Below are 71,450 nucleotides of genomic sequence, written 5' to 3'. Positions count from 1 at the left end.
GCGCGGCTTACGGATTTTTTCAGAATTTTTTTTTTTTGCAGGTGAAGTAGTCGAGGGCTGATTTCTCAGTTTATGATCAAAAGCCTTCCGTTTCCACCGCCAAACCTTTCAGGGGAGAGTTTGCAACAGTTTGGCACCATTTTTGAGCAAAGTGGAAAATGGCCGATTTTTGATGAAATTGTGACCGCGCGGCTTTGGGATTTTTTCAGAATTTTTTTTTCCACAGGTGAAGTAGTCGAGGGCTGATTTCTTGGCCTATGATCAAAAGCCTTCCGTTTCCACCGCCAAACCTTTCAGGGGCGTATTTTCAACAGTTTGGCACAATTTTTGAGCAAAGTGGAAAACGGCTGATTTTTGATGAAATTGTGACTGCGCGGCTTAGGGATTTTTTCAGAAAAATCTTTTTCCGCAGGTGAAGTAGTCGAGGGCTGATTTCTCAGTTTATGATCAAAAGCCTTCCGTTTCCACCGCCAAAGCTTTCAGGGGAGAGTTTGCAACAGTTTGGCACCATTTTTGAGCAAAGTGGGAAACGGCCGGTTTTTGATGAAATTGTGACCGCGCGGCTTTGGGATTTTTTCAGAAAAATCTTTTTCCGCAGGTGAAGTAGTCGAGGTCTGATTTCTCAGTTTATGATCAAAAGCCTTCCGTTTCCACCGCCAAAGCTTTCAGGGGAGAGTTTGCCACAGTTTGGAACCATTTATGAGCAAAGTGGAAAACGGCCGATTTTTGATGAAATTGTGACCGCGTGGCTTAGGGATTTTTTCAGAAAAATCTTTTTCCGCAGGTGAAGTAGTCGAGGGCTGATTTCTCAGTTTATGATCAAAAGCCTTCCGTTTCCACCGCCAAAGCTTTCAGGGGAGAGTTTGCAACAGTTTGGAACCATTTCTGAGAAAATTGGAAAACGGCCGATTTTTGATGAAATTGTGACAGCGCGGCTTAGGGAATTTTTCAGAATTTTTTTTTCCGCAGTTGAAGTAGTCGAGGGCTGATTTCTTGGCCTATGATCAAAAGCCTTCCGCTTCCACCGCCAAACCTTTCAGGGGAGAGTTTGCAACAGTTTGGCACCATTTTTGATCAAAGTGGGAAACGGCCGATTTTTGATGAAATTGTGACCGCGCGGCTTAGGGATTTTTTCAGAAAAATCTTTTTCCGCAGGTGAAGTAGTCGAGGGCTGATTTCTCAGTTTATGATCAAAAGCCTTTCGTTTCCACCGCCAAAGCTTTCAGGGGAGAGTTTGCAACAGGTTGTCACCATTTTTGAGCAAAGTGGAAAACGGCCGATTTTTGATGAAATTGTGACCGCGCGGCTTACGGATTTTTTCAGAATTTTTTTTTTTTTGCATGTGAAGTAGTCGACGGCTGATTTCTCAGTTTATGATCAAAAGCCTTCCGTTTCCACCGCCAAAGCTTTCAGGGGAGAGTTTGCAACAGTTTGGAACCATTTCTGAGCAAACTGGAAAACGGCCGATTTTTGATGAAATTGTGACAGCGCGGCTTAGGGATTTTTTCTGAAAAAAACTTTTTCCGCAGGTGAAGTAGTCGAGGGCTGATTTCTCAGTTTATGATCAAAAGCCTTCCGTTTCCACCCCTAAACCTTTCAGGGGAGCATTTTCAACAGTTTGGCACCATTTTTGAGCAAAGTGGAAAACGGCCGATTTTTGATGAAATTGTGACCGCGCGGCTTAGGGATTTTTTCAGAAAAATCTTTTTCCGCAGGTGAAGTAGTCGAGGGCTGATTTCTTGGCCTATGATCAAAAGCCTTCTGTTTCCACCCCCAAACCTTTCAGGGGAGAGTTTGCAACAGTTTGGAACCATTTCTGAGCAAAGTGGAAAACGGCCGATTTTTGATGAAATTGTGACCGCGCGGCTTAGGGATTTTTTCAGAAATTTTTTTTCCGCAGTTGAAGTAGTCGAGGGCTGATTTCTTGGCCTATGATCAAAAGCCTTCCGTTTCCACCCCCCAAAACTTTCAGGGGAGCATTTTCAACAGTTTGGCACCATTTTTGAGCAAAGTGGAAAACGGCCGATTTTTGATGAAATTGTGACCGCGCGGCTTACAGATTTTTTCAGAATTTTTTTTTTTTGCAGGTGAAGTAGTCGAGGGCTGATTTCTCAGTTTATGATCAAAAGCCTTCCGTTTCCACCGCCAAACCTTTCAGGGGAGAGTTTGCAACAGTTTGGCACCATTTTTGAGCAAAGTGGAAAATGGCCGATTTTTGATGAAATTGTGACCGCGCGGCTTTGGGATTTTTTCAGAATTTTTTTTTCCACAGGTGAAGTAGTCGAGGGCTGATTTCTTGGCCTATGATCAAAAGCCTTCCGTTTCCACCGCCAAACCTTTCAGGGGCGTATTTTCAACAGTTTGGCACAATTTTTGAGCAAAGTGGAAAACGGCTGATTTTTGATGAAATTGTGACTGCGCGGCTTAGGGATTTTTTCAGAAAAATCTTTTTCCGCAGGTGAAGTAGTCGAGGGCTGATTTCTCAGTTTATGATCAAAAGCCTTCCGTTTCCACCGCCAAAGCTTTCAGGGGAGAGTTTGCAACAGTTTGGCACCATTTTTGAGCAAAGTGGGAAACGGCCGGTTTTTGATGAAATTGTGACCGCGCGGCTTTGGGATTTTTTCAGAAAAATCTTTTTCCGCAGGTGAAGTAGTCGAGGTCTGATTTCTCAGTTTATGATCAAAAGCCTTCCGTTTCCACCGCCAAAGCTTTCAGGGGAGAGTTTGCCACAGTTTGGAACCATTTATGAGCAAAGTGGAAAACGGCCGATTTTTGATGAAATTGTGACCGCGCGGCTTAGGGATTTTTTCAGAAAAATCTTTTTCCGCAGGTGAAGTAGTCGAGGGCTGATTTCTCAGTTTATGATCAAAAGCCTTCCGTTTCCACCGCCAAAGCTTTCAGGGGAGAGTTTGCAACAGTTTGGAACCATTTCTGAGCAAATTGGAAAACGGCCGATTTTTGATGAAATTGTGACCGCGCGGCTTAGGGATTTTTTCAGAATTTTTTTTTCCGCAGTTGAAGTAGTCGAGGGCTGATTTCTTGGCCTATGATCAAAAGCCTTCCGCTTCCACCGCCAAACCTTTCAGGGGAGAGTTTGCAACAGTTTGGCACCATTTTTGATCAAAGTGGGAAACGGCCGATTTTTGATGAAATTGTGACCGCGCGGCTTAGGGATTTTTTCAGAAAAATCTTTTTCCGCAGGGGAAGTAGTCGAGGGCTGATTTCTCAGTTTATGATCAAAAGCCTTCCGTTTCCACCGCCAAAGCTTTCAGGGGAGAGTTTGCAACAGGTTGTCACCATTTTTGAGCAAAGTGGAAAACGGCCGATTTTTGATGAAATTGTGACCGCGCGGCTTACGGATTTTTTCAGAATTTTTTTTTTTTTGCATGTGAAGTAGTCGACGGCTGATTTCTCAGTTTATGATCAAAAGCCTTCCGTTTCCACCGCCAAAGCTTTCAGGGGAGAGTTTGCAACAGTTTGGAACCATTTCTGAGCAAACTGGAAAACGGCCGATTTTTGATGAAATTGTGACAGCGCGGCTTAGGGATTTTTTCTGAAAAAAACTTTTTCCGCAGGTGAAGTAGTCGAGGGCTGATTTCTCAGTTTATGATCAAAAGCCTTCCGTTTCCACCCCTAAACCTTTCAGGGGAGCATTTTCAACAGTTTGGCACCATTTTTGAGCAAAGTGGAAAACGGCCGATTTTTGATGAAATTGTGACCGCGCGGCTTAGGGATTTTTTCAGAAAAATCTTTTTCCGCAGGTGAAGTAGTCGAGGGCTGATTTCTTGGCCTATGATCAAAAGCCTTCTGTTTCCACCCCCAAACCTTTCAGGGGAGAGTTTGCAACAGTTTGGAACCATTTCTGAGCAAAGTGGAAAACGGCCGATTTTTGATGAAATTGTGACCGCGCGGCTTAGGGATTTTTTCAGAAATTTTTTTTCCGCAGTTGAAGTAGTCGAGGGCTGATTTCTTGGCCTATGATCAAAAGCCTTCCGTTTCCACCCCCCAAAACTTTCAGGGGAGCATTTTCAACAGTTTGGCACCATTTTTGAGCAAAGTGGAAAACGGCCGATTTTTGATGAAATTGTGACCGCGCGGCTTACAGATTTTTTCAGAATTTTTTTTTTTTGCAGGTGAAGTAGTCGAGGGCTGATTTCTCAGTTTATGATCAAAAGCCTTCCGTTTCCACCGCCAAACCTTTCAGGGGAGAGTTTGCAACAGTTTGGCACCATTTTTGAGCAAAGTGGAAAATGGCCGATTTTTGATGAAATTGTGACCGCGCGGCTTAGGGATTTTTTCAGAATTTTTTTTTCCACAGGTGAAGTAGTCGAGGGCTGATTTCTTGGCCTATGATCAAAAGCCTTCCGTTTCCACCGCCAAACCTTTCAGGGGCGTATTTTCAACAGTTTGGCACAATTTTTGAGCAAAGTGGAAAACGGCTGATTTTTGATGAAATTGTGACTGCGCGGCTTAGGGATTTTTTCAGAAAAATCTTTTTCCGCAGGTGAAGTAGTCGAGGGCTGATTTCTCAGTTTATGATCAAAAGCCTTCCGTTTCCACCGCCAAAGCTTTCAGGGGAGAGTTTGCAACAGTTTGGCACCATTTTTGAGCAAAGTGGGAAACGGCCGGTTTTTGATGAAATTGTGACCGCGCGGCTTTGGGATTTTTTCAGAAAAATCTTTTTCCGCAGGTGAAGTAGTCGAGGTCTGATTTCTCAGTTTATGATCAAAAGCCTTCCGTTTCCACCGCCAAAGCTTTCAGGGGAGAGTTTGCCACAGTTTGGAACCATTTATGAGCAAAGTGGAAAACGGCCGATTTTTGATGAAATTGTGACCGCGCGGCTTAGGGATTTTTTCAGAAAAATCTTTTTCCGCAGGTGAAGTAGTCGAGGGCTGATTTCTCAGTTTATGATCAAAAGCCTTCCGTTTCCACCGCCAAAGCTTTCAGGGGAGAGTTTGCAACAGTTTGGAACCATTTCTGAGCAAATTGGAAAACGGCCGATTTTTGATGAAATTGTGACCGCGCGGCTTAGGGATTTTTTCAGAATTTTTTTTTCCGCAGTTGAAGTAGTCGAGGGCTGATTTCTTGGCCTATGATCAAAAGCCTTCTGCTTCCACCGCCAAACCTTTCAGGGGAGAGTTTGCAACAGTTTGGCACCATTTTTGATCAAAGTGGGAAACGGCCGATTTTTGATGAAATTGTGACCGCGCGGCTTAGGGATTTTTTCAGAAAAATCTTTTTCCGCAGGTGAAGTAGTCGAGGGCTGATTTCTTGGCCTATGATCAAAAGCCTTCCGTTTCCACCGCCAAACCTTTCAGGGGAGAGTTTGCAACAGTTTGGCACCATTTTTGAGGAAAGTGGGAAACGGCCGATTTTTGATGAAATTGTGACCGCGCGGCTTACGGATTTTTTCAGAATTTTTTTTTTTTTGCATGTGAAGTAGTCGACGGCTGATTTCTCAGTTTATGATCAAAAGCCTTCCGTTTCCACCGCCAAACCTTTCAGGGGAGAGTTTGCAACAGTTTGGCACCATTTTTGAGCAAAGTGGAAAATGGCCGATTTTTGATGAAATTGTGACCGCGCGGCTTAGGGATTTTTTCAGAATTTTTTTTTCCACAGGTGAAGTAGTCGAGGGCTGATTTCTTGGCCTATGATCAAACGCCTTCCGTTTCCACCCCCAAACCTTTCAGGGGAGCATTTTCAACAGTTTGGCACCATTTCTGAGCAAAGTGGAAAACGGCCGATTTTTGATGAAATTGTGACCGCGCGGCTTAGGGATTTTTTCAGAAAAATCTTTTTCCGCAGGTGAAGTAGTCGAGGGCTGATTTCTTGGCCTATGATCAAAAGCCTTCCGTTTCCACCGCCAAACCTTTCAGGGGAGAGTTTGCAACAGTTTGGCACCATTTTTGAGGAAAGTGGGAAACGGCCGATTTTTGATGAAATCGTGACCGCGCGGCTTAGGGATTTTTTCAGAAAAATCTTTTTCCGCAGGGGAAGTAGTCGAGGGCTGATTTATCAGTTTATGATCAAAAGCCTTTCATTTCCACCGCCAAAGCTTTCAGGGGAGAGTTTGCAGCAGGTTGGCACCATTTTTGAGAAAAGTGGAAAACGGCCGATTTTTGATGAAATTGTGACCGCGCGGCTTAGGGATTTTTTCTGAAAAATCTTTTTCCGCAGGTGAAGTAGTCGAGGGCTGATTACTTGGCCTATGATCAAAAGCCTTCCGTTTCCACCCCCAAACCTTTCAGGGGAGCATTTTCAACAGTTTGGCACCATTTTTGAGCAAAGTGGAAAACGGCCGATTTTTGATGAAATTGTGACCGCGCGGCTTACGGATTTTTTCAGAATTTTTTTTTCCGCAGGTGAAGTAGTCGAGGGCTGATTTCTCAGTTTATGATCAAAAGCCTTCCGTTTCCACCGCGAAACCTTTCACGGGAGAGTTTGCAACAGTTTGGCACCATTTTTGAGCAAAGTGGAAAATGGCCGATTTTTGATGAAATTGTGACCGCGCGGCTTAGGGATTTTTTCAGAAAAATCTTTTTCCGCAGGTGAAGTAGTCGAGGGCTGATTTCTCAGTTTATGATCAAAAGCCTTCCGTTTCCACCGCCAAAGCTTTCAGGGGAGAGTTTGCAACAGTTTGGAACCATTTCTGAGCAAAGTGGAAAACGGCCGATTTTTGATGAAATTGTGACCGCGTGGCTTAGGGATTTTTTCAGAATTTTTTTTTCCGCAGTTGAAGTAGTCGAGGGCTGATTTCTTGGCCTATGATCAAAAGCCTTCCGTTTCCACCGCCAAACCTTTCAGGGGAGAGTTTGCAACAGTTTGGCACCATTTTTTATCAAAGTGGGAAACGGCCGATTTTTGATGAGATTGTGACCGCGCGGCTTAGGGATTTTTTCTGAAAAATCTTTTTCCGCAGGTGAAGTAGTCGAGGGCTGATTACTTGGCCTATGATCAAAAGCCTTCCGTTTCCACCCCCAAACCTTTCAGGGGAGCATTTTCAACAGTTTGGCACCATTTTTTATCAAAGTGGAAAACGGCCGATTTTTGATGAAATTGTGACCGCGCGGCTTACGGATTTTTTCAGAATTTTTTTTTCCGCAGCTGAAGTAGTCGAGGGCTGATTTCTCAGTTTATGATCAAAAGCCTTCCGTTTCCACCGCGAAACCTTTCACGGGAGAGTTTGCAACAGTTTGGCACCATTTTTGAGCAAAGTGGAAAATGGCCGATTTTTGATGAAATTGTGAACGCGCGGCTTAGGGATTTTTTCAGAAATTTTTTTTCCACAGGTGAAGTAGTCGAGGGCTTATTTCTTGGCCTATGATCAAAAGCCTTCCGTTTCCACCGCCAAACCTTTCAGGGGAGCATTTTCAACAGTTTGGCACCATTTTTGAGCAAAGTGGAAAACGGCCGATTTTTGATGAAATTGTGACCGCGCGGCTTAGGGATTTTTTCTGAAAAATCTTTTTCTGCAGGTGAAGTAGTCGAGGGCTGATTTCTTGACCTATGATCAAAAGCCTTCCGTTTCCACGGCCAAACCTTTCAGGGGAGCATTTTCAACAGTTTGGCACCATTTTTGAGCAAAGTGGAAAACGGCCGATTTTTGATGAAATTGTGACCGCGCGGCTTAGGGATTTTTTCAGAATTTTTTTTTCCACAGGTGAAGTAGTCGAGGGCTGATTTCTTGGCCTATGATCAAAAGCCTTCCGTTTCCACCCCCAAACCTTTCAGGGGAGCATTTTCAAAAGTTTGGCACCATTTTTGAGCAAAGTGGAAAACGGCCGATTTTTGATGAAATTGTGACCGCGCGGCTTACAGATTTTTTCAGAATTTTTTTTTCCGCAGGTGAAGTAGTCGAGGGCTGATTTCTCAGTTTATGATCAAAAGCCTTCCGTTTCCACCGCGAAACCTTTCACGGGAGAGTTTGCAACAGTTTGGCACCATTTTTGAGCAAAGTGGAAAATGGCCGATTTTTGATGAAATTGTGACCGCGCGGCTTAGGGATTTTTTCAGAAAAATCTTTTTCCGCAGGTGAAGTAGTCGAGGGCTGATTTCTCAGTTTATGATCAAAAGCCTTCCGTTTCCACCGCCAAAGCTTTCAGGGGAGAGTTTGCAACAGTTTGGAACCATTTCTGAGCAAAGTGGAAAACGGCCGATTTTTGATGAAATTGTGACCGCGTGGCTTAGGGATTTTTTCAGAATTTTTTTTTCCGCAGTTGAAGTAGTCGAGGGCTGATTTCTTGGCCTATGATCAAAAGCCTTCCGTTTCCACCGCAAAACCTTTCAGGGGAGAGTTTGCGACAGTTTGGCACCATTTTTTATCAAAGTGGGAAACGGCCGGTTTTTGATGAAATTGTGACCGCGCGGCTTAGGGATTTTTTCTGAAAAATCTTTTTCCGCAGGTGAAGTAGTCGAGGGCTGATTACTTGGCCTATGATCAAAAGCCTTCCGTTTCCACCCCCAAACCTTTCAGGGGAGCATTTTCAACAGTTTGGCACCATTTTTCAGCAAAGTGGAAAACGGCCGATTTTTGATGAAATTGTGACCGCGCGGCTTACGGATTTGTTCAGAATTTTTTTTTCCGCAGCTGAAGTAGTCGAGGGCTGATTTCTCAGTTTATGATCAAAAGCCTTCCGTTTCCACCGCGAAACCTTTCAGGGGAGAGTTTGCAACAGTTTGGCACCATTTTTGAGCAAAGTGGAAAATGGCCGATTTTTGATGAAATTGTGACCGCGCGGCTTAGGGATTTTTTCAGAAAAATCTTTTTCCGCAGGTGAAGTAGTCGAGGGCTGATTTCTCAGTTTATGATCAAAAGCCTTCCGTTTCCACCGCGAAACCTTTCAGGGGAGAGTTTGCAACAGTTTGGCACCATTTTTGAGCAAAGTGGAAAATGGCCGATATTTGATGAAATTGTGACCGCGCGGCTTAGGGATTTTTTCAGAATTTTTTTTTCCACAGGTGAAGTAGTCGAGGGCTGATTTCTTGGACTATGATTAAAGGCCTTCCGTTTCCACCGCCAAACCTTTCAGGGGAGTATTTTAAACAGTTTGGCACAATTTTTGAGCAAAGTGGAAAACGGCCGATTTTTGATGAAATTGTGACTGCGCGGCTTAGGGATTTTTTCAGAATTTTTTTTCCCGCAGGTGAAATAGTCGAGGGCTGATTTCTCAGTTTATGATCAAAAGCCTTCTGTTTCCACCGCCAAAGTTTTCAGGGGAGAGTTTGCAACAGTTTGGAACCATTTCTGAGCAAAGTGGAAAACGGCCGATTTTTGATGAAATTATGACCGCGCGGCTTAGGGATTTTTTCAGAAATTTTTTTTCCGCAGTTGAAGTAGTTGAGGGCTGATTTCTTGGCCTATGATCAAAAGCCTTCCGTTTCCACCCCCAAACCTTTCAGGGGAGCATTTTCAACAGTTTGGCACCATTTTTGAGCAAAGTGGGAAACGGCCGATTTTTGATGAAATTGTGACCGCGCGGCTTACGGATTTTTTCAGAATTTTTTTTTTTTGCAGGTGAAGTAGTCGAGGGCTGTTTTCTTGGCCTATGATCAAAAGCCTTCCGTTTCCACCGCCAAACCTTTCAGGGGCGTATTTTCAACAGTTTGGCACAATTTTTGAGCAAAGTGGAAAACGGCCGATTTTTGATGAAATTGTGACCGCGCGGCTTAGGGATTTTTTCAGAATTTTTTTTCCCGCAGTTGAAGTAGTCGAGGGCTGATTTCTCAGTTTATGATCAAAAGCCTTCCGTTTCCACCGCCAAAGCTTTCAGGGGAGAGTTTGCAACAGTTTGGCACCATTTTTGAGCAAAGTGGGAAACGGCCGGTTTTTGATGAAATTGTGACCGCGCGGCTTAGGGATTTTTTCAGAAAAATCTTTTTCCGCAGGTGAAGTAGTCGAGGCCTGATTTCTCAGTTTATGATCAAAAGCCTTCCGTTTCCACCGTCAAAGCTTTCAGGGGAGAGTTTGCCACAGTTTGGAACCATTTCTGAGCAAAGTGGAAAACGGCCGATTTTTGATGAAATTGTGACCGCGCGGCTTAGGGATTTTTTCAGAATTTTTTTCCCCGCAGTTGAAGTAGTCGAGGGCTGATTTCGTGGCCTATGATCAAAAGCCTTCCGTTTCCACCGCCAAACCTTTCAGGGGAGAGTTTGCAACAGTTTGGCACCATTTTTGAGCAAAGTGGGAAACGGCCCATTTTTGATGAAATTGTGACCGTGCGGCTTAGGGATTTTTTCAGAAAAATCTTTTTCCGCAGGGGAAGTAGTCGAGGGCTGATTTCTCAGTTTATGATCAAAAGCCTTTCGTTTCCACCGCCAAAGCTTTCAGGGGAGAGTTTGCAACAGGTTGGCACCATTTTTGAGCAAAGTGGAAAACGGACGATTTTTGATCAAATTGTGACCGCGTGGCTTAGGGATTTTTTCAGAAAAATCGTTTTCCGCAGGTGAAGTAGTCGAGGCCTGATTTCTCAGTTTATGATCAAAAGCCTTCCGTTTCCACCGCCAAAGGTTTCAGGGGAGAGTTTGCAACAGTTTGGAACCATTTTTGAGCAAAGTGGAAAACGGCCGATTTTTGATGAAATTGTGACCGCGCGGCTTACGGATTTTTTCAGAATTTTTTTTTTTTTTCGCATGTGAAGTAGTCGACGGCTGATTTCTCAGTTTATGGTCAAAAGCCTTCCGTTTCCACCGCCAAACCTTTCAGGGGAGAGTTTGCAACAGTTTGGCACCATTTTTGAGCAAAGTGGAAAATGGCCGATTTTTGATGAAATTGTGACCGGGATTTTAAGGGATTTTTTCAGAATTTTTTTTTCCACAGGTGAAGTAGTCGAGGGCTGATTTCTTGGCCTATGATCAAAAGCCTTCCGTTTCCACCGCCCTAAGCTTTCAGGGGAGAGTTTGCAACAGTTTGGAACCATTTCTGAGCAAATTGGAAAACGGCCGATTTTTGATGAAATTGTGACCGCGCGGCTTAGGGATTTTTTCAGAAAAATCTTTTTCCGCAGGTGAAGTAGTCGAGGGCTGATTTCTCAGTTTATGATCAAAAGCCTTCCGTTTCCACCGCCAAAGCTTTCAGGGGAGAGTTTGCAACAGTTTGGAACCATTTCTGAGCAAAGTGGAAAACGGCCGATTTTTGATGAAATTGTGACCGCGTGGCTTAGGGATTTTTTCAGAATTTTTTTTTCCGCAGTTGAAGTAGTCGAGGGCTGATTTCTTGGCCTATGATCAAAAGCCTTCCGTTTCCACCGCCAAACCTTTCAGGGGAGAGTTTGCAACAGTTTGGCACCATTTTTTATCAAAGTGGGAAACGGCCGATTTTTGATGAGATTGTGACCGCGCGGCTTAGGGATTTTTTCTGAAAAATCTTTTTCCGCAGGTGAAGTAGTCGAGGGCTGATTACTTGGCCTATGATCAAAAGCCTTCCGTTTCCACCCCCAAACCTTTCAGGGGAGCATTTTCAACAGTTTGGCACCATTTTTTATCAAAGTGGAAAACGGCCGATTTTTGATGAAATTGTGACCGCGCGGCTTACGGATTTTTTCAGAATTTTTTTTTCCGCAGCTGAAGTAGTCGAGGGCTGATTTCTCAGTTTATGATCAAAAGCCTTCCGTTTCCACCGCGAAACCTTTCACGGGAGAGTTTGCAACAGTTTGGCACCATTTTTGAGCAAAGTGGAAAATGGCCGATTTTTGATGAAATTGTGAACGCGCGGCTTAGGGATTTTTTCAGAAATTTTTTTTCCACAGGTGAAGTAGTCGAGGGCTTATTTCTTGGCCTATGATCAAAAGCCTTCCGTTTCCACCGCCAAACCTTTCAGGGGAGCATTTTCAACAGTTTGGCACCATTTTTGAGCAAAGTGGAAAACGGCCGATTTTTGATGAAATTGTGACCGCGCGGCTTAGGGATTTTTTCTGAAAAATCTTTTTCTGCAGGTGAAGTAGTCGAGGGCTGATTTCTTGACCTATGATCAAAAGCCTTCCGTTTCCACCGCCAAACCTTTCAGGGGAGCATTTTCAACAGTTTGGCACCATTTTTGAGCAAAGTGGAAAACGGCCGATTTTTGATGAAATTGTGACCGCGCGGCTTAGGGATTTTTTCAGAATTTTTTTTTCCACAGGTGAAGTAGTCGAGGGCTGATTTCTTGGCCTATGATCAAAAGCCTTCCGTTTCCACCCCCAAACCTTTCAGGGGAGCATTTTCAAAAGTTTGGCACCATTTTTGAGCAAAGTGGAAAACGGCCGATTTTTGATGAAATTGTGACCGCGCGGCTTAGGGATTTTTTCAGAATTTTTTTTTCCGCAGTTGAAGTAGTCGAGGGCTGATTTCTTGGCCTATGATCAAAAGCCTTCCGCTTCCACCGCCAAACCTTTCAGGGGAGAGTTTGCAACAGTTTGGCACCATTTTTGATCAAAGTGGGAAACGGCCGATTTTTGATGAAATTGTGACCGCGCGGCTTAGGGATTTTTTCAGAAAAATCTTTTTCCGCAGGGGAAGTAGTCGAGGGCTGATTTCTCAGTTTATGATCAAAAGCCTTCCGTTTCCACCGCCAAAGCTTTCAGGGGAGAGTTTGCAACAGGTTGTCACCATTTTTGAGCAAAGTGGAAAACGGCCGATTTTTGATGAAATTGTGACCGCGCGGCTTACGGATTTTTTCAGAATTTTTTTTTTTTTTGCATGTGAAGTAGTCGACGGCTGATTTCTCAGTTTATGATCAAAAGCCTTCCGTTTCCACCGCCAAAGCTTTCAGGGGAGAGTTTGCAACAGTTTGGAACCATTTCTGAGCAAACTGGAAAACGGCCGATTTTTGATGAAATTGTGACAGCGCGGCTTAGGGATTTTTTCTGAAAAAAACTTTTTCCGCAGGTGAAGTAGTCGAGGGCTGATTTCTCAGTTTATGATCAAAAGCCTTCCGTTTCCACCCCTAAACCTTTCAGGGGAGCATTTTCAACAGTTTGGCACCATTTTTGAGCAAAGTGGAAAACGGCCGATTTTTGATGAAATTGTGACCGCGCGGCTTAGGGATTTTTTCAGAAAAATCTTTTTCCGCAGGTGAAGTAGTCGAGGGCTGATTTCTTGGCCTATGATCAAAAGCCTTCTGTTTCCACCCCCAAACCTTTCAGGGGAGAGTTTGCAACAGTTTGGAACCATTTCTGAGCAAAGTGGAAAACGGCCGATTTTTGATGAAATTGTGACCGCGCGGCTTAGGGATTTTTTCAGAAATTTTTTTTCCGCAGTTGAAGTAGTCGAGGGCTGATTTCTTGGCCTATGATCAAAAGCCTTCCGTTTCCACCCCCCAAAACTTTCAGGGGAGCATTTTCAACAGTTTGGCACCATTTTTGAGCAAAGTGGAAAACGGCCGATTTTTGATGAAATTGTGACCGCGCGGCTTACAGATTTTTTCAGAATTTTTTTTTTTTGCAGGTGAAGTAGTCGAGGGCTGATTTCTCAGTTTATGATCAAAAGCCTTCCGTTTCCACCGCCAAACCTTTCAGGGGAGAGTTTGCAACAGTTTGGCACCATTTTTGAGCAAAGTGGAAAATGGCCGATTTTTGATGAAATTGTGACCGCGCGGCTTAGGGATTTTTTCAGAATTTTTTTTTCCACAGGTGAAGTAGTCGAGGGCTGATTTCTTGGCCTATGATCAAAAGCCTTCCGTTTCCACCGCCAAACCTTTCAGGGGCGTATTTTCAACAGTTTGGCACAATTTTTGAGCAAAGTGGAAAACGGCTGATTTTTGATGAAATTGTGACTGCGCGGCTTAGGGATTTTTTCAGAAAAATCTTTTTCCGCAGGTGAAGTAGTCGAGGGCTGATTTCTCAGTTTATGATCAAAAGCCTTCCGTTTCCACCGCCAAAGCTTTCAGGGGAGAGTTTGCAACAGTTTGGCACCATTTTTGAGCAAAGTGGGAAACGGCCGGTTTTTGATGAAATTGTGACCGCGCGGCTTTGGGATTTTTTCAGAAAAATCTTTTTCCGCAGGTGAAGTAGTCGAGGTCTGATTTCTCAGTTTATGATCAAAAGCCTTCCGTTTCCACCGCCAAAGCTTTCAGGGGAGAGTTTGCCACAGTTTGGAACCATTTATGAGCAAAGTGGAAAACGGCCGATTTTTGATGAAATTGTGACCGCGCGGCTTAGGGATTTTTTCAGAAAAATCTTTTTCCGCAGGTGAAGTAGTCGAGGGCTGATTTCTCAGTTTATGATCAAAAGCCTTCCGTTTCCACCGCCAAAGCTTTCAGGGGAGAGTTTGCAACAGTTTGGAACCATTTCTGAGCAAATTGGAAAACGGCCGATTTTTGATGAAATTGTGACCGCGCGGCTTAGGGATTTTTTCAGAATTTTTTTTTCCGCAGTTGAAGTAGTCGAGGGCTGATTTCTTGGCCTATGATCAAAAGCCTTCCGCTTCCACCGCCAAACCTTTCAGGGGAGAGTTTGCAACAGTTTGGCACCATTTTTGATCAAAGTGGGAAACGGCCGATTTTTGATGAAATTGTGACCGCGCGGCTTAGGGATTTTTTCAGAAAAATCTTTTTCCGCAGGGGAAGTAGTCGAGGGCTGATTTCTCAGTTTATGATCAAAAGCCTTTCGTTTCCACCGCCAAAGCTTTCAGGGGAGAGTTTGCAACAGGTTGTCACCATTTTTGAGCAAAGTGGAAAACGGCCGATTTTTGATGAAATTGTGACCGCGCGGCTTACGGATTTTTTCAGAATTTTTTTTTTTTTGCATGTGAAGTAGTCGACGGCTGATTTCTCAGTTTATGATCAAAAGCCTTCCGTTTCCACCGCCAAAGCTTTCAGGGGAGAGTTTGCAACAGTTTGGAACCATTTCTGAGCAAACTGGAAAACGGCCGATTTTTGATGAAATTGTGACAGCGCGGCTTAGGGATTTTTTCTGAAAAAAACTTTTTCCGCAGGTGAAGTAGTCGAGGGCTGATTTCTCAGTTTATGATCAAAAGCCTTCCGTTTCCACCCCTAAACCTTTCAGGGGAGCATTTTCAACAGTTTGGCACCATTTTTGAGCAAAGTGGAAAACGGCCGATTTTTGATGAAATTGTGACCGCGCGGCTTAGGAATTTTTTCAGAAAAATCTTTTTCCGCAGGTGAAGTAGTCGAGGGCTGATTTCTTGGCCTATGATCAAAAGCCTTCTGTTTCCACCCCCAAACCTTTCAGGGGAGAGTTTGCAACAGTTTGGAACCATTTCTGAGCAAAGTGGAAAACGGCCGATTTTTGATGAAATTGTGACCGCGCGGCTTAGGGATTTTTTCAGAAATTTTTTTTCCGCAGTTGAAGTAGTCGAGGGCTGATTTCTTGGCCTATGATCAAAAGCCTTCCGTTTCCACCCCCCAAAACTTTCAGGGGAGCATTTTCAACAGTTTGGCACCATTTTTGAGCAAAGTGGAAAACGGCCGATTTTTGATGAAATTGTGACCGCGCGGCTTACAGATTTTTTCAGAATTTTTTTTTTTTGCAGGTGAAGTAGTCGAGGGCTGATTTCTCAGTTTATGATCAAAAGCCTTCCGTTTCCACCGCCAAACCTTTCAGGGGAGAGTTTGCAACAGTTTGGCACCATTTTTGAGCAAAGTGGAAAATGGCCGATTTTTGATGAAATTGTGACCGCGCGGCTTCGGGATTTTTTCAGAATTTTTTTTTCCACAGGTGAAGTAGTCGAGGGCTGATTTCTTGGCCTATGATCAAAAGCCTTCCGTTTCCACCGCCAAACCTTTCAGGGGCGTATTTTCAACAGTTTGGCACAATTTTTGAGCAAAGTGGAAAACGGCTGATTTTTGATGAAATTGTGACTGCGCGGCTTAGGGATTTTTTCAGAAAAATCTTTTTCCGCAGGTGAAGTAGTCGAGGGCTGATTTCTCAGTTTATGATCAAAAGCCTTCCGTTTCCACCGCCAAAGCTTTCAGGGGAGAGTTTGCAACAGTTTGGCACCATTTTTGAGCAAAGTGGGAAACGGCCGGTTTTTGATGAAATTGTGACCGCGCGGCTTTGGGATTTTTTCAGAAAAATCTTTTTCCGCAGGTGAAGTAGTCGAGGTCTGATTTCTCAGTTTATGATCAAAAGCCTTCCGTTTCCACCGCCAAAGCTTTCAGGGGAGAGTTTGCCACAGTTTGGAACCATTTATGAGCAAAGTGGAAAACGGCCGATTTTTGATGAAATTGTGACCGCGCGGCTTAGGGATTTTTTCAGAAAAATCTTTTTCCGCAGGTGAAGTAGTCGAGGGCTGATTTCTCAGTTTATGATCAAAAGCCTTCCGTTTCCACCGCCAAAGCTTTCAGGGGAGAGTTTGCAACAGTTTGGAACCATTTCTGAGCAAATTGGAAAACGGCCGATTTTTGATGAAATTGTGACCGCGCGGCTTAGGGATTTTTTCAGAATTTTTTTTTCCGCAGTTGAAGTAGTCGAGGGCTGATTTCTTGGCCTATGATCAAAAGCCTTCCGCTTCCACCGCCAAACCTTTCAGGGGAGAGTTTGCAACAGTTTGGCACCATTTTTGATCAAAGTGGGAAACGGCCGATTTTTGATGAAATTGTGACCGCGCGGCTTAGGGATTTTTTCAGAAAAATCTTTTTCCGCAGGGGAAGTAGTCGAGGGCTGATTTCTCAGTTTATGATCAAAAGCCTTTCGTTTCCACCGCCAAAGCTTTCAGGGGAGAGTTTGCAACAGTTTGGAACCATTTTTGAGCAAAGTGGAAAACGGCCGATTTTTGATGAAATTGTGACCGCGCGGCTTACGGATTTTTTCAGAATTTTTTTTTTTTTGCATGTGAAGTAGTCGACGGCTGATTTCTCAGTTTATGATCAAAAGCCTTCCGTTTCCACCGCCAAACCTTTCAGGGGAGAGTTTGCAACAGTTTGGCACCATTTTTGAGCAAAGTGGAAAATGGCCGATTTTTGATGAAATTGTGACCGCGCGGCTTAGGGATTTTTTTCAGAATTTTTTTTTCCACAGGTGAAGTAGTCGAGGGCTGATTTCTTGGCCTATGATCAAACGCCTTCCGTTTCCACCCCCAAACCTTTCAGGGGAGCATTTTCAACAGTTTGGCACCATTTCTGAGCAAAGTGGAAAACGGCCGATTTTTGATGAAATTGTGACCGCGCGGCTTAGGGATTTTTTCAGAAAAATCTTTTTCCGCAGGTGAAGTAGTCGAGGGCTGATTTCTTGGCCTATGATCAAAAGCCTTCCGTTTCCACCGCCAAACCTTTCAGGGGAGAGTTTGCAACAGTTTGGCACCATTTTTGAGGAAAGTGGGAAACGGCCGATTTTTGATGAAATCGTGACCGCGCGGCTTAGGGATTTTTTCAGAAAAATCTTTTTCCGCAGGGGAAGTAGTCGAGGGCTGATTTATCAGTTTATGATCAAAAGCCTTTCATTTCCACCGCCAAAGCTTTCAGGGGAGAGTTTGCAGCAGGTTGGCACCATTTTTGAGAAAAGTGGAAAACGGCCGATTTTTGATGAAATTGTGACCGCGCGGCTTAGGGATTTTTTCTGAAAAATCTTTTTCCGCAGGTGAAGTAGTCGAGGGCTGATTACTTGGCCTATGATCAAAAGCCTTCCGTTTCCACCCCCAAACCTTTCAGGGGAGCATTTTCAACAGTTTGGCACCATTTTTGAGCAAAGTGGAAAACGGCCGATTTTTGATGAAATTGTGACCGCGCGGCTTACGGATTTTTTCAGAATTTTTTTTTCCGCAGGTGAAGTAGTCGAGGGCTGATTTCTCAGTTTATGATCAAAAGCCTTCCGTTTCCACCGCGAAACCTTTCACGGGAGAGTTTGCAACAGTTTGGCACCATTTTTGAGCAAAGTGGAAAATGGCCGATTTTTGATGAAATTGTGACCGCGCGGCTTAGGGATTTTTTCAGAAAAATCTTTTTCCGCAGGTGAAGTAGTCGAGGGCTGATTTCTCAGTTTATGATCAAAAGCCTTCCGTTTCCACCGCCAAAGCTTTCAGGGGAGAGTTTGCAACAGTTTGGAACCATTTCTGAGCAAAGTGGAAAACGGCCGATTTTTGATGAAATTGTGACCGCGTGGCTTAGGGATTTTTTCAGAATTTTTTTTTCCGCAGTTGAAGTAGTCGAGGGCTGATTTCTTGGCCTATGATCAAAAGCCTTCCGTTTCCACCGCCAAACCTTTCAGGGGAGAGTTTGCAACAGTTTGGCACCATTTTTTATCAAAGTGGGAAACGGCCGATTTTTGATGAGATTGTGACCGCGCGGCTTAGGGATTTTTTCTGAAAAATCTTTTTCCGCAGGTGAAGTAGTCGAGGGCTGATTACTTGGCCTATGATCAAAAGCCTTCCGTTTCCACCCCCAAACCTTTCAGGGGAGCATTTTCAACAGTTTGGCACCATTTTTTATCAAAGTGGAAAACGGCCGATTTTTGATGAAATTGTGACCGCGCGGCTTACGGATTTTTTCAGAATTTTTTTTTCCGCAGCTGAAGTAGTCGAGGGCTGATTTCTCAGTTTATGATCAAAAGCCTTCCGTTTCCACCCCTAAACCTTTCACGGGAGAGTTTGCAACAGTTTGGCACCATTTTTGAGCAAAGTGGAAAATGGCCGATTTTTGATGAAATTGTGAACGCGCGGCTTAGGGATTTTTTCAGAAATTTTTTTTCCACAGGTGAAGTAGTCGAGGGCTTATTTCTTGGCCTATGATCAAAAGCCTTCCGTTTCCACCGCCAAACCTTTCAGGGGAGCATTTTCAACAGTTTGGCACCATTTTTGAGCAAAGTGGAAAACGGCCGATTTTTGATGAAATTGTGACCGCGCGGCTTAGGGATTTTTTCTGAAAAATCTTTTTCTGCAGGTGAAGTAGTCGAGGGCTGATTTCTTGACCTATGATCAAAAGCCTTCCGTTTCCACGGCCAAACCTTTCAGGGGAGCATTTTCAACAGTTTGGCACCATTTTTGAGCAAAGTGGAAAACGGCCGATTTTTGATGAAATTGTGACCGCGCGGCTTAGGGATTTTTTCAGAATTTTTTTTTCCACAGGTGAAGTAGTCGAGGGCTGATTTCTTGGCCTATGATCAAAAGCCTTCCGTTTCCACCCCCAAACCTTTCAGGGGAGCATTTTCAAAAGTTTGGCACCATTTTTGAGCAAAGTGGAAAACGGCCGATTTTTGATGAAATTGTGACCGCGCGGCTTACAGATTTTTTCAGAATTTTTTTTTCCGCAGGTGAAGTAGTCGAGGGCTGATTTCTCAGTTTATGATCAAAAGCCTTCCGTTTCCACCGCGAAACCTTTCACGGGAGAGTTTGCAACAGTTTGGCACCATTTTTGAGCAAAGTGGAAAATGGCCGATTTTTGATGAAATTGTGACCGCGCGGCTTAGGGATTTTTTCAGAAAAATCTTTTTCCGCAGGTGAAGTAGTCGAGGGCTGATTTCTCAGTTTATGATCAAAAGCCTTCCGTTTCCACCGCCAAAGCTTTCAGGGGAGAGTTTGCAACAGTTTGGAACCATTTCTGAGCAAAGTGGAAAACGGCCGATTTTTGATGAAATTGTGACCGCGTGGCTTAGGGATTTTTTCAGAATTTTTTTTTCCGCAGTTGAAGTAGTCGAGGGCTGATTTCTTGGCCTATGATCAAAAGCCTTCCGTTTCCACCGCAAAACCTTTCAGGGGAGAGTTTGCGACAGTTTGGCACCATTTTTTATCAAAGTGGGAAACGGCCGGTTTTTGATGAAATTGTGACCGCGCGGCTTAGGGATTTTTTCTGAAAAATCTTTTTCCGCAGGTGAAGTAGTCGAGGGCTGATTACTTGGCCTATGATCAAAAGCCTTCCGTTTCCACCCCCAAACCTTTCAGGGGAGCATTTTCAACAGTTTGGCACCATTTTTCAGCAAAGTGGAAAACGGCCGATTTTTGATGAAATTGTGACCGCGCGGCTTACGGATTTGTTCAGAATTTTTTTTTCCGCAGCTGAAGTAGTCGAGGGCTGATTTCTCAGTTTATGATCAAAAGCCTTCCGTTTCCACCGCGAAACCTTTCAGGGGAGAGTTTGCAACAGTTTGGCACCATTTTTGAGCAAAGTGGAAAATGGCCGATTTTTGATGAAATTGTGACCGCGCGGCTTAGGGATTTTTTCAGAAAAATCTTTTTCCGCAGGTGAAGTAGTCGAGGGCTGATTTCTCAGTTTATGATCAAAAGCCTTCCGTTTCCACCGCGAAACCTTTCAGGGGAGAGTTTGCAACAGTTTGGCACCATTTTTGAGCAAAGTGGAAAATGGCCGATATTTGATGAAATTGTGACCGCGCGGCTTAGGGATTTTTTCAGAATTTTTTTTTCCACAGGTGAAGTAGTCGAGGGCTGATTTCTTGGACTATGATTAAAGGCCTTCCGTTTCCACCGCCAAACCTTTCAGGGGAGTATTTTAAACAGTTTGGCACAATTTTTGAGCAAAGTGGAAAACGGCCGATTTTTGATGAAATTGTGACTGCGCGGCTTAGGGATTTTTTCAGAATTTTTTTTCCCGCAGGTGAAATAGTCGAGGGCTGATTTCTCAGTTTATGATCAAAAGCCTTCTGTTTCCACCGCCAAAGTTTTCAGGGGAGAGTTTGCAACAGTTTGGAACCATTTCTGAGCAAAGTGGAAAACGGCCGATTTTTGATGAAATTATGACCGCGCGGCTTAGGGATTTTTTCAGAAATTTTTTTTCCGCAGTTGAAGTAGTTGAGGGCTGATTTCTTGGCCTATGATCAAAAGCCTTCCGTTTCCACCCCCAAACCTTTCAGGGGAGCATTTTCAACAGTTTGGCACCATTTTTGAGCAAAGTGGGAAACGGCCGATTTTTGATGAAATTGTGACCGCGCGGCTTACGGATTTTTTCAGAATTTTTTTTTTTTGCAGGTGAAGTAGTCGAGGGCTGTTTTCTTGGCCTATGATCAAAAGCCTTCCGTTTCCACCGCCAAACCTTTCAGGGGCGTATTTTCAACAGTTTGGCACAATTTTTGAGCAAAGTGGAAAACGGCCGATTTTTGATGAAATTGTGACCGCGCGGCTTAGGGATTTTTTCAGAATTTTTTTTCCCGCAGTTGAAGTAGTCGAGGGCTGATTTCTCAGTTTATGATCAAAAGCCTTCCGTTTCCACCGCCAAAGCTTTCAGGGGAGAGTTTGCAACAGTTTGGCACCATTTTTGAGCAAAGTGGGAAACGGCCGGTTTTTGATGAAATTGTGACCGCGCGGCTTAGGGATTTTTTCAGAAAAATCTTTTTCCGCAGGTGAAGTAGTCGAGGCCTGATTTCTCAGTTTATGATCAAAAGCCTTCCGTTTCCACCGTCAAAGCTTTCAGGGGAGAGTTTGCCACAGTTTGGAACCATTTCTGAGCAAAGTGGAAAACGGCCGATTTTTGATGAAATTGTGACCGCGCGGCTTAGGGATTTTTTCAGAATTTTTTTCCCCGCAGTTGAAGTAGTCGAGGGCTGATTTCTTGGCCTATGATCAAAAGCCTTCCGTTTCCACCGCCAAACCTTTCAGGGGAGAGTTTGCAACAGTTTGGCACCATTTTTGAGCAAAGTGGGAAACGGCCCATTTTTGATGAAATTGTGACCGTGCGGCTTAGGGATTTTTTCAGAAAAATCTTTTTCCGCAGGGGAAGTAGTCGAGGGCTGATTTCTCAGTTTATGATCAAAAGCCTTTCGTTTCCACCGCCAAAGCTTTCAGGGGAGAGTTTGCAACAGGTTGGCACCATTTTTGAGCAAAGTGGAAAACGGACGATTTTTGATCAAATTGTGACCGCGTGGCTTAGGGATTTTTTCAGAAAAATCGTTTTCCGCAGGTGAAGTAGTCGAGGCCTGATTTCTCAGTTTATGATCAAAAGCCTTCCGTTTCCACCGCCAAAGGTTTCAGGGGAGAGTTTGCAACAGTTTGGAACCATTTTTGAGCAAAGTGGAAAACGGCCGATTTTTGATGAAATTGTGACCGCGCGGCTTACGGATTTTTTCAGAATTTTTTTTTTTTTTGCATGTGAAGTAGTCGACGGCTGATTTCTCAGTTTATGGTCAAAAGCCTTCCGTTTCCACCGCCAAACCTTTCAGGGGAGAGTTTGCAACAGTTTGGCACCATTTTTGAGCAAAGTGGAAAATGGCCGATTTTTGATGAAATTGTGACCGGGATTTTAAGGGATTTTTTCAGAATTTTTTTTTCCACAGGTGAAGTAGTCGAGGGCTGATTTCTTGGCCTATGATCAAAAGCCTTCCGTTTCCACCGCCCTAAGCTTTCAGGGGAGAGTTTGCAACAGTTTGGAACCATTTCTGAGCAAATTGGAAAACGGCCGATTTTTGATGAAATTGTGACCGCGCGGCTTAGGGATTTTTTCAGAAAAATCTTTTTCCGCAGGTGAAGTAGTCGAGGGCTGATTTCTCAGTTTATGATCAAAAGCCTTCCGTTTCCACCGCCAAAGCTTTCAGGGGAGAGTTTGCAACAGTTTGGAACCATTTCTGAGCAAAGTGGAAAACGGCCGATTTTTGATGAAATTGTGACCGCGTGGCTTAGGGATTTTTTCAGAATTTTTTTTTCCGCAGTTGAAGTAGTCGAGGGCTGATTTCTTGGCCTATGATCAAAAGCCTTCCGTTTCCACCGCCAAACCTTTCAGGGGAGAGTTTGCAACAGTTTGGCACCATTTTTTATCAAAGTGGGAAACGGCCGATTTTTGATGAGATTGTGACCGCGCGGCTTAGGGATTTTTTCTGAAAAATCTTTTTCCGCAGGTGAAGTAGTCGAGGGCTGATTACTTGGCCTATGATCAAAAGCCTTCCGTTTCCACCCCCAAACCTTTCAGGGGAGCATTTTCAACAGTTTGGCACCATTTTTTATCAAAGTGGAAAACGGCCGATTTTTGATGAAATTGTGACCGCGCGGCTTACGGATTTTTTCAGAATTTTTTTTTCCGCAGCTGAAGTAGTCGAGGGCTGATTTCTCAGTTTATGATCAAAAGCCTTCCGTTTCCACCGCCAAACCTTTCACGGGAGAGTTTGCAACAGTTTGGCACCATTTTTGAGCAAAGTGGAAAATGGCCGATTTTTGATGAAATTGTGAACGCGCGGCTTAGGGATTTTTTCAGAAATTTTTTTTCCACAGGTGAAGTAGTCGAGGGCTTATTTCTTGGCCTATGATCAAAAGCCTTCCGTTTCCACCGCCAAACCTTTCAGGGGAGCATTTTCAACAGTTTGGCACCATTTTTGAGCAAAGTGGAAAACGGCCGATTTTTGATGAAATTGTGACCGCGCGGCTTAGGGATTTTTTCTGAAAAATCTTTTTCTGCAGGTGAAGTAGTCGAGGGCTGATTTCTTGACCTATGATCAAAAGCCTTCCGTTTCCACCGCCAAACCTTTCAGGGGAGCATTTTCAACAGTTTGGCACCATTTTTGAGCAAAGTGGAAAACGGCCGATTTTTGATGAAATTGTGACCGCGCGGCTTAGGGATTTTTTCAGAATTTTTTTTTCCACAGGTGAAGTAGTCGAGGGCTGATTTCTTGGCCTATGATCAAAAGCCTTCCGTTTCCACCCCCAAACCTTTCAGGGGAGCATTTTCAAAAGTTTGGCACCATTTTTGAGCAAAGTGGAAAACGGCCGATTTTTGATGAAATTGTGACCGCGCGGCTTACAGATTTTTTCAGAATTTTTTTTTCCGCAGGTGAAGTAGTCGAGGGCTGATTTCTCAGTTTATGATCAAAAGCCTTCCGTTTCCACCGCGAAACCTTTCACGGGAGAGTTTGCAACAGTTTGGCACCATTTTTGAGCAAAGTGGAAAATGGCCGATTTTTGATGAAATTGTGACCGCGCGGCTTAGGGATTTTTTCAGAAAAATCTTTTTCCGCAGGTGAAGTAGTCGAGGGCTGATTTCTCAGTTTATGATCAAAAGCCTTCCGTTTCCACCGCCAAAGCTTTCAGGGGAGAGTTTGCAACAGTTTGGAACCATTTCTGAGCAAAGTGGAAAACGGCCGATTTTTGATGAAATTGTGACCGCGTGGCTTAGGGATTTTTTCAGAATTTTTTTTTCCGCAGTTGAAGTAGTCGAGGGCTGATTTCTTGGCCTATGATCAAAAGCCTTCCGTTTCCACCGCAAAACCTTTCAGGGGAGAGTTTGCGACAGTTTGGCACCATTTTTTATCAAAGTGGGAAACGGCCGATTTTTGATGAAATTGTGACCGCGCGGCTTAGGGATTTTTTCTGAAAAATCTTTTTCCGCAGGTGAAGTAGTCGAGGGCTGATTACTTGGCCTATGATCAAAAGCCTTCCGTTTCCACCCCCAAACCTTTCAGGGGAGCATTTTCAACAGTTTGGCACCATTTTTCAGCAAAGTGGAAAACGGCCGATTTTTGATGAAATTGTGACCGCGCGGCTTACGGATTTGTTCAGAATTTTTTTTTCCGCAGCTGAAGTAGTCGAGGGCTGATTTCTCAGTTTATGATCAAAAGCCTTCCGTTTCCACCGCGAAACCTTTCAGGGGAGAGTTTGCAACAGTTTGGCACCATTTTTGAGCAAAGTGGAAAATGGCCGATTTTTGATGAAATTGTGACCGCGCGGCTTAGGGATTTTTTCAGAAAAATCTTTTTCCGCAGGTGAAGTAGTCGAGGGCTGATTTCTCAGTTTATGATCAAAAGCCTTCCGTTTCCACCGCGAAACCTTTCAGGGGAGAGTTTGCAACAGTTTGGCACCATTTTTGAGCAAAGTGGAAAATGGCCGATATTTGATGAAATTGTGACCGCGCGGCTTAGGGATTTTTTCAGAATTTTTTTTTCCACAGGTGAAGTAGTCGAGGGCTGATTTCTTGGACTATGATTAAAGGCCTTCCGTTTCCACCGCCAAACCTTTCAGGGGAGTATTTTAAACAGTTTGGCACAATTTTTGAGCAAAGTGGAAAACGGCCGATTTTTGATGAAATTGTGACTGCGCGGCTTAGGGATTTTTTCAGAATTTTTTTTCCCGCAGGTGAAATAGTCGAGGGCTGATTTCTCAGTTTATGATCAAAAGCCTTCTGTTTCCACCGCCAAAGTTTTCAGGGGAGAGTTTGCAACAGTTTGGAACCATTTCTGAGCAAAGTGGAAAACGGCCGATTTTTGATGAAATTATGACCGCGCGGCTTAGGGATTTTTTCAGAAATTTTTTTTCCGCAGTTGAAGTAGTTGAGGGCTGATTTCTTGGCCTATGATCAAAAGCCTTCCGTTTCCACCCCCAAACCTTTCAGGGGAGCATTTTCAACAGTTTGGCACCATTTTTGAGCAAAGTGGGAAACGGCCGATTTTTGATGAAATTGTGACCGCGCGGCTTACGGATTTTTTCAGAATTTTTTTTTTTTGCAGGTGAAGTAGTCGAGGGCTGTTTTCTCAGTTTATGATCAAAAGCCTTCCGTTTCCACCGCCAAACCTTTCAGGGGAGAGTTTGCAACAGTTTGGCACCATTTTTGAGCAAAGTGGAAAATGGCCGATTTTTGATGAAATTGTGACCGCGCGGCTTAGGGATTTTTTCAGAATTTTTTTTTCCACAGGTGAAGTAGTCGAGGGCTGATTTCTTGGCCTATGATCAAAAGCCTTCCGTTTCCACCGCCAAACCTTTCAGGGGCGTATTTTCAACAGTTTGGCACAATTTTTGAGCAAAGTGGAAAACGGCCGATTTTTGATGAAATTGTGACTGCGCGGCTTAGGGATTTTTTCAGAATTTTTTTTCCCGCAGTTGAAGTAGTCGAGGGCTGATTTCTCAGTTTATGATCAAAAGCCTTCCGTTTCCACCGCCAAAGCTTTCAGGGGAGAGTTTGCAACAGTTTGGCACCATTTTTGAGCAAAGTGGGAAACGGCCGGTTTTTGATGAAATTGTGACCGCGCGGCTTAGGGATTTTTTCAGAAAAATCTTTTTCCGCAGGTGAAGTAGTCGAGGCCTGATTTCTCAGTTTATGATCAAAAGCCTTCCGTTTCCACCGTCAAAGCTTTCAGGGGAGAGTTTGCCACAGTTTGGAACCATTTCTGAGCAAAGTGGAAAACGGCCGATTTTTGATGAAATTGTGACCGCGCGGCTTAGGGATTTTTTCAGAATTTTTTTCCCCGCAGTTGAAGTAGTCGAGGGCTGATTTCTTGGCCTATGATCAAAAGCCTTCCGTTTCCACCGCCAAACCTTTCAGGGGAGAGTTTGCAACAGTTTGGCACCATTTTTGAGCAAAGTGGGAAACGGCCCATTTTTGATGAAATTGTGACCGCGCGGCTTAGGGATTTTTTCAGAAAAATCTTTTTCCGCAGGGGAAGTAGTCGAGGGCTGATTTCTCAGTTTATGATCAAAAGCCTTTCGTTTCCACCGCCAAAGCTTTCAGGGGAGAGTTTGCAACAGGTTGGCACCATTTTTGAGCAAAGTGGAAAACGGACGATTTTTGATCAAATTGTGACCGCGTGGCTTAGGGATTTTTTCAGAAAAATCGTTTTCCGCAGGTGAAGTAGTCGAGGCCTGATTTCTCAGTTTATGATCAAAAGCCTTCCGTTTCCACCGCCAAAGGTTTCAGGGGAGAGTTTGCAACAGTTTGGAACCATTTTTGAGCAAAGTGGAAAACGGCCGATTTTTGATGAAATTGTGACCGCGCGGCTTACGGATTTTTTCAGAATTTTTTTTTTTTTTGCATGTGAAGTAGTCGACGGCTGATTTCTCAGTTTATGGTCAAAAGCCTTCCGTTTCCACCGCCAAACCTTTCAGGGGAGAGTTTGCAACAGTTTGGCACCATTTTTGAGCAAAGTGGAAAATGGCCGATTTTTGATGAAATTGTGACCGGGATTTTAAGGGATTTTTTCAGAATTTTTTTTTCCACAGGTGAAGTAGTCGAGGGCTGATTTCTTGGCCTATGATCAAAAGCCTTCCGTTTCCACCGCCCTAAGCTTTCAGGGGAGAGTTTGCAACAGTTTGGAACCATTTCTGAGCAAATTGGAAAACGGCCGATTTTTGATGAAATTGTGACCGCGCGGCTTAGGGATTTTTTCAGAATTTTTTTTTCCGCAGTTGAAGTAGTCGAGGGCTGATTTCTTGGCCTATGATCAAAAGCCTTCCGTTTCCACCGCAAAACCTTTCAGGGGAGAGTTTGCGACAGTTTGGCACCATTTTTTATCAAAGTGGGAAACGGCCGATTTTTGATGAAATTGTGACCGCGCGGCTTAGGGATTTTTTCTGAAAAATCTTTTTCCGCAGGTGAAGTAGTCGAGGGCTGATTACTTGGCCTATGATCAAAAGCCTTCCGTTTCCACCCCCAAACCTTTCAGGGGAGCATTTTCAACAGTTTGGCACCATTTTTCAGCAAAGTGGAAAACGGCCGATTTTTGATGAAATTGTGACCGCGCGGCTTACGGATTTGTTCAGAATTTTTTTTTCCGCAGCTGAAGTAGTCGAGGGCTGATTTCTCAGTTTATGATCAAAAGCCTTCCGTTTCCACCGCGAAACCTTTCAGGGGAGAGTTTGCAACAGTTTGGCACCATTTTTGAGCAAAGTGGAAAATGGCCGATTTTTGATGAAATTGTGACCGCGCGGCTTAGGGATTTTTTCAGAAAAATCTTTTTCCGCAGGTGAAGTAGTCGAGGGCTGATTTCTCAGTTTATGATCAAAAGCCTTCCGTTTCCACCGCGAAACCTTTCAGGGGAGAGTTTGCAACAGTTTGGCACCATTTTTGAGCAAAGTGGAAAATGGCCGATATTTGATGAAATTGTGACCGCGCGGCTTAGGGATTTTTTCAGAATTTTTTTTTCCACAGGTGAAGTAGTCGAGGGCTGATTTCTTGGACTATGATTAAAGGCCTTCCGTTTCCACCGCCAAACCTTTCAGGGGAGTATTTTAAACAGTTTGGCACAATTTTTGAGCAAAGTGGAAAACGGCCGATTTTTGATGAAATTGTGACTGCGCGGCTTAGGGATTTTTTCAGAATTTTTTTTCCCGCAGGTGAAATAGTCGAGGGCTGATTTCTCAGTTTATGATCAAAAGCCTTCTGTTTCCACCGCCAAAGTTTTCAGGGGAGAGTTTGCAACAGTTTGGAACCATTTCTGAGCAAAGTGGAAAACGGCCGATTTTTGATGAAATTATGACCGCGCGGCTTAGGGATTTTTTCAGAAATTTTTTTTCCGCAGTTGAAGTAGTTGAGGGCTGATTTCTTGGCCTATGATCAAAAGCCTTCCGTTTCCACCCCCAAACCTTTCAGGGGAGCATTTTCAACAGTTTGGCACCATTTTTGAGCAAAGTGGGAAACGGCCGATTTTTGATGAAATTGTGACCGCGCGGCTTACGGATTTTTTCAGAATTTTTTTTTTTTGCAGGTGAAGTAGTCGAGGGCTGTTTTCTCAGTTTATGATCAAAAGCCTTCCGTTTCCACCGCCAAACCTTTCAGGGGAGAGTTTGCAACAGTTTGGCACCATTTTTGAGCAAAGTGGAAAATGGCCGATTTTTGATGAAATTGTGACCGCGCGGCTTAGGGATTTTTTCAGAATTTTTTTTTCCACAGGTGAAGTAGTCGAGGGCTGATTTCTTGGCCTATGATCAAAAGCCTTCCGTTTCCACCGCCAAACCTTTCAGGGGCGTATTTTCAACAGTTTGGCACAATTTTTGAGCAAAGTGGAAAACGGCCGATTTTTGATGAAATTGTGACTGCGCGGCTTAGGGATTTTTTCAGAATTTTTTTTCCCGCAGTTGAAGTAGTCGAGGGCTGATTTCTCAGTTTATGATCAAAAGCCTTCCGTTTCCACCGCCAAAGCTTTCAGGGGAGAGTTTGCAACAGTTTGGCACCATTTTTGAGCAAAGTGGGAAACGGCCGGTTTTTGATGAAATTGTGACCGCGCGGCTTAGGGATTTTTTCAGAAAAATCTTTTTCCGCAGGTGAAGTAGTCGAGGCCTGATTTCTCAGTTTATGATCAAAAGCCTTCCGTTTCCACCGTCAAAGCTTTCAGGGGAGAGTTTGCCACAGTTTGGAACCATTTCTGAGCAAAGTGGAAAACGGCCGATTTTTGATGAAATTGTGACCGCGCGGCTTAGGGATTTTTTCAGAATTTTTTTCCCCGCAGTTGAAGTAGTCGAGGGCTGATTTCTTGGCCTATGATCAAAAGCCTTCCGTTTCCACCGCCAAACCTTTCAGGGGAGAGTTTGCAACAGTTTGGCACCATTTTTGAGCAAAGTGGGAAACGGCCCATTTTTGATGAAATTGTGACCGCGCGGCTTAGGGATTTTTTCAGAAAAATCTTTTTCCGCAGGGGAAGTAGTCGAGGGCTGATTTCTCAGTTTATGATCAAAAGCCTTTCGTTTCCACCGCCAAAGCTTTCAGGGGAGAGTTTGCAACAGGTTGGCACCATTTTTGAGCAAAGTGGAAAACGGACGATTTTTGATCAAATTGTGACCGCGTGGCTTAGGGATTTTTTCAGAAAAATCGTTTTCCGCAGGTGAAGTAGTCGAGGCCTGATTTCTCAGTTTATGATCAAAAGCCTTCCGTTTCCACCGCCAAAGGTTTCAGGGGAGAGTTTGCAACAGTTTGGAACCATTTTTGAGCAAAGTGGAAAACGGCCGATTTTTGATGAAATTGTGACCGCGCGGCTTACGGATTTTTTCAGAATTTTTTTTTTTTTTGCATGTGAAGTAGTCGACGGCTGATTTCTCAGTTTATGGTCAAAAGCCTTCCGTTTCCACCGCCAAACCTTTCAGGGGAGAGTTTGCAACAGTTTGGCACCATTTTTGAGCAAAGTGGAAAATGGCCGATTTTTGATGAAATTGTGACCGGGATTTTAAGGGATTTTTTCAGAATTTTTTTTTCCACAGGTGAAGTAGTCGAGGGCTGATTTCTTGGCCTATGATCAAAAGCCTTCCGTTTCCACCGCCCTAAGCTTTCAGGGGAGAGTTTGCAACAGTTTGGAACCATTTCTGAGCAAATTGGAAAACGGCCGATTTTTGATGAAATTGTGACCGCGCGGCTTAGGGATTTTTTCAGAATTTTTTTTTCCGCAGTTGAAGTAGTCGAGGGCTGATTTCTTGGCCTATGATCAAAAGCCTTCCGTTTCCACCGCCAAAGCTTTCAGGGGAGAGTTTGCAACAGTTTGGAACCATTTCTGAGCAAATTGGAAAACGGCCGATTTTTGATGAAATTGTGACCGCGCGGCTTAGGGATTTTTTCAGAAAAATCTTTTTCCGCAGGTGAAGTAGTCGAGGGCTGATTTCTCAGTTTATGATCAAAAGCCTTTCATTTCCACCGCCAAAGCTTTCAGGGGAGAGTTTGCAACAGGTTGGCACCATTTTTGAGCAAAGTGGAAAACGGCCGATTTTTGATGAAATTGTGACCGCGCGGCTTAGGGATATTTTCAGAAAAATCTTTTTCCGCAGGGGAAGTAGTCGAGGGCTGATTTCTCAGTTTATGATCAAAAGCCTTTCATTTCCACCGCCAAAGCTTTCAGGGGAGAGTTTGCAACAGGTTGGCACCATTTTTGAGCAAAGTGGAAAACGGCCGATTTTTGATGAAATTGTGACCGCGCGGCTTAGGGATTTTTTCAGAAAAATCTTTTTCCGCAGGTGAAGTAGTCGAGGCCTGATTTCTCAGTTTATGATCAAAAGCCTTCCGTTTCCACCGCCAAAGCTTTCAGGGGAGAGTTTGCAACAGTTTGGAACCATTTTTGAGCAAAGTGGAAAATGGCCGATTTTTGATCAAATTGTGACCGCGCGGCTTAGGGATATTTTCAGAAAAATCTTTTTCCGCAGGTAAAGTAGTCGAGGCCTGATTTCTCAGTTTATGATCAAAAGCCTTCCGTTTCCACCGCCAAAGCTTTCAGGGGAGAGTTTGCAACAGTTTGGAACCATTTTTGAGCAAAGTGGAAAATGGCCGATTTTTGATCAAATTGTGACCGCGCGGCTTAGGGATATTTTCAGAAAAATCTTTTTCCGCAGGTAAAGTAGTCGAGGCCTGATTTCTCAGTTTATGATCAAAAGCCTTCCGTTTCCACCGCCAAAGCTTTCAGGGGAGAGTTTGCAACAGTTTGGAACCATTTTTGAGCAAAGTGGAAAATGGCCGATTTTTGATCAAATTGTGACCGCGTGGCTTAGGGATTTTTTCAGAAATTTTTTTTCCGCAGTTGAATTAGTCGAGGACTCATTTCTTGGCCTATGATCAAAAGCCTTCCGTTTCCACCGCCAAACCTTTCAGGGGAGAGTTTGCAACAGTTTGGCACCATTTTTTATCAAAGTGGGAAACGGCCGATTTTTGATGAAATTGTGACCGCGCGGCTTAGGGATTTTTTCTGAAAAATCTTTTTCCGCAGGTGAAGTAGTCGAGGGCTGATTACTTGGCCTATGATCAAAAGCCTTCCGTTTGCACCCCCAAACCTTTCAGGGGAGCATTTTCAACAGTTTGGCACCATTTTTGAGCAAAGTGGAAAACGGCCGATTTTTGATGAAATTGTTACCGCGCGGCTTACGGATTTTTTCAGAATTTGTTTTTCCGCAGCTGAAGTAGTCGAGGGCTGATTTCTCAGTTTATGATCAAAAGCCTTCCGTTTCCACCGCCAAACCTTTCAGGGGAGAGTTTGCAACAGTTTGGCACCATTTTTGAGCAAAGTGGAAAATGGCCGATTTTTGATGAAATTGTGACCGCGCGGCTTAGGGATTTTTTCAGAAAAATCTTTTTCCGCAGGTGAAGTAGTCGAGGGCTGATTTCTCAGTTTATGATCAAAAGCCTTCCGTTTCCACCGCCAAAGCTTTCAGGGGAGAGTTTGCAACAGTTTGGAACCATTTCTGAGCAAAGTGGAAAACGGCCGATTTTTGATTAAATTGTGACCGCGCGGCTTACGGATTTTTTCAGAATTTTTCTTTTTTTTGCATGTGAAGTAGTCGAGGGCTGATTTCTCAGTTTATGATCAAAAGCCTTCCGTTTCCACCGCCAAAGCTTTCAGGGGAGAGTTTGCAACAGTTTGGCACCATTTTTGAGCAAAGTGGAAAATGGCCGATATTTGATGAAATTGTGACCGCGCGGCTTAGGGATTTTTTCAGAATTTTTTTTTCCACAGGTGAAGTAGTCGAGGGCTGATTTCTTGGACTATGATTAAAGGCCTTCCGTTTCCACCGCCAAACCTTTCAGGGGAGTATTTTAAACAGTTTGGCACAATTTTTGAGCAAAGTGGAAAACGGCCGATTTTTGATGAAATTGTGACTGCGCGGCTTAGGGATTTTTTCAGAAATTTTTTTCCCGCAGGTGAAATAGTCGAGGGCTGATTTCTCAGTTTATGATCAAAAGCCTTCCGTTTCCACCGCCAAAGTTTTCAGGGGAGAGTTTGCAACAGTTTGGAACCATTTCTGAGCAAAGTGGAAAACGGCCGATTTTTGATGAAATTATGACCGCGCGGCTTAGGGATTTTTTCAGAAATTTTTTTTCCGCAGTTGAAGTAGTTGAGGGCTGATTTCTTGGCCTATGATCAAAAGCCTTCCGTTTCCACCCCCAAACCTTTCAGGGGAACATTTTCAACAGTTTGGCACCATTTTTTATCAAAGTGGGAAACGGCCGATTTTTGATGAAATTGTGACCGCGCGGCTTACGGATTTTTTCAGAATTTTTTTTTTTTTGCATGTGAAGTAGTCGACGGCTGATTTCTCAGTTTATGATCAAAAGCCTTCCGTTTCCACCGCCAAACCTTTCAGGGGAGAGTTTGCAACAGTTTGGCACCATTTTTGAGCAAAGTGGAAAATGGCCGATTTTTGATGAAATTGTGACCGCGCGGCTTAGGGATTTTTTCAGAATTTTTTTTTCCACAGGTGAAGTAGTCGAGGGCTGATTTCTTGGCCTATGATCAAAAGCCTTCCGTTTCCACCGCCAAACCTTTCAGGGGCGTATTTTCAACAGTTTGGCACCATTTTTGAGCAAAGTGGAAAACGGCCGATTTTTGATGAAATTGTGACCGCGCGGCTTACAGATTTTTTCAGAAAAATCTTTTTCCGCAGGTGAAGTAGTCGAGGGCTGATTTCTCAGTTTATGATCAAAAGCCTTCCGTTTCCACCGCCAAAGCTTTCAGGGGAGAGTTTGCAACAGTTTGGCACCATTTTTGAGCAAAGTGGGAAACGGCCGGTTTTTGATGAAATTGTGACCGCGCGGCTTAGGGATTTTTTCAGAAAAATCTTTTTCCGCAGTTGAAGTAGTCGAGGCCTGATTTCTCAGTTTATGATCAAAAGCCTTCCGTTTCCACCGCCAAAGCTTTCAGGGGAGAGTTTGCCACAGTTTGGAACCATTTCTGAGCAAATTGGAAAACGGCCGATTTTTGATGAAATTGTGACCGCGCGGCTTAGGGATTTTTTCAGAATTTTTTTCCCCGCAGTTGAAGTAGTCGAGGGCTGATTTCTTGGCCTATGATCAAAAGCCTTCCGTTTCCACCGCCAAAGCTTTCAGGGGAGAGTTTGCAACAGTTTGGCACCATTTTTGAGCAAAGTGGGAAACGGCCGATTTTTGATGAAATTGTGACCGCGCGACTTAGGGATATTTTCAGAAAAATCTTTTTCCGCAGGGGAAGTAGTCGAGGGCTGATTTCTCAGTTTATGATCAAAAGCCTTTCGTTTCCACCGCCAAAGCTTTCAGGGGAGAGTTTGCAACAGGTTGGCACCATTTTTGAGCAAAGTGGAAAACGGCCGATTTTTGATGAAATTGTGAACGCGCGGCTTAGGGATTTTTTCAGAAAAATCTTTTTCCGCAGGTGAAGTAGTCGAGGGCTGATTTCTCAGTTTATGATCAAAAGCCTTCCGTTTCCACCGCCAAAGCTTTCAGGGGAGAGTTTGCAACAGTTTGGAACCATTTCTGAACAAAGTGGAAAACGGCCGATTTTTGATCAAATTGTGACCGCGTGGCTTAGGGATTTTTTCAGAAATTTTTTTTCCGCAGTTGAATTAGTCGAGGACTCATTTCTTGGCCTATGATCAAAAGCCTTCCGTTTCCACCGCCAAACCTTTCAGGGGAGAGTTTGCAACAGTTTGGCACCATTTTTTATCAAAGTGGGAAACGGCCGATTTTTGATGAAATTGTGACCGCGCGGCTTAGGGATTTTTTCTGAAAAATCTTTTTCCGCAGGTGAAGTAGTCGAGGGCTGATTACTTCGCCTATGATCAAAAGCCTTCCGTTTGCACCCCCAAACCTTTCAGGGGAGCATTTTCAACAGTTTGGCACCATTTTTGAGCAAAGTGGAAAACGGCCGATTTTTGATGAAATTGTGACTGCGCGGCTTACGGATTTTTTCAGAATTTTTTTTTCCGCAGCTGAAGTAGTCGAGGGCTGATTTCTCAGTTTATGATCAAAAGCCTTCCGTTTCCACCGCCAAACCTTTCAGGGGAGAGTTTGCAACAGTTTGGCACCATTTTTGAGCAAAGTGGAAAATGGCCGATTTTTGATGAAATTGTGACCGCGCGGCTTAGGGATTTTTTCAGAAAAATCTTTTTCCGCAGGTGAAGTAGTCGAGGGCGGATTTCTCAGTTTATGATCAAAAGCCTTCCGTTTCCACCGCCAAAGCTTTCAGGGGAGAGTTTGCAACAGTTTGGAACCATTTCTGAGCAAAGTGGAAAACGGCCGGTTTTTTATTAAATTGTGACCGCGCGGCTTACGGATTTTTTCAGAATTTTTTTTTTTTTTGCATGTGAAGTAGTCGAGGGCTGATTTCTCAGTTTATGATCAAAAGCCTTCCGTTTCCACCGCCAAACCTTTCAGGGGAGAGTTTGCAACAGTTTGGCACCATTTTTGAGCAAAGTGGAAAATGGCCGATTTTTGATGAAATTGTGACCGCGCGGCTTAGGGATTTTTTCAGAAAAATCTTTTTCCGCAGGTGAAGTAGTCGAGGGCTGATTTCTCAGTTTATGATGAAAAGCCTTCCGTTTCCACCGCCAAAGCTTTCAGGGGAGAGTTTGCAACAGTTTGGAACCATTTCTGAGCAAAGTGGAAAACGGCCGATTTTTGATGAAATTGTGACCGCGCGGCTTAGGGATTTTTTCAGAAATTTTTTTTCCACAGGTGAAGTAGTCGAGGGCTTATTTCTTGGCCTATGATCAAAAGCCTTCCGTTTCCACCGCCAAACCTTTCAGGGGAGCATTTTCAACAGTTTGGCACCATTTTTGAGCAAAGTGAAAAACGGCCGATTTTTGATGAAATTGTGACCACGCGGCTTACGGATTTTTTCAGAATTTTTTTTTTTTTTGCATGTGAAGTAGTCGAGGGCTGATTTCTCAGTTTATGATCAAAAGCCTTCCGTTTCCACCGCCAAAGCTTTCAGGGGAGAGTTTGCAACAGTTTGGAACCATTTCTGAGCAAAGTGGAAAACGGCCGATTTTTGATGAAATTGTGACCGCGCGGCTTACGGATTTTTTCAGAAAAATCTTTTTCCGCAGTTGAAGTAGTCGAGGGCTGATTTCTCAGTTTATGATCAAAAGCCTTCCGTTTCCACCCCCAAACCTTTCAGGGGAGTATTTTCAACAGTTTGGCACAATTTTTGAGCAAAGTGGAAAAGGTCCGATTTGTGATGAAATTGTGACCGCGCCGCTTAGGGATTTTTTCAGAAAAATCTTTTTCCACAGGTGAAATAGTCGAGGGCTGATTTCTCAGCCTATGATCAAAAGCCTTCCATTTCCGACGCCAAAGCTGTCAGGGGAGAGTTTGCAACAGTTTGCCACCATTTCTGAGCAAAGTGGAAAGCGGCCGATTTTTGATGAAATTGTGACCGCGCGGCTTAGGGATTTTTTCAGAAAAATCTTTTTCCGCAGGTGAAGTAGTCTAGGGCTGATTTCTCAGCCTATAATCAAAAGCCTTCCGTTTCCGACGCCAAAGCTTTCAGGGGAGAGTTTGCAACAGTTTGGAACCATTTCTGAGCAAAGTGGAAAGCGGTCGATTTTTGATGAAATTGTGACCGCGCGGCTTAGGGATTTTTTCAGAAAAATCTTTTTCCGCAGGTGAAGTAGTCGAGGGCTGATTTCTTGGCCTATGATCAAAAGCCTTCCGTTTCCTCCCCCAAACCTTTCAGGGGAGCATTTTGAACTGTTTGGCACCATTTTTGAGCAAAGTGGAAAACGGCCGATTTTTGATGAAATTGTGACCGCGCGGCTTAGGGATTTTTTCAGAATTTTTTTTCCTGCAGCTGAAGTAGTCGAGGGCTGATTTCTCAGTTTATGATCAAAAGCCTTTCGTTTCCACCGCCAAAGCTTTCAGGGGAGAGTTTGCAACAGTTTGGCACCATTTTTGAGCAAAGTGGAAAATGGCCGATTTTTGATGAAATTGTGAACTCGCGGCTTAGGGATTTTTTCAGAAAAATCATTTTCCGCAGGTGAAGTAGTCGAGGGCTGATTTCTCAGTTTATGATCAAAAGCCTTCCGTTTCCACCGCCAAAGCTTTCAGGGGAGAGTTTGCAACAGTTTGGAACCATTTCTGAGCAAAGTGGAAAACGGCCGATTTTTGATGAAATTGTGACCGCGCGGCTTAGGGATTTTTTCAGAAAAATCTTTTTCCGCAGTTGAAGTAGTCGAGGGCTGATTTCTCAGTTTATGATCAAAAGCCTTCCGTTTCCACCCCCAAACCTTTCAGGGGAGTATTTTCAACAGTTTGGCACAATTTTTGAGCAAAGTGGAAAAGGTCCGATTTGTGATGAAATTGTGACCGCGCCGCTTAGGGATTTTTTCAGAAAAATCTTTTTCCGCAGGTGAAATAGTCGAGGGCTGATTTCTCAGCCTATGATCAAAAGCCTTCCATTTCCGACGCCAAAGCTGTCAGGGGAGAGTTTGCAACAGTTTGCCACCATTTCTGAGCAAAGTGGAAAGCGGCCGATTTTTGATGAAATTGTGACCGCGCGGCTTAGGGATTTTTTCAGAAAAATCTTTTTCCGCAGGTGAAGTAGTCTAGGGCTGATTTCTCAGCCTATAATCAAAAGCCTTCCGTTTCCGACGCCAAAGCTTTCAGGGGAGAGTTTGCAACAGTTTGGAACCATTTCTGAGCAAAGTGGAAAGCGGTCGATTTTTGATGAAATTGTGACCGCGCGGCTTAGGGATTTTTTCAGAAAAATCTTTTTCCGCAGGTGAAGTAGTCGAGGGCTGATTTCTCGGCCTATGATCAAAAGCCTTCCGTTTCCTCCCCCAAACCTTTCAGGGGAGCATTTTGAACTGTTTGGCACCATTTTTGAGCAAAGTGGAAAACGGCCGATTTTTGATGAAATTGTGACCGCGCGGCTTAGGGATTTTTTCAGAAAAAACTTTTTCCGCAGGTGAAATAGTCGAGGGCTGATTTCTCAGCCTATGATCAAAAGCCTTCCGTTTCCACCCCCAAACCTTTCAGGGAAGCATTTTCAACAGTTTGGCACCATTTTTGAGCAAAGTGGAAAACGGCCGATTTTTTATGAAATTGTGACCGCGCGGCTTAGGGATTTTTTCAGAAAAATCTTTTTCCGCAGGTGAAGTAGTCGAGGGCTGATTTCTCAGCCTATGATCAAAAGCCTTCCGTTTCCACCGCCAAAGCTTTCAGGGGAGAGTTTGCAACAGTTTGGCACCATTTCTGAGCAAAGTGGAAAACGGCCGATTTTTGATGAAAAAATCTTTTTCCGCAGGTGAAGTAGTCGAGGGCTGATTTCTCAGCTTATGATCAAAAGCCTTCCGTTTCCACCGCCAAACCTTTCAGGGGAGAGTTTGCAACGGTTTGGAACCATTTCTGAGCAAAGTGGAAAACGGCCGATTTTTGATGAAATTGTGACCGCGCGGCTTAGGGATTTTTCCAGAAAAATCTTTTTCCGCAGGTGAAGTAGTCGAGGGCTGATTTCTCAGTTTATGATCAAAAGCCTTCCGTTTCCTCCCCCAAACCTTTCAGGGGAGAGTTTGCAACAGTTTGGCACCATTTCTGAGCAAAGTGGAAAACGGCCGATTTTTGATGAAAAAATCTTTTTCCGCAGGTGAAGTAGTCGAGGGCTGATTTCTCAGCTTATGATCAAAAGCCTTCCGTTTCCACCGCCAAACCTTTCAGGGGAGAGTTTGCAACGGTTTGGAACCATTTCTGAGCAAAGTGGAAAACGGCCGATTTTTGATGAAATTGTGACCGCGCGGCTTAGGTATTTTTTTAGAAAAATCTTTTTCCGCAGGTGAAGTAGTCGAGGGCTGATTTCTTGGCCTATGATCAAAAGCCTTCCGTTTTCACCCCGAAACCTTTCAGGGGAGCATTTTCAACAGTTTGGCACCATTTTTGAGCAAAGTGGAAAACGGCCGATTTTTGATGAAATTGTGACCGCGCGGCTTAGGGATTTTTTCAGAATTTTTTTTTCCGCAGGTGAAGTAGTCTAGGGCTGATTTCTTGGCCTATGATCAAAAGCCTTCCGTTTCCACCGCCAAACCTTTCAGGGCAGCATTTTCAACAGTTTGGCACCTTTTCTGAGCAAAGTGGAAAACGGCCGATATTTGATGAAATTGTGACCGCGCGGCTTAGGGATTTTTTCAGAAAAATCTTTTTCCGCAGGTGAAATAGTCGAGGGCTGATTTCTCAGCCTATGACCAAAGCCTTCCGTTTCCACCCCCAAACCTTTCAGGGGAGCATTTTCAACAGTTTGGCACCATTTTTGAGCAAAGTGGAAAACGGCCGATTTTTGATCAAATTGTGACCGCGCGGCTTAGGGATTTTTTTAGAAAAATCTTTTTCCGCAGCTGAAGTAGTCGAGGGCTGATTTCTCAGTTTATGATCAAAAGCCTTCCGTTTCCACCGCCAAACCTTTCAGGGGAGAGTTTGCAACAGCTTGGCACCATTTTTGAGCAAAGTGGAAAAGGTCCGATTTTTGATGAATTGGTGACCGCGCAGCTTAGGGATTTTTTCAGAAAAATCTTTTTCTGCAGGTGAAGTAGTCGAGGGCTGATTTCTCGGCCGATGATCAAAAGCCTTCCTTTTCCGACGCCAAACCGTTCAGGGGAGAGTTTGCAACAGTTTGGCACCATTTCTGAGCAAAGTGGAAAACGGCCGATTTTTGATGAAATTGTGACCGCGCGGCTTAGGGATTTTTTCAGAATTTTTTTTTCCGCAGGTGAAGTAGTCTAGGGCTGATTTCTTGGCCTATGATCAAAAGCCTTCCGTTTCCACCGCCAAACCTTTCAGGGCAGCATTTTCAACAGTTTGGCACCTTTTCTGAGCAAAGTGGAAAACGACCGATATTTGATGAAATTGTGACCGCGCGGCTTAGGGATTTTTTCTGAAAAATCTTTTTCCGCAGGTGAAGTAGTCGAGGGCTGATTTCTCAGTTTATGATCAAAAGCCTTCCGTTTCCACCGCCAAACCTCTCAGGGGAGAGTTTGCAACAGTTTGGCACCATTTTTGAGCAAAGTGGAAAATGGCCGATTTTTGATGAAATTGTGACCGCGCGGCTTAATGATTTTTTCAGAAAAATCTTTTTCCGCAGGTGAAGTAGTCGAGGGCTGATTTCTCAGTTTATGATCAAAAGCCTTCCGTTTCCGACGCCAAACCTTTCAGGGGAGCATTTTCAACAGTTTGGAACCATTTCTGAGCCAAGTGGAAAACGGCCGATTTTTGATGAAATTGTGACCGCGCGGCTTAGGGATTTTTTCAGAATTTTTTTTTCCGCAGGTGAAGTAGTCTAGGGCTGATTTCTTGGCCAATGATCAAAAGCCTTCCGTTTCCGACGCCAAACCTTTCAGGGGAGCATTTTCAACAGTTTGGCACCATTTCTGAGCAAAGTGGAAAAGGGCCGATTTTTGATCAAATTGTGACCGCGCGGCTTAGGGATTTTTTTAGAAAAATCTTTTTCCGCAGCTGAAGTAGTCGAGGGCTGATTTCTCAGCCTATGATCAAAAGCCTTCCGTTTCCACCGCCAAACCTTTCAGGGGAGAGTTTGCAACAGTTTGGCACCATTTTTGAGCAAAGTGGAAAAGGTCCGATTTTTGATGAATTGGTGACCGCGCAGCTTAGGGATTTTTTCAGAAAAATCTTTTTCTGCAGGTGAAGTAGTCGAGGGCTGATTTCTCGGCCGATGATCAAAAGCCTTCCTTTTCCGACGCCAAACCGTTCAGGGGAGAGTTTGCAACAGTTTGGCACCATTTCTGAGCAAAGTGGAAAACGGCCGATTTTTGATGAAATTGTGACCGCGCGGCTTAGGGATTTTTTCAGAAAAATCTTTTTCCGCAGGTGAAGTAGTCGAGGGCTGATTTCTTGGCCTATGATCAAAAGCCTTCCGTTTCCACCCCAAAACCTTTCAGGGGAGCATTTTCAACAGTTTGGCACCATTTTTGAGCAAAGTGGAAAAGGGCCGATTTTTGATGAAATTGTGACCGCGCGGCTTAGGGATTTTTTCAGAAAAATCTTTTTCCGCAGGTGAAGTAGTCGATGGCTGATTTCGCAGCCTATGATCAAAAGCCTTCCTTTTCCACTGCCCAACCTTTCAGGGGAGAGTTTGCAACAGTTTGGCACCATTTTTGAGCAAAGTGGAAAAGGGCTGATTTTTTATGAAATTGTGACCCCGCGGATCAAAACCCTTCCATTTCTACCGCCAAACCTGTCACGGCAGAATTTGTAACAGTTTGGTACCATTTTTGACTGAATTACCTTATTTTTTGCTCCATAATGCGCACCTGACCTTAAGATGCATCTAGTTTTTATAGGAGGAAAACAAGAATAGAAATATATTCTCAGTGAAACAGTAGATGTATGATTTTTGTGTTTCATGCTGTGGCGAAAGATATGTGATTTGACGGTGAGTTTGGGGTAGCTCAATGCCAGAATCCTGAGAATCCATGTGGTTTCGTGCTTTGTAACCACTTTTTTGCGCCATTGCGGCTCCTCGAAACAGTGAATGTTTTTGTGTGTGTGCAGGCTGTAGCCCTGGACATGCTGTGTGATCTGATGGTAAATTTGGTGTGACCCAAATGCAAAAATCCTGAGGATCCATGGGCTTTTACCTCTCCCCTCCCTGGCAGCCTCCTTTATCTCTAGCGTCCTTTATCTCCCTCCCTGATCGCTTGCCAATCAGCTGCTTCCTTTAAACACTCCTTTCCCTCTTGTTTGCCTTGGTTTCTATTCCTTAGCTGGAGCAGTTTTTGCTCCTCCTTTTCTTCTAATTTCTCTCCTCATTACTTTAGTGTTCCTGTTTCCTTTTCTTGCAAGTTTGCTGTCTTTACCACTCCCCTCTCCCAGACAGCCTCCTTTATTGCTAGCGACCCATATCTCCCTCCTCGATCACTTGCCAATTAGAGGCTTTATTTCAACACCAACTTCCCTCTTTTCCCCCCTTTTTTAAAAAAGTATGATCTGCTTTTTGCCCCTGGGCAATTCAGCTCCAGGGACCACCATTTGCTCCATAAGATGCAAAGACATTCACCCTTACTTTTTTTTTTGGGGGGGGGGGGAGTGCATCTTATGGAGCGAAAAATACGGTATATTCCAATAGTTTTCTGGAAGTGGCTTTTACATGGTGGAAAAGCTCAAATATAATGCAGAAATTAACTGTTAGGGAATCATCAGGGAAACTGAATAAAGTGCAATGTGAATGCAGCCTTGTAAGTAATTCAACTTAAAATTAGTGAGACTTACTTCCACGTAAGCATGAGTCAGAGCAAGCTAAAAGGCTGAATTTTATGTTCATACTTACCCAGAAGTGTCTCTCAAGGTAATCAGTGATGGTTGCCTAGTTTAATATTTGGCTGAAATGGGACTTAGAGGTAATTAACTTGTGTTGGATAAGACACAGTCTCTTTTCAAACACAACAGCTTTCTTCTGAAAAAAAGAAAGAAAAAGAAAAAATGTCTTATTTCCATCTCCCTGTATATTCAGAAGCAATGTCCAAAGTCTATTTTTCTGGAAAAGAGTAAAGTAATTCAATTCAGTTTGTTCACCGAAGGCCAAAGAGGGCCACATCGTTCAGTATTTAGTGTTAGATTAATGGAGAGAAAGACAGGTAGTGAAATCTTGCAGAAATAGCATTTCCTCGCAGCTGGAAGTTTCCACTTCCCAGTTCTGCGTACTCTGAACAGTAGGTAATATATTTCTTGAGGACAGCAACATTGGAGGGCAGGGTGACCAAAAAGGTATTAAATCACCTATCATCCCACATCTGTACGAGAATGCCTCTTTTAGCCGAAACACCATCAGCAAATTGTAATGCACAGCAGGAAGTTAAAGGATTTTCTTGGAAGAAAAACAACATATTCCAATGTGCTATGATGTTCTCCACAGCATGATAGCACATCGGCAGCTGTCCAACCATTGCAAGAGATAGCAACAAGAAAATAATTCCGAAGACAGATTAGTTTGAACCAATTATTAGAACAGAGCTCTCAAATTGTCAAGCTGGGCTTTTCAGAATTTCTCAGGGGTAGATTCCTGGATTTCTAAGGGTGGATTGCCCACCCCCCCAAAAAAACTGGATGAAATATGTTACTAGTATCTTGTGAGCGCACTGCAGGCTGGGCTACAAAGTTTTATGATTATAAAGTCAAATAGGTTGGCTGATTCCCCACCTACCTCTTTTCCTCTGTATTAACTTGTGACAAGTTACTATTCATTGTATGAATGGATTGTATCAATTAATACCTAGTTCTTCTCTTGGTTTCTGCTAGCTCTTGGGTAGATTTGTCCTCTTCAACATTATACCAGCATGGTTACTGGAACACAGGTGCAGTGTGTGTATTTTTGGCTAAAATATGGGTAGCATATTATTATCCCCTTGTTTGAACTGAATAGGTGTTTTTTTTAAGGACAACGGTATCTTGGTTTAAGAACAGCTTAGTTTATGAACAATTTGGATTAAGAATGCTGCAAACCCAGAAGTAGGTGTTTTGGTTTGTGAACTTTACCTTGGAAGCAGAACATGTTCCGCTTCCAGTTGAGTGTGTTCCATTTGTAAATTGGGTCCCCCAAGCACACCTTGGTTTAAGAATGCTTTGGTTTAAGAACGGACTTCCGGAACGGATTAAGTTGGTAAACCAAGGTACCAATGTACTAAATTGATAACTTATTTATAGGCTCACTGTAACAGTTTTTAATGCTAGATTTATTTATTTTTTAAAATAATTTTTATTTGATTTTACAAATGTAGAATTATGACAAAACAAAATATACATCAATATTTAGAGATTTTTCTGAATCTCCAGACTTTCCACCTTCCCCTCCATGGGTCCTATTGTCAACCTTTTCAACTGCATATTATTTCATAGTCCATATTTTATATCTTTCCATATTGTCCATTATATTTGCTACATTACAAGTGTTACTGCAATCCTGCTAATGTTCTCATCAGCTTCCAGTGATCTCCTAAATAAATTATAATTCCCCCCCCATTCTTTATTGAAGTTTTTGTCTTCTTGATTCTTGAGCTTTCCGGTCAGTTTTGCCATTTCGGCACAGCCCATCAGCTTGGTTTGCCATTCCTCTCGGGTAGGGACCGTATCTTCTTTCCACCTCTGGGCTAGTAGCATCCGCTCGGCTGTTGTCGCACACATAAAAAGTATTTTCTACTCCTTTGGGATAGTGGTACCTACAATTCCTAATAAAAATGCTTCTGGGTTTTGTTTTGTTTTAAAATAAAGGTTATTTTAAACATTTTTTTCCATTTCATTATATATCATTTTCCAAAATGCTTTTATTACCTTACATGACCACCACATATGGTCAAAGGTACTTCTTCTTTTTTACATTTCCAGCAGGTATTTGTACTTGTCTTACACATTTTTGCTAACTTACTAGGAGTCAAATACCACTGGTTGGTACATCATTTTCATATAGTTTTCTTTCAGTGCACAACATGCCAAGATAATGCAAGATTTTTAATATTGTTTTCTTGCCAACTGATAACAATGAACCTGGGAAGCTGCCTTATACCAATTGGTCCACCTAGCTTAGTATCATTTACCCTGGCTAGCAATGGCTCTCCAGAGTTTCAGTCAAGGATGCTTTCCTCAGCCCTTCCTGGAGATGGATTAAACCAGGGAACTACTGAAGGCAAGCTATCTGCTCTAACAGAGCTCAAGCTCTTCCTCCTAGAGTTGCTTGTTTTTGTATGAAGTTTTGAGCTGGTTTGGACTTCTTTGGGGATGGAAAAGTGGGGCACATATACAAATGATGATAATATGCTATTTCAGTCCATTATTCCTGAGGCTGTCTTTAAAAATGGTTCAGAAACTGTCATTGGAACTGGAACTGTCATTTTGATCATATTATATCAGTACTTTACTGGCTGCGTTGGTACCCAGTCCATTTCCAGGCTCAGTTTGAAGTGGTGTTTCGAACCTAGAGAACCTTCAATGGCCTTGTAGTTACCTGCCTCCTCCAGCACGTACCTGCCGAAGCCCTAAAGTCATTTTGAGGAGGCCCTGCTCTGGGTGCCACCACCAAGTTGTGGTGTAATGGGTTTGGGCTTGAGAGACTCAAGTTCAAATCCCTAAAAAAGGGGGTAAAGGACTCCTGACAGATAAGTCCAGTCACGAACGACTCTGGGGTTGTGGCTGTCATCTCACTTTGCTGGCTGAGGGAGCTAAAGTTTGTCCGCAGAGAGTTTTTCTGGGTCATGTGGCCAGCATGACTAAGCCGCTTCTTGCGAAACCAGAGCAGCACACAAAAATGTCATTTACCTTCCCACCAGAGTGGTACCTATTTATCTACTTGCATTTTTTGGCATGCTTTCGAACTGCTATGTTGGCAGGAGCAGGTACCGAGCAATGGGAGCTCACCCTGTCATGGGGATTCGAACCGCCGACCTTCTGATTGGCAAGCCCAAGAGGCTCAGTGGTTTAGACCACAGCGCTAATCCCTACTTAGCCACAAAGCTCACTGAGTGACATTAGGCAAGTCCCTAAGTCTCAGCCTAAACTAATCCCACGAGGTTGGTGAGTACAAAATTCATGGCAGGGATGGGGGGGAGGGACGCATCAAGGTCTTTAGAAGAGAGGTATAAGTGTAATTAAAAACCATTAGAAATGAAGTGAGGCTAGTGGCTACCAAGGTGAAAACCTTTGTCACGCTTCTCTGTGGTCTTTTTACCACCAGGTGAAAAAAACTTTTTTTTTATTTACCCAACTTTTTTTTTTTTTTAAAAAATGCATTTTAAGCTAATTTCATTGTGCCTTATTGTGGCTTTAATCAAAGCTGCCAACTGTTTATGTTCTCTCTATTATAAGGAAATTTCCCAGCTCCCTCTCTCTTTGTGATTGCTTATTGTAGATTTTAATTATTCTGTATTGTATGTTTAAGGTTATCTTGTTTGTGAACCACCCGGGGAATCATTGCTGGTGATGGAATACTGTGAAGGGTTTGATCTCAGGAATTTGCTTCTGTGAATAGGATTGAGGGGGTAGTCATTACTTCATCCTCCTTCCTACGCCAGAAAAAGAAACCTCTCCATATTTTAAATTGCAAACCAATTTGTGCAGGTTCTTACATTTTGCTTCCCCCACCAGCAACTTTCAGAAGCAGCATGCTCAACAACTTAACTTGTGGCAGCTAACCATGCAGTTCAGCCTGTTGGCCAGTTTAAAGCTCCCTATTTTAAAAAAAGCATAATATTTCCACCCTCCGAATAAATCTCACCGAAATGTTTTCAGGTTTTCAGGAAGAGAGAATGTGGCCGTTTGACTTTGCCCAATGGGTGGCACATCCCAAAATTATTGCAGGAGGCTCCATTTCCAAAGATTGAATCAGATCGCAGGGAAGGGGCTATTTCCCCCGCTCTCGGCATCAAAGCAGGAGTCAATCCTGAGAGCCGAGTGTTAACAGAGTGATACCAGCTATCAAAGGCAATCTCTGCAGACAAAGATAAATCCAATCTGGGAAGGGTCCTCTGAGCCACTGCCAAAGAAGATGGCAACAAATGTATCCTTAATTGAGTTTTCAGCAACTTGCGCAGCTGAGGTTCCTTACTGTAGTGAAAAGAGTTTGCCTCCCTCCTGTTTCCTGACTCCAGGCAACAGCAGACGATAAGGACAGGCCATTTTAATAATTTCCCTAAGAGGAGGAAACTGCTAACTGTCTGACGCTATGCTCACAAGCAAGCTGTCTCATCAGCTCATGCTGAAGCCTGTAATCTGATTTTCCTGGCAAAGATGGCATAGTGATGAGTAATCCTTATGGTTTTGACATGGGTCCATGCTCATGGGGGTATTTATCTATATTACCTTGGAATGGCCACACTAGTGACTTCCTCCATTTCAGTACCTACAATAAAAAGAGAAGCTGAGGGATAGCTCAGTCAGTAGAGCATGAGACACTGAATCTCATGGTTGTGGGTTTGAGTCCCACGTTGGGTGAAAGATTCCTGCACTGCAAGGAGTTGGACTAGTTGACCCTCATGGTCCCTTCCAATCTACAAGTCTATGATTCTGTGATTCTGAATTAAGGGGTGGTATCCAATGCTAGCCTTACTCAGAGTAGACCCATAGAGGTTAATGAGTGTGAGCAGTGCTTTCCCCCCCAAAAAATAAATAAAAATGTTTAGGGGTCCTCTCATTTTCCCACTCATATTGAAATACTGTCCCTCAATGAGGCCAAACTTAGATTCACAAAATGTTTAGGGGTATGTGTACCCCTCCGTACCCCCAGAAAAAAAGCACAGTGTGAGAGTAATTTAGGTTCATTAGGACTCACCCATTTTTGAATTATGGTGGTGGAGGAGACTCTTGAGAGTCCCATGGACTGCAAGAAGATCAAACCTACCCATTCTTAAGGAAATCAGCCCTGAGTGCTCACTGGAAGGACAGATCATGAAGCTGAGGCTCCAATACTTTGGCCACCTCATGAGAAGAGAAGACTCCCTGGAAAAGACCCTGATGTTGGGAAAGATGGAGGGCACAAGGAGAAGGGGACAACAGAGGATGAGATGGTTGGATAGTGTTATTGAAGCCACCAGCATGAGTTTGACTAAACTGCGGGAGGCAGTGGAAGACAGGAGTGCCTGGCGTGCTCTGGTCCATGGGGTCACAAAGAGTCGGACATGACTAAACGACTAAACAACAACAGGACTCACCCACAGCACAGATCTGGTTTTCTTCTTATCCCATGCTTTTTACGCATGGGTCCACATGGTCTTGCCTTTGCCCATCTGCTTTCACCCAGAAAACCCACTCTTTACCATCAAATCGGAACAAACAGCAATCTGTGGAAAACCCAATTGTCATTTGTTCCGATTCAGCACTAAACTGCAGGCTTCCCTGGGGGAAATCAGCAGGGCAAGCAGGGGTGTGGATAGGCTACTAAATGCATCTAATCTGAATAAAACCAGAATTGGCTGAAATGCAGAAACTGTTTTCTTAGGGCAAGTATTGAGATTTAAAAAGGCATAGCATTCATGCTGTCCAGATTTGAAACTGGTTGTTTCTCTTGTAAAATCTCACAGAAAGACAGCACCAATTCACATTTCATTGCACCGTCACCATCATCATTACAGAACTATCAGCAGACATGCCTCTGCTGCAAAAGGTTCCATAGACAATAATAGATAGGTCCTTGTCCCCAAGGAGTTTGCAGTCCACAAACAGACTGTGGGGGGGGGGATCAACAACATGGACAAGCAAGACTGAAGAGGATAAATGAGGGGAAATGGAACCGCATGTACTTAAAATGTGTTTGCCAAAACAGTAAATCAAAAATAACCCTGCCCCACTGTTGTCACATTGGCTATATGTATTGCACCATTTGTATGAAGCATTTCCATTGAGGTCTTAACAATATGTGTGAATGGGCCATGGCATGCAGCCATGCTTTTAGGGTGCACATGAAAGACTTACATGGATGAGTGTTTTAATAATGACCAACATAACAATTCTGAGACTACAGAAGTTGCCATTTGCACCGTCCTTTAGAAAAGAGGCAATGTGCATGCAGCCTGCAAAGTGAATGTTATGTTATGAAATAACACTGCAGAAAAGTAAGTACCCTAAAAGCTTTTGAATGTTGTGAATCATGGACTGTGAATGGCACACCTTTTGAAAAATAAAAATTCTTTCTTTCCTTTTAAAAGGTGGGTGCTGCTTCAGTTTGGCATAATATTTCCTTCATAAATTGTGATTAGGAGCAGGAACTCGGGGGAACTCAGTTCCGGGCCGGCACCTCTCAGGTGGGTATCTGCCATTCTAAGAGAACGAGAGAGGTGTTCATGGTGAATTCCAACACCTCTTTTTCTAGGAAAAGAGCACGGATTAGGAGCCCATTAATGCAATTAAACAAGGATCCATTTTGATGTGGGATAGCATCACATTGCTCTATTAGAGAAGCAAAGCTTAGTTTTCTCTGTACTTAAAAAAAGAAACAAGTGTTGAGAAGGATTGGCATATGTATCTATACCTGACAAGGACTTAGTGTTTGTAATAAGGCCAGGTAGGAATTCAAGCACTCACCCCGCTGCCCTGTGTTGCACAAAGATGCAATGATGGAAACAGCTGTACACCCCAACCCAAAGCCCTATGTGTGCTGTAATGCACACACAAGCCATAATCCCAAGAGCTACTTGAGGCATGCTTGAAGGCTTCCGCATGCCAAACCTTGGAACAGCAGATCCCCTGTGCCATATGTCAAACAGCTTTTTAAAAATCACATTTCAACAGTGATTTGATGTGCAATGTGAGAGGCTGCTGCTCAGGAAATACATGTCCAAAATCCCTCTTGCTGTGCACGCAACTATCTGTATTGCTCTTTTGAGTTTTCAATAATGCTACTGTGCCTGCCGATTGTGACAGTGTCACAAATGCCCAGTCCAAGTATTGAGGAAGTTGAGACAATGGGAAGGGAGCAATTAGGACCCAATAGAGGCAAGATGGGAGAAGATGGAACAGAAAGCCTGCTCAGGCAAGAATTACTATTGATGGAGACCTATCACACCAGAAGCCAAGGTTAACAATAAGGTAGAAGTAATTTTCATAGAGGTATTATAAACAGGGAAGACCAAAAGTAGGGACTGGTGAATCACAGCACTTGTGCAACTGTTCAATTGTGATTCTGTTCCATCCCATTTATACAGTGGTATGTACATTTAAAAAACAACAACCACCCATGTGCAATTCTAAATGTATGCACCCAAAACAAAAGCCATTACACCTGTTTACAAGGTGATCCAATACCCAAGGCCTGCTTTTTATTTGATAGATAATGACTGCTTGGAATAGATACAGAGTATGTCACAAAATATGCCCTGAGAGCAATGAGATGTGTTGATGTCCTATCCCTCCTAGGGGTATTGTTTTGGGGAAAAGATGGGTGCCTCCAAAGAAATTTGTGGCCCCATTTTCACTACCTGTGACACCACCCACCCGCTTTCTAGCCACTATGTTTATTGCCTGTTTATCCCCCCCCAAAAAAACACAAATGTGGAATTTGTTTGAGTCAGAATCTCAAAGGAGGACTACATTCCAATCTGAACATTAGTCAAAGAGGAGGAACTCTGATGCTGTGGCATGCCTAACCACAACACCTGGGTAAACCTATGCTCAGAATAAAGAGGTGAGCCAACTGCTGTTGCATTAAGAGGGCCACAGTGTCAGGCTTCAGGGAATCCTATACCTTGCACAGTGGCAGCCAAGAAGCAGATAAACAAGAAGAGTTCTTACCAAGTAGTTTATTTAATATACACAGAGGGAGACGAAGGAATGTGGTCTCTCTTAGATAATGGCATTGTTCCAAGTAAAGTCCCACCCCCTCAGTCTCTCCTATTCTACATCATCCCTGTGCCAGCTGATCTGTGATTTCTGCTTTCTGAGCTTTCTGTTCTACTACTCTCAAGGCACACCTGGTTCTGGAAGGGGCGGTGGTGGAATGCTCTCAAGAGACACTGAGTATGTTAGTTGTCTCCCTCCTAGTGATTCTTGTTCCTGTATTTGCCCCAATATTTTGCAGCTTCTCCCCTCTGCAGCCTCTGAACTATGCCCTTCTGCAAACCACTGTTCTGAATCTATACTGTCCTCCTCTTCTCCGGAAAGGTGCAGGAAGAGGAGGGGCAGTCCCCACAATTCCTCCTCAATCCAGTCCCTGATACACAACTTTAGTAATATTTAGAATAATAGATACTAAATCGGGGTGGTTAAACGCTGGCTCAAGGCGATCCATGTGCCCCCGAACACATTTTTCTGGCCAAACGAGATCCCACATATTTTGACAGTTGGTGGGGAATCAAATAGATAAAAAGGTTTTTGTGTGTGTGTGTGTGTGCGTTTTTTTAAAAAAGATTAGCCACCCCTGCATCTTTGTGTGAGAACCTTGGTTAAGGCAGGCATTGGTTTGCAGCCCTGTACCCCCACCTAGATAACAAAGAAGCCTTTTTATGCCTGCGCTCACTCATGGTGAGTTGTCTGCTCGTGGGTGGCTTGCTAGGTCACTACTTATGTAGGTTTGCTCTAAATAAAAATGGAGATGTGACCATCCACTGTTCCACTATATTAAGCTACTTCCATTGTTGAAAGCTCTTTGGAGTTTTTGTTTATTTCTTTACCTTGATTTACTTTTCCCTATATTACTTTCCAGGGAACGTAATGTGTATTACATTTTCTCATGAAGACTCATCAGATCTAGGATGGTGGCATACAGGAGCACTATATCAGACAGCTTTGCTTATATAAAGTTCAGAGCAGCAGAACTGAATCTTGCATAAATCCCTGCAGCCTTTCTTGCTGTGCAAGTTTATGTTAGGGTTAACAATGGAGCCATTTGTTGATCCTGCAGAATGTTCTAGAATGCCTTCAATCACTGCAGACCTGCCCACCCTAGACTATCTTACATAGGAGAACCTGGAAAAGGACAAAGTTCATGGTCAATGACTTTTTATGGCAAAGGTAAACAAAGAAGAAAAAAAGAAAAAGAGGTAAAGGTAAAGTCCAGTAAAAGGCGACTATGGGGTTCTGGCGCTCATCTCGTTTTTAGTCGGAGGGAACCGTTGTTTGTCCGCAAACAGCTTTCCGGGTCAAGCGGCCAGCAGGACTAAACCGTTTCTGGCACAATGGAACACCGTGACGGAAACTAGAGTGCATGGAAACACTGTTTACCTTCCTGCCACCTATTTTTTTACTTGCATGGGCGTGCTTCCAAACTGCTAGGTAGGCAGGAGCTGGGTCAGGAGCTCACCCCATTGTGCGGATTCAAACCGCCAACCTTCTGATTTTCATGCCCAAGAGGCTCAGTGGTTTAGACTACAGCGCCACCCACTATTTATAGCAGGGCTATTCAGAGGAGGTGATATGGGGCAGTGGCACTAGGGTCTCCAGTTGTCGATTAGTTGCCAGATAAACAACAAAATGCTGTATCTGTTTGCTTGTATGAAACCATAGACACTTTGTTCTTTGTGCAGGGGCACAGCAACGAACCACGTTCATTCACTTTTCCTCACTGTCTCCCACTTTACCTTGATTGTTTTAGAATTGCAGAGTTAAGAAGCTGGTTTCTAATAGCAACTATTGTTAAAGAGAAGCTGATTAGTTATAGATTTAGACTTAAGCAACTGTTGTCTACCCCTTAATCTGTGAGGTAATTGTATACCTGTCTATAAAGAAAATAACTAAGTGCAGACTTTGCCTTTTTATCTTCTTCCCCCAACCCTCATTCTGAGAAAAGGCCACAGAAGTACAGAGCTGAGGCTTCAGAAGTACCCTGGACAGCTCCCTGCAGGGTTTTGGCTGCCACATCCACAAGCGCAAAGGTTTGGTGTTGTTTCAGCTGCAGTCATCCTCAAACTGAGCCTTCAATAGGAGAGGTAACTCTATTCCAATTGCTAACTCTATCTTTGGTAAGTGGAGCCTCTTCAGTTGAATGGGCCCAGCTTGCTTTAGCAATGAATGACTCAGGAAGAGTAGAGGAGATTATGGTTCCACTAAGCCTTCTGAGAAGGGACGCGGGTGGCGCTGTGGGTAAAACCTCAGTGCCTAGGACTTGCCGATCGTATGGTCGGCGGTTCGAATCCCCGCGGCGGGGTGAGCTCCCGTCGTTCGGTCCCAGCTTCTGCCCACCTAGCAGTTCGAAAGCACTCTTAAGTGCAAGTAGATAAATAGGGACCGCTTTATAGAGGGAAGGTAAATGGCGTTTCCGTGTGCTGCGCTGGTGCGCCAGCTGCAGCTTCGTCACGCTGGCCATGTGACCTGGAAGTGTCTGCGGATGGCGCCAGCTCACGGCCTCTAGAGCAAGATGAGCACGCAACCCTAGAGTCGGACACGACTGGCCCGTACGGGCAGGGGTACCTTTACCTTTAAGCCTTCTGAGTGGAGAATGGCACACAACATCCCCAGGCCAGAAATATAATGGCACATTGGGCTCCTCTTGCGCAAATGCTTCTGATTGGATATGTATACCTGGGGCTGGTCCTGAGGCCAATTCCCCCTTGCACTCAGAATCTTCAACTTCATCTCCTGAGGAAGAAGAGTCTGATCTAGAGGGTCATGACACACACATATTGAGATGTTCTTCAAATATAATCTCAAATCAATCATGAAACACAGAAGAGGCAAAAGATCTAGTTCTCCCAAGGGGGTTTGGTGGCCTGCTTGAGAATTCCTGCTAGAGTTGCCCTAGTTTATAAAGGACCATCCTTTATTTGAAGGGCTGTCAGTTCCAAAGATAACCATCAGGAGAAAGAGCATGAACCTTGAAGTACCTGGTCAGCAGACTAAAAAGGCACATGGGTAATATGCAAACATAAAAATTAGCATAGGAAATGTTGTGCACATGTATTTCCTCTTTTGTCCTCTCTTCTATTGATGCATATCATCTTTTTGATGAGCATAGGTTGTTACCAAAATGCCTGTTCCTATGCTTTAGCAGCAGTTTGTGTAAATATGTTACAGTGAGTTATCTCCATGCTATGAATATGCATCTTATTGAGAGCCAGTGTGGTGTAGTGGTTAAGAGCGGTAGTCACATAATCTGGGGAACCGGGTTCGCGTCTCCGCTCCTCCACATGCAGCTGCTGGGTGACCTTGGGCTAGTCACACTTCTTTGAAGTCTCTCAGCCCCACTCACCTCACAGAGTGTTTGTTGTGGGGGAGGAAGGGAAAGGAGATTGTTAGCCGCTTTGAGACTCCTGAAGGGGAGTGAAAGGCGGGATATCAAATCCAAACTCTTCTTCTTCTTATTTGCTCATCAGCTTTTCTCTGCAGATGAGTTGCAAGGGAGAAAATTAGACTAGGTGAATCTATTCTTATCCAGTCAGTTGGCAACCCTAAATCCCATGCCAACACCATAAGGTATCTAGAGTCAGTAAGCATATAATCAAAGTCAATATTTTTGTTTCATTGTGTATCTCTATTCACTTACATTGAATCCCCATAATCTATATGTTAAAACAAAACAAATTTTAAATGCTCCCTCCTCGGCTTAATGCAACAGCTGCATTACTGCTGCTAATTAAATACAACTGAAAAAACTTCATTCATAAACACTGAATCTGAAGAACTTTAATCCTGCAAATGAAAACACTGAAATATTTTCCTAAGCAGCGAAGTATAAATCCTGAAAGCCATCTAGAAACTTCCATTGCTCCTTCTATTTATCTTGCACACAAAAACTGTTTTGCCTTCAGTACATGACTACAGGGTGGGGTGATAATTGCAGCAGTTACAGTTTGACTAACTTCCTAACCTTTTGGTGAATGTTCAATTAAATTTTATTGTGTAGCAGTTAACAGCAGCTATCATGCTATAAAGTTCTCCTTGAGACATATTAAATAGCCCACAGTTGACTTTTCAACTGTCTGTCATCAAAACTGCAGCTATACCAACATTTCCCAAAGTTTTGATACCTGGGGTGTAATGATGATGATGATGAAAATGCAATTCAGCATTGAATTAAAACTATATACGTATATAAAATTTACAGTGGTACCTGGGGTTAAGTACTTAATTCCTTCCAGAGGTCCATTCTTAACCTGAAACTGTTCTTAACCTGAAGCACCACTTTAGCTAATGGGGCCTCCTGCTGCTGCTGCGCTGCCACTGCATGATTTCTGTTCTCATCCTGAAAGCAAAGTTCTTAACCCGAGGTAATGTTTCTGGGTTAGTGGAGTCTGTAACCTGAAGCGTATGTAACCTGAAGCGTATGTAACCTGAGGTACCACTGTATTTAGAATGAACCAATAACTGCAATAAAATCAGCATAGCACCATCCCTTTAATTGAAAGCAGTCAATCCCAAAAGCTCATTGGAACAAGAAAATTGTGACCTGCCAGTGAAGGGACTGCAAGGTAGGAGCAAGTCCAGCTTTTCTGGGGAGGAAGTTCCAAAGTCTGGGAGCTGCCACCAAGAAGGCCTGTCCTGTCCCCAGCATGTATGCCCGTGAGGGTGGCAGGTCTGAGGGAAGGCCCTCCCCTGAAGATCTCAAATCCCAGGCAGCTTCATATGAGGGGGTATTATCTTTCAGATAACTTGGACCTGGGCTGTGTAGGGCTTTATAGGTGATGACGAGCATTTTGCAAGGAAGTGGTTTGTTCCCTATAAACAGCTGCTTAAAGGTAAAGGTAAAGGTACCCCTGCCCGTACGGGCCAGTCGTGTCTGACTCTAGGGTTGTGCGCTCATCTCACTCTAGAGGCTGTGAGCCGGCGCCACTTCCGGGTCACGTGGCCAGCATGACAAGCTGCATCTGGCGAGCCAGCACCAGCGCATCACACAGAAACACCGTTTACCTTCCCACTATAAAACAGTACCTATTTATCTACTTGCACTTTAAGGGTGCTTTTGAACTGCTAGGTGGGCAGGAGCTGGGACCGAACGACGGGAGCTCACCCCGCCGCGGGGATTCGAACCGCCGACCATGCGATCGGCAAGTCCTAGGCGCTGAGGTTTTACCCACAGTGCCACCCGCGTCCCTCAAACAGCTGCTTAAGCAGACCTAATTCTGGATTCTATGCATATTTATACATTAATGTGTAAGTGTATAAATGTATATGCATATTTATACATTATATCCTTTGCTTAATGAGACCAGCACTTTGCACTGTGCATGGAAACAGACAGGTAAGTAGGGCAGCCAGTGTAGCAAGGGAGGTGCTGTAACCTTCCAGTAGTCCCAACAGTTAACTTCATCCCCAGAAACGCACTCCTTCATTGTCTCCTGAGGCAGATGGGTGCCAACCAAAGTAGACCCATTGAAATCAATTGGATTTAAGTTAGGGGCAGGGGTTGCCATGGCTGGGCATTTTCCAAGGCTACATCCCAGGGCTCAGATCACTGACTCCCTGACTTGTCTACAGTACGGAAATAAAATCCACATGCATTGCTCCACCCAGTTTTGCCTCTGTCCCCACCCACCCATGTCATGTGACACTGAGAAAGTTGTCCAGAAGGCAAGTTCAAGGTCTTTGAACTGAAAGAACATTCCCTACCCCAATATCTTCTCTTCTTCTTTGGCAATCACTCGTAGCTGAGTAAGATTGTAAAGGAAGGCAGACTATGTTTAGGGCACCTTTTCTAGCCCCTCCCCCTTTTGGGGTGAGCAGAGTGGATCTTAAGTAGGGTTGCTCAGTCATGGATACAGCTGCTCAGCTGCCTCATTCCTTGAGTCAGAGCGACTGAATCTGTATCCACTACCCATGTGCTGGTTCATGACTAGGGGCTTCCAGATTTCACAGCCCTGCCCCTGTTACCATTTGCCAATCACCATGGGACAATTGGGGGTTTGAGTCTGGGATGGGTTTTTGGAAGATGTCTGTGCGTGAATTTGTTTTATGTGTGTAGATCAGTGCACGCTGACCAATGCACAGTTTTCGCAGTAAGACTCTATTCCGATGGCATGAGTATCACGATGACCAATATATTCTGATCTGCTGCAGCCTTCACAGCCGTTGTAACATACCACTTGTTAACATCTGCCTGTTCTGCCGTTGAGGACTTCTTGGATCATTCTTTGTCTAGCTCCTCCCCTTTGAACTTACTGCCTTGGGTGACCCTGCTGGGAGTATGAAACTCCTGGCGGCTTCATTCACAAGGATCATAGGAACGTGCAAGCCCACTCACACTGTAATCTCCATGTTGTGAAAGTTAGCATCAACATTTCTACCCAGAACTCAATGTAACTGAATGGTGAAAAGCCTTGAGGGACACTTGCATAATCTAAAGTCAAAACCTGTTTCATCCCAAAGAACCTGGGTTCAATACCATGCTTGTCAAGGATAACAGCATATAATAGAACTGGATGCATAGCTACTGTTGGCTTGTTCCAAAAGTTAAGTGCAGAGTTCAAGCTGCTCACCTTTAATTCCCTCCTACTAAAAACTTACTGAACCCTAAACAACCTTCGCTGTGGCTGTTTGCCATTTTTCATTAAGCAAAGGATATACAGGTACACATCAGTCAAACACAATACAGTATTTATGTCAAGCTGGCGTGTCACTCTAGTTTAGGTCTGCACGGCAGCTGAAGTGACAAGTTATGTCTATCCACTGGAATGCAGTCATGTAATTTCTCAGGAACACATGTCACCACAGTATAAATTAGCTGTGCTTTTCCTAGCTGAAAATAAGTCAAAATCATTTCGCATTTTCTGTAGGACTGGAGCTGTCTGCCAGTGGTGCAGAGCGCATGGGGAACAGGTACACAAAGTTGGCTGATTTATGAGACACCACTTGTCAGTCTTGTTTTCCGTATAACAAGCAGCAAGATGAAATGATAGAAAGAAGCATGATGGGAAAAGTTTAGTCTTACAAAAAGTTGTGTCAACACTGGAAGCAGATTTCATATTAGTACTGAACAGACACACACACACACACACACACACACACACATTCAGGCTAATATCTGAGATTTAAATAAAGAAGTGAATAGATTTTCCCCAGCGAGTGTCAGAACAAAAATGGAATTATAACTCTATAAAGGTGTACTGCATAAATACAATCATTATGAAATGGTCTATCATTGATACCAGTAGTTCAGCAGTAGTCAATGTAGCACCCTCCAGGTATTGTTAAGCTACAACTCCCAATGCTTCACAATGTCCATTCTTCACTTGGCATTACCTACATTAGGGATGTGGGTGGCACTCTGGTCTAAACCACTGAGCCTCTTGGGCTTGCTGATCGAAAGGCTGGCACGGTTCGAATCCCCTGACGGAGTAAGTTCCCATTGCTCTCGCAGCTCCTGCCAACCTAGCAGTTCGAAAGCACACCAATGCGAGTAGATAAATAGGTACCACTGTGGTGGGAAGGTAAACGGCGTTTTGGTGTGCTCTGGCTTCCATCACAGTGCTCTGATGTGCCATTCAACCCCACAAGAGTGACTCAAGAGAGCTATATATGCTATATAAATTATTATTTAGCTATGATGCTATAGTTGTGATGATATCAAGGGCTGGGCAGAGAAGGAGAAGTGGTGGAGACCGCCTCCCCATCCTGACCCTTTCAGGGAGGAGGAAAAGGAAGATAGTATAGATTTACAACAGGGATTTGAGGGAGGTAGCAGCTTAGAGGTAGTTGAGGGGAAAAGTTGGGAAATCATGGGAGAGCCAGAGCAACACCTGGCTGACATGTTGTCACTAGAAAGCATCCCAGACCCACCATCTCCCAGAATCTGGCAAGCCTTAAAAGTAGGAGAGCAAACAGCTTAAGACAGAGGGCACTTAGTGGCATCCATAGAGGAGATAATGAGGTTGGTGAATGAGGAAGTGGGTGGTGGAGATTTACTCAGGACAACACCATTAACCAAGAGGCTGGGTTCTATAGCCTCTCTCTGTAAAGACTGAAATAAAAAAGGACTGTATGAAACTTTTCCTTGTCTTTATACTATTCTGGGCAACCAGCCAGGATCTGCTGACAGCACCCTGACAGCAGGGAGCAGAGAGCAATAGCCATTCAAATTACATACCTTCAAACCTTTCTTGAGAAAGGAAATGTGGTTGTATGAATCCATCCCAAAGTCAGACATAAAGTTGATTATTTGATGGGTACAGGGTTGTGAATGTACATCTATTGGCCTAAACTTGATGGGTTACAAACTGGCAAACCTATCTAAAACTTTTCCCCAATAGTAAAAGTTAACATATCCCCCAAATAAAACTATTCATCACCTGTTATGGAGATCCATCTTGACAGGGCTGAGATGCAGTCTGACTGTCAACTGCTTTTGGCTTTACCAAGACTTAAAGCATAGCCTCTTTGTGACATCACATGTGACATCAGAATGGCATATTTGCATTCAACCTAGACTATCTCCATGCCAACAGCAATGGCCAGTAAACATCTGCAACCAAGTAACCATCAGCCTGACTAACCAGTGGTTTCTATCTAGATTATTGGATGTTTAAATTTTGCTCTCATAATCAAAGCCTGGAGAAGAGCTGTGTACATTCTGAAAACCTGCTTCCACTGTTAAAGAAAACTAATTGTCAGAGACTGGGCAGAGGGGACTTAGTGCCACCCGTAGAGGAGGTGATGATGAAGATGATGAGGAAGTGGGAGAGATGGGGGGTGGAGTGGAGATTCACTTGGGACAACGCCATCCAAGAGGCTGGGTTCTATAGCCGCTCTCTGTAAAGTTTGAAATGAAAAAAGAACTGTAAGAAACTTGAAACTTTTCCTTTTCTTTATACTTTCCTGTGCAACCAGCTGGGAGCCGCTGACAGCACCCTGACAGATGCTATATAAATTATTATTATCACCATCATTATTATTAACAATTCAAAGACAGCTCTGGAAGTCTCTGTCCTGCATCCTCTTCCCTTTGCTTTCCTTCTAATCTGTGCCCAGGTTTCTTTCCTTAAACAACAGTGGTTGCTAAAAAGTTGCACACATGCAACTTAGTCTCCATGAGATTTGAGTGTCTGGATTATAGCCAATAGAAATAAATGTCCTTTTTATGATAGTGGCCATTAATATTCATGGAAGGAAAGTGGTAGATCTTGGCAAAATATTTTTGAGCATTTACGCATTACAGTGGTACCTCGGGTTACATACGCTTCAGGTTACATACGCTTCAGGTTACAGACTCCACTAACTCAGAAATAGTACCTTGGGTTAAGAACTTTGCTTCAGGATGAGAACAAAAATTGTGCTCTGGCGGTGTGGCAGCAGCAGGAGGCCCCATTAGCTAAAGTGGTGCTTCAGGTTAAGAACAGTTTCAGGTTAAGAACGGACCTCCGGAAAAAATTAAGTACTTAACCCGAGGTACCACTGTATAAGGTTATCATGAGGCGACAAGCAGCTATAGTCTCTCTGCATGTGAGGAACAGCTTGGTGCAAATGAATCTCAACAATTAGCCAGCGATCTGTCCTGAAAATCAGTGTTTATGTCATTACAGGCTGGATATGACACCTTCATGGAAAAGTGCTGTGACACCTTGGAGACTAAACTGCCTTATATGTTATCTGAGCTATTATAGGCAATGGCCTACTTCATCAGGTGATAAGCACTCTGGGGAGTGGTAGACACAACATGCAGCATAAAATTAGGGCAGTCTCTCAAGCTGTTTTGCTCCCTGATGTAAAAATGATCTCACTTTCCCCTAGCATATCGTTTTAACGGTTGCAGTTCTGTGCCCTCCCTTGAGGTTGAACTGATTGGCAACTCTTTTTCCCTAACCCATACTAGTGTCTAGAGAAAAAAGGCAATGGAATGCAAGCAGGAAAATTGTATGATGGGCACACAACACAGGGCCTTGTTCCTCAAAGGAGTTGAGCAAGGAGGCACTCTTTTTTGCCCACTTGAGGGCTTCTTTATTTAGGACAACACCTATTTCATTTGTTGTTGTTGTTGTTTAGTCGTTTAGTCGTGTCTGACTCTTTGTGACCCCATGGACCAGAGCACGCCAGGCACTTCTGTCTTCCACTGCCTCCTGCAGTTTGGTCAAACTCATGCTGGTAGCTTCGAGAACACTATCCAACCATCTCGTCCTCTGTCGTCCCCTTCTCCTTGTGCCCTCCATCTTTCCCAACATCAGGCTCTTTTCCAGGGAGTCTTTTCATCTCATTAGGTGGCCAAAGTATTGGAGCCTCAGCTTCACGATCTGTCCTTCCAGTGAGCACTCAGGGCTGATTTCCTTAAGAATGGATAGGTTTGATCTTCTTGCAGTCCATGGGACTCTCAAGAGTCTCCTCCAGCACCATAATTCAAAAGCATCAATTCTTCGGCGATCAGCCTTCTTTATGGTCCAGCTTTCACTTCCATACATCACTACTGGGGAAACCATAGCTTTTACTATACGGACCTTTGTTGGCAAGGTGATGTCTCTACTTTTTAAGATGTTGTCTAGGTTTGTCATTGCTTTTCTCCCAAGAAGCAGGCGTCTTTTAATTTCGTGGCTGCTGTCACTATCTGCAGTGATCATGGAGTCCAAGAAAGTAAAATCTCTCACTGTCTCCATTTCTTCCCCTTCTATTTGCCAGGAGGTGATGGGCCCAGTGGCCATGATCTTCGTTTTTTTGATGTTGAGCTTCAGACCATATTTTGCGCTCTCCTCTTTCACCCTCAATAAAAGATTCTTCAATTCCTCACTTTCTGGCATCAATGTTGTGTCATCTGCATATCTGAGGTTGTTGATATTTCTTCCTGCTATCTTAATTCTGGCTAGGGATTCATCCAGCCCAGCCTTTCGCATGATGAATTCTGCATATAAGTTAAATAAGCAGGGAGACAATATATTTTATTTTATTTACCCTCCCACTAAAGCTGTTTGTACTTCCTCATTGGCCCTGGGTAAACATTATTATTATTATTATTATTATTATTATTATTATTATTATTATTATTATACATCCTACCCTTCCTCTGTACATGCAGCACTCAGAAGCTTGCAACAATTTTAAAACAATAGGATCTAAGAAAAAATATTATTTTGAGAAAGAGAGATGCAGTACATGAAATGCAAGGAATTCAGCTGCTAAAGAACATCAGTCTGGCAAATCAATTCCTGCCAGAATTTATCTTTGGCTAGGCATCAGAAAGCAAAAAGACAGGGAGTCAAGCAGACCTCCAGAGGTAGGAGGTGCCATAGTTTAGATTTGCTCACATCAAAAGGTTGTTCCAGTGTTCCAGCTAGTTGTGCCTTGGGCACCCTTGGAACATGAAGAGGAGTCCTGCCACCTTCCATACAAGGTATATTTAAGGAGTGGGCAGACTGGCACTGGGGTGGGAGAAAGACCATTAGTTATCCTAAGCCCAAGTTATTTTCGATTTAAAGGAGCTGAACACCACTTTGAATTGAATTTGGAAATTAATTAATGGCCTGCGCACCTTCCGTAGAATTCCCCATCGTCACCTTCTAGCAACAGTCTTCCCATAATGATCAGAGCACTACAAAAAGTGCTTTCAAAGACAATGTTTCCCAGAAAGATACCGTAGACAATGGCACTGAATATTGCTGATATAGTCAGCTGAACCAACAGGAACATTCTCCTCATGTCTGGTTCCAAGCATAAGCCTTCCACCAGGGTGACCAAAACCCCAAACCAGACTTGAAGCCAAATTGAAATGTCTAAATAAGTTTTAACTGAGAACCCTTGAAGCTTAGTTGCTACCATACACTCATACCCACATAAACCCAGGATTAATGTTGTAATGCTCTCTACCCTAAGGTCTCAGTGTGGGCAACTAAAAACAAGAAGAGTGGACTTTATGAATCTGGAATGTTGTCCAATGATCAAAATAGGTTTTATAGCAGCCATCTTCAGCCTGAATGGTGCTGTACCCTGCTCTGAAGGGGCATCACCATATTCCTAGTCCACTGAGGTAAACATCCTCTAGCCACTCAGGATGGGCAGGGTCAATCATGTAAGTGGTCAGCCCCATGCTTCTAAGGATCTTGCCCACATCCTTGGGTTGCACAAATGGAAATGCATCTGTTGCAGCAAGACAAGCAGGTAGCAAAGGCACTTCACTGGGATCTGCTGTGAGCATGGTGTCCACATTTTACTTGATACAAGTGATTTTAGCTGCACAGTGTCCAGCAAAAGTCACAGCAGGCTACAGAGCACTCATCCCCCATGCAAAGATGTGGCAGATCATTAGCAGTTCAGAACAGCTCTGATGGAGAATTCTGGATGGTGTGCAACAATAGCAGAAAAGTATGACTTCTTTGAAGCCAGCACCCCTATAAAATAGGCCCTAATATGGACGTGTGTTCTGCCTGACTTGTCTGATTTTTCCTCCGCCATCGCTGCATTTGTTGTCCCTGCTGTTTCACCATCTCTGCAAAACCAAGGAATCAGTTTGCCTCCATGTAGGAGAAACTGCTTGGGAATGAACCTCTCAACTCCCCTGGTTGCTCCAGAGTTTGACCAGAGCTTCAACAGAACCACCAGCTGAGGAGACTAATCTTTCCCCAGGGCAGTCAAGAAAACATTTTGATCCATAATGTTTTTAGAATCCTCCCCTCCCCACTAGCTACCTTCTAACTCCACAGACATTAGAATATTAGACGTGAAGAGCTGCTTAGGATGGTCCAGAAAGCCAGGAGAGACACAGCATGAGTGCCTTGGATTTCATCCCCCTAGAGTCCTGCGTCTCATTCAAAGGGATATATGTTCTTCATATTTGAACAAAATACAATACCTGCTTGATGAAATGTGTGTTTTTACCATTCAGCTGGAAACATATATGCAGGTGAGGAAGCCCAGCTTTCTCTTACTCTCTCCTTGTGTGTAAAGTAGCAACAAAGGAGAAGGGAATACAAAATATATTCTTCTCATTGTTTATCACCAGTCATGGAAATGTAGCTGATACTTGAGAGCCAGCATGGGCCAGGAGAACTGACGTACAAGGTGGCTGAAGGGCATTCCAAATGCTGGCTTTGATAACAGCTGATAAATTTGATCATGAATGAAACAGATTTAGACAAAGCCTTGGAAGGAATATATTTCCTGGAATCCAAAGTAAAGTAATGAAATGAGGTTTTGAAATATGAACAGCGAGCATTTGGTGGGAGATAAGTAAAGTCAACTGCATCCCTGTTGCTAGCAATATGTCTTCAGCGCAAGATGCCAAACTTGCAAACTCTGAGAGCTTAAACCAAAGCAATATCACACTCTCGCAGCCCTACCAGAAGCCTCAATGGAGGAATTGTGATTGCAAACCCTAAATTCATTCATTGCTACCATCTCAAAATAATAAATATTATGCATTTCTTTTCATTTATGAGCAGTAGTGCCATTCTCCCATTGTGGGGATTTCATTTAAGGAGTAATTTAGGGGTAACTCTCTAAAGGTGGAGTTTGGATTTGGATTTGATATCCCGCTTTATCACTACCCGAAGGAGTCTCAAAGTGGCTAACATTTTCCTTTCCCTTCCTCCCCCACAACAAACATTCTGTGAGGTGAGTGGGGCTGAGAGACTTCAAAGAAGTGTGACTAGCCCAAGGTCACCCAGCAGCTGCATGTGGAGGAGCAGAGACGCGAACCCGGTTCCCCAGATACGAGTCTACCGCTCTTAACCACTACACCACACTGGCTCTCCTGCACAAAGCTTCATCATTTGTTTTGCAGAGTTCGGTTAATGGAGAGAGTAGGCTGAATTGTCGCTTAGGCAAATGTAACCATCAGGCACCAGAAATCATAGTGAATTGTGTATTGCTGTATATTTACTTTTATTAAATTAACTTTGTTGGGCTTTTCTTTTAATGTGCAATGCCAAGTATCCAAGATGGCAGACAAGACCCACTGAAACATTGGGGGGGGGGGAAACATGCATTATATAAATATTTGTCCACTCTTTAAGCATCACTTCCTTTAAATAGTAATTAGCAGTAATGATCACAGGAGCAGAAACAAAAGGGGAACCAGAGGGCTGTCTTGGCTTGGCATGTAAAAGCTAATGTGGAAGGAGTGGTGCCAAGTTCCCTGGGGAGAGCATGCCACAGCTGTGGGGACACAAAAAAGAAGTCCCTGTCCCACCATGTGGCCCACTGTTCTCCAGAAAGCCTCTGTGCTTCTATTTATCTGTATCATTCAAGCATTCTTCTGGGAAAAGCAGGACTCATAGGACAAGGTACATATTAGACGCCGTAAGCATACAAATGGTAGTGATCCCCGTGTGTCCTTGAAAATTGCTAACATTTTCTGGTAGAATGGTACACTGAGAGACATTTTAAGTCTCTTGGGAATGAAGACTAGCTATCCAGCGCCACTAAATGAACAGTGGCAAGCAACAGATGGCTATCTCAGAAGTGGCATAGCATAGAGCCAAAAATGAATTCTGAAGCCTACGCATTATGGCAAGTGATGCCATCAGTCTGGAAATAATGGGCTCATAATGTAATTTTTTCCTGGTTGTAATACCAGGATGTATTTTGCAGAAAGTTTCCTTGCCCCAACAATTTTCCTACGTTCACAATGCGAAACAAGATGATGATGGGTGTGTGTGCCAATATTGCACCTGTATGATACACATTAATCAGGCTAGGAGCTCATGCCAACAGCTGGAGTCGATGCATGATTAGAAGTTGATTATTTTAACCCCTCACTTCTGATGAAACTGTCGCTGATAGCTGAACTTTCAGCTAGAACTTTTCAAAATAAAAATGCAATTTACACAACAATACCTTGGCTCCCTAGCAATCAGCTGGCCTGGGAATTTCCAAGTTCAAAAAAAGTCACTTACAACCGAGGGGCATACATCATGTAAATGTGACCTTTAACGAAACTCATGAGTCCAAGTGTGTGGGGTGGGGAGCAACTGGCCTCTTGAAAAAAACAAACTAATCAAATTGAAAGTGGAAAAAGTGATGTTGGTGTTGCCATAGAAACCATAGTGTGTGGATACATGTAAACCAGAACAGTACAGCTGGCGGAAAGAGCAGAAAAGTGAGTCATTTTGGCTCCCTCATTTTTTTAGTTTGTTTTAAAAATCCCTACCTTTGTGACCTTTGCTCATATGGGGGCAGCACTTTTGCTGATGTTTCAACCATCAACACCAGAATTCTTGCAACTTTCTCCATGTTTGGGATCTTCCACCTTTTTGAGTCCATAGACACATTTGCAAACTAGAGAAACTGCAATGGACACCACAACCTAGTCCATGGGTTAATAGTAATAATAATACACTGGTAGCTCCTGGGTTCAGGTGTCATCACTCATGATGTAAATGGATGAAAAGAGAAGACTGTGTTAAGCAATGTGCAGTCTTCCTCTGCCAATCCACTACAGTTCCCAAACAGCATTGTAGTAAGGTGTTTGTGCCCCAGGAAGGAAGGCAATTTAGAGCTTTGCAATATGTGCATTTATAAGCCATTCTTTGAGGATGCTCAGAATTGCCAGCCTGATTCTAAACTGAGGCAAAGGGATCTTTTGTGATGAGCAATGCAGGGGGGTGGTTGAACAGAACCCCAAACCCAGGTAGCTGATAGTCCCATCCTGTGTGTGTGATGGTTCCTGAGATCAAGGAGCATCCATGTTTGGATAAAACTGGATGCCATTTTGAATTGAGATGGTGGCCTGAACCTTTCAAACCTGCACCGATTTGAAGGTTTCTTAGAGTTCTTGAGAATGCCAGGAATGAGTCTGTACAGGCATACATTGGAGATACTGCGTGTTCGGTTCCAAATCCCCATGACGGAGTAAGCTCCCATTGCTCTGCCCCAGCCCCTGCCAACCTAGCAGTTTGAAAGCACACCAGTGCAAGCAGATAAATAGGTACCACTGTGACGGGAAGGTAAACAGCATTCATGTGTGCTCTGGCTTCCACTACTGTGTCCTGTTGCACCAGAAGCGGTTTAGCCATGCTGGCCACATGACCCCGAAAGCTGTATGTGGACAAATGCCAGCTCCCTCAGCCTGAAAGCGAGATGAGCGGCGCAACCCCATAGTCACCTTTGACTGGACTTAACTGCCCAGGGGTCCTTTACCTTTTACCTACATTGGAGAGATATTGTGTGTTCAGTTCCGGATCACCGCAGTAAAGCAAACATTGCTATAAAGCAAGTCACACATTTCTGTTTGTTTGTTTTTCAGTGCATATAAAAGTTATGTTTACACTATACTGTAGTCTATTAAACCAGCACCCCCTGGCTGCAGGGATGGGAGAGTTAAAACCTTGCTCCAGCCCTAACCAGGTCCATTCCCATGGCTAGTAGATGGGCTGCAAAAGCAGGGGACTTCTTTCCCTGGAAGCAGCTGGACCCACATTCTTGTAAGGAGCAATATATGTGAAGCACAATAAAACAAAGCACAACAAAATGAGGTATGCCTGGTTTTATAGCTCAGTGCTAAAAGAAAATGCTTTCCATTTTTTGAAAATCTAGAAGATTATCCTAAAAATGGACATCTTTGCTTGACAGCAAATAAATTGACCTGGGTCATGAGTTCCATTTATTAAAAAGTTGCCCATTCTGTGCCTTCCTCAAAGATAATAAGAAACACAAAGGGAATTAAATCTGCAATTTGGAGAGAAATCTCACAACAGTGGCCTAGAAAACGAGACTCTCTGGAATGAATTTGCTTCTCATATGTCATGTGGAAGAATTGCCTGAGATAGTTCTGCTTCCTGAGACAAATCTGTTACTGCAAAGCAAATACAGTCCCGGGTCTGATTAATGATTGGGCCAGGCTGTAGCAGTCATACCCTCTGTAGTGTGTCTTTGCTTTTAAAGTTATGTTTTAATCCATTCCTTAACTTTAACATTGGCATGATAAATGGAGCTGGCAGAAGGGGAAAAAAGTATTATTCAGCAATGTCTAGATTTTTGGTTTTCGCCTCCTGTCAGCATTCACTGCACTTTGGTTCAAGGCGTTGCATTTGTCATTGTATAATATAGATGCAATCAATTACTGAAGAAACCAACAACAGCAACCACCACCACAAATGGATGGGCTAAAAGTATCTTTGCTCTGTAGAATACAGGACTTCCAGGCATGGTAACATCTAATGTCAATGAATCTAACAAGATAGCTCTTTCAGCAGAGCAGAGGTTGAGTAATTCAGCAGACAAGCCTTCCTTTACTAAGCAGACTTGGAGGACCATTAAGCAAAGAAATCAATTATCTGTTATTTAAAGCCGATGACTTAGTAAATCACTTCTACGGAACTTCCATTAAAAGTACAAGGCCTCCTAATGATAGCAACTCCCTGGTGTAGTTGGGTCTTCAACTTTGAGTGCCTAGATGTTGTTTGGGACTACATCCCCTAAGCCATTTTAGCCAGTAGTTAGGGATGATGGAACTGTAGTCCATGAATGCTGGGAAACCTAAGGCTGAATAGCACCTGTCCACAATCCAGTGGAGGGCTCTTTGCAGGCAGGCAATAGACTTTTGCAGGCAGGGGTCTGTTATCATGCAGCTTAGTGTAAGGTTACCAGACTTTTTTTCCATGAGTCTGGGGACACTTTTCAACTTCAGTTGATTTTTCAGGATTTTGTCAGGGGACTGATTTGTAAATCTGGGGACTGTCCCCAGGAAACGGGGATGTCTGGTAACCTTAGCTTAGTGTCCCTATCAGATCCCTGAAAACTTAGGGGAGGAGTAGCTGTGTTTAATCTGCTGCAGCAAAAACACCAGATTGAATTGCAATGCCTTCAAGGTACTCACTTGTTATGGCATAAGCTTCCATGGAATGGAGTCCACTTTATATAACACAACAAATACACACAATGGAACAAAGTTACTGATTCAGCAGCAGCAGCAGCGGTGGTGTGTTTTCAATAAAATGCCTTCTATAGTTTTCAATTAATCAACAGTGATGCTTTGGATCATGCTGTTTGTATGGTTCCTTCTCGCAGCAATGTCACTGGTCTCAAACAGAGGTGTGACACTGGTATGAGGGAAACCAGGGCTGGCACTTCCATTAGGTAAGCTGAAGCAATTGCCTCAGGTCGCAGGGATGGAGGTGGTGCCAGTTCTGCTTGCCTTACACAGAGATAATTTCCAACTTTTAACTAAATTTAAAAGAGAATTTCTCCCCCCCATAATTGCTATAGCTCCAATTGATACAATGTAGGAATCAGACCTTTAGTAATGCAGTGCTTACCCTTTTGAATGCCCTCCTGGTAAAAACCAGGCTTCTCTTTTGTCTTTTTGGTGCCTAATGAAGATCTTCCTTTTTCAACAAGCCTTTTAAGTGGAGATCTTGATCCCAGACTGCATCTGTATTAGTATTGGATTGGAAAATGTTTTGACATAGGCTGATGTTTTTATTGTGGCATTGCTTCAAGGTACTTTATGGGAATAAATTCATAAATGAATTTTGCTCAGCTGCCTCCCTCAAGATGAACGCCCACCTCTCCTATGCCCACTGCAGCCCACTGACCCTGTGCGCCCGTCAGTACTTGGGCTGCCACCATGGTAGTTTTGAGGTTTGCCTCCAAGGGGGCCACCGTCCTCACCATAAGAGGGTGCCACCTCCATTGGATCACTCATCCGCCTGCGTTGGTCTGCTCTGTGCCAAGCCGCATGGAGGGAGCAAGCGAGTGAGCAGAGGAAGGAGGGATGGGCAGCCAGCCAGGGGACAGACATGCACATGCCACACACTTGCTTGTGGCAACTGCTGTGCCACCTTGCTTCTCTTGGAGGCAAGATGGAAACAGAGGGTGGTGCCTGGCTGGGGGAAGGCAGCAGACTGAGGGAGAGAGGGAGGTGGGAAGGCAAGCACATGGGGAGAAATATCAAGGAGAAAATTATTGAAGGGGTCAAGGGACCCCGGACTCCTACAGTAGGCACCTATGGCTGTGTGTAAACTATGTAGCTCCTTAGTTGGAAAACAAATGGGCTCTGCACACACTCAAGGATGCTTCAATTTATTCTTTACATCAGGGTAGCCCCCAGATGCCCTTCAGCTACCATCATCCACAACCAACATAGTCAATTATCAAGGATGACAGGATTTGCAGTTCAGCAACATGTTTAGAGGGATGTTGTCGACCACTGTTATATATAATCTAATGTTGCAGCACTGGCAACAGAAATAAAATGGTAAGATTGACTGACCCTTTAGAGAAAATAAGCCCCATAGTAACTGAAAGAATTTTAAGAATACCATTTAGCTTTTTCCTCTTTCCTCAAGCAACAGCTACCGCTGCTCACCTTTGCTTTGTCCTTCAAGTTGTAAAATGTTAATTGTAGGTGGAGAACTCAGAAATCTTCATTCTGCTGTCTTGTTAGCAAGTGATACAGTAAATGTAAATAAGGTGACTGAAAGTGTTGCAAAGACAAAATAACAACAACAACCCCACATTACTTTTTTAAAAATATGAAGGGAAAGATTTCTTCTACATGATTAACTTTTAATTATATTTTGCCTGCTACGAAAATAAGTATTTGTGACATATGCATTATTTATCTGCCTGACTTCATAGGTTAACACTGTTCTTTCCATAGTGTTTGAAAATACCAGTTATGACTTTTAAAATATAATTACTGTTCTTTTTTTCATTGGCAATAGTTGATAAAATATTTCTATTTCTCTGGCTGTACCAGTCCCGAGTCAGTGCACGGATGCAAGAGGGGACTGGGTGAGGATCAACAAGGTCAAAATGGATCCTGCAAAGGCAAGAGGTCATATTGGTAGGCAATTTCCAAGTCCAGAAATTAGGCAGGTGGCCTACTGTGGATGGGGCTGTGCTCCTGCTTGAGGAAAGCCCTCTGCTTTGAGACTTTGGACCATACTGTCAGTCAAAATAGCCTTTACTGGAATTGATAGAGCTACCATCCAACTTAAGACATTTCCCTAAAATCATAGGGCACCTAGGTCATCAAGGGTCTCTGGATCTTCATGTCCTATTAGAGCTATGGTTCATGTACCATGTCTGCTATATCTATCTAGCTATCTAGAGATCATCTATCTATCTTCTAACTGGTGCTAGAAGTCAATCTCACCAAAGGGATTGGTGTTTACTGATATCATATTCTCATTTCAGTTCATTTCACTTTTAATTTGTATACCGCCTTTACAAGCTGAAGAAACAACAAAATAGACACAAAGATCACACACATAATAACAATCTGATCCAAAGTCACAATAACTTTAATATAAACGATAATCCTAGGCAATGGGGTGGGAATCTTGCGGGTGCAGCAATGATCAACAGTAACCTGGAACTGGATTGGAAGAAAATAAGAAGCAAAGTCTCAAAGGAGAAGCGACCGGTAGATTTTGCAGGGAGGCGAGAGAGGGAAGCCACCCCCCAGCCAAGCCACGGTTTAAAACACCTGTGGTCATGCCCCTTGCTAGCACTGATTGGCTGGGCGAGCGTGACACGGCTGGGAAATTGGCGTGAGGTGGGCATCAATCCCCCGCCCCCTAGCCGGATCACCATGAGGGCCCAGATGCCCAGCCACAGTGCCACCCACTGCAAAAGGTGAGTGGTTTTAACAAAACAATTTATATCAAATAAAGCAACATTCAGTAATCCATTGGAATATAATAGTAAACAGCAAAATTAAATATCAGCAAATAATAATTAAGCAGTTTACAATTATCAGTTACAATACAAAAATACTAAACTGTAATCAACAAAAGTAATGGCAGGTCACAATGCATAAAATACCACTAAACATACAAAACCATACAAAAGGGTCATATTGATAAACAAGGACACACTATACAGTGGTAACTCGGTTTTCGAACATAATCTGTTCCGGAAGACCATTCTACTTCCAAAACGTTTGAAAACTGAAGCATTTACTTCCGGAAGCATTTGCTTATGGAAAACTCAAAATGGAAGTCATGTTTCCTGTTCGACTTCCGAGGCACATTCAAAAACCAAAGCAGTTATTTCCAGGTTTTTGGTGTTTGGAAACTGAAACATTCGACTTCCGAGATGAAGCCTTTATCCTCAGCTTTTATCTTGCTGGAGAAATCAAAGCAGGCACTTCACCACTTCTGTAAGTCCTACTTCACATTCTATGTTGTTCTGGTTCTGGTCATTCATGATGGTGGAAAATATGGATAAAATAAGGAAGGTCTAGGTTGCTGATGCTTTTATAGGAAGCAGCAGATATGTTGAGGTGAGGATATGCTACTGACACCTATACAGAATCAGTCTTCTTGGCCAGTAGATCAAAGATCACACCCATGCTACTATGGGTCTCAGGTTGAATCCATGGAAAAGCAACAGAAGGCAGTTTTATTTGTTGATTTGGACTGATGTAGGACTCCTATATTAATAGAACTTCAAACTAGCTTTTCTGTGGCTGCCAGTAACAGAGAAACCCTTTGATGATCATGGCCAGGAGCACTGGAACACTTCAGGGCCCTCTCCTTTCATGACCCTTCAATTATACCCCAAAACTTTGCTTGGTAACTTTGAAATCTTCTATCAAAGGGAAATGCAATTTCTTATGAAGTTTCAATTAAAATCAGACTTGGCTAAGGTTGGAATTATCGTATCTACAATCAGAGATAAAAGGACTGGAAATCAAACACTAGTCTACTAGGAGCCTTGTACTCCATGGGGACGATATATATAAAAAATATAGACGTTCATTTTCAGGAAGGGGAAAAAAAGTGCTGAAAGAGGTGTTCTCTGTAAATTTTGAGAATGATAATGAAGTAAGGAAGAATCGCTGTCATTTAGACATTAGATGGGTACTTTAAAAACATGTTAACAGATCCATTTATGTGCTCACACCAGAAATAAATCCAAAATAAGACATGACAAAGAAGAAAAATAACTAACA

The 71,450-nt window shown here is 43.5% G+C and overlaps 1 long non-coding RNA gene across 1 annotated transcript; it reads right to left on the bottom strand.

Annotated features, from left to right (window-relative positions):
* Window positions 1–50,347: 50,347 nt before the first annotated feature.
* Window positions 50,348–57,982, bottom strand: LOC128416904 (uncharacterized). The gene is made up of 2 exons (XR_008331345.1): window positions 57,922–57,982; window positions 50,348–50,671 (listed from the first exon to the last, which is right to left on the bottom strand). It is a non-coding gene; the product is annotated as an uncharacterized LOC128416904 (long non-coding RNA).
* Window positions 57,983–71,450: the final 13,468 nt, after the last annotated feature.

This window comes from Podarcis raffonei, chromosome 7 (genome assembly GCF_027172205.1).
Source record: "Podarcis raffonei isolate rPodRaf1 chromosome 7, rPodRaf1.pri, whole genome shotgun sequence".
Lineage (NCBI taxonomy): Eukaryota > Metazoa > Chordata > Lepidosauria > Squamata > Lacertidae > Podarcis > Podarcis raffonei.
The sequence above is the reverse complement of the archived record's forward strand: the minus strand, read 5'-3'. Positions and strand labels throughout refer to the sequence as shown.